General features: G+C 28.5%; 1 protein-coding gene across 1 annotated transcript; it reads left to right on the top strand.

Annotated features, from left to right (window-relative positions):
* The first annotated feature begins 11,151 nt into the window (after window positions 1–11,151).
* On the top strand, window positions 11,152–32,702 carry acs (arcus). Its single transcript, XM_065505640.1, has 9 exons — window positions 11,152–11,392; window positions 21,470–21,574; window positions 21,645–21,795; window positions 21,962–22,083; window positions 26,521–26,747; window positions 26,908–27,038; window positions 27,772–27,950; window positions 31,921–32,096; window positions 32,456–32,702. The coding sequence occupies exons 1-9, from the start codon at window positions 11,388–11,390 to the stop codon at window positions 32,698–32,700; spliced, it is 1,341 nt and encodes a 446-aa protein (XP_065361712.1). The 5' UTR covers window positions 11,152–11,387; the 3' UTR covers window positions 32,701–32,702.
* The last annotated feature ends 29,794 nt before the right edge of the window (window positions 32,703–62,496 follow it).

Here is a 62,496-nt window from a genome sequence, read left to right as displayed (position 1 = left end):
CCCCTAATATAGTTTGTGAAATAATGATCAATCACATAATTACAATCGGGTAATGTCGACCATTAAAAACTTATTTGAATTCAGTTGACATAGAACTTATTTGTGCTAAGTATTATTATCTCTTTATATAAAATAGTTTTTTTATACATACTATGTATATAATAAATTATCTAACATTTGTAAAGCATTTAAAATGCTTACCATTGTGACAATGGGTCACAGCAGTGTTTTTAATTTCCCTCACTAAAGCTTTTAATGAAAAAGTTCATTTTAAAAGTTTATTTTAAAGTAATTCATTAAAAGTTGTGGCACTTAACGCCACACAATTGCAATAGATGGTGGTTATATTAAGTCGCTGAATAACTATAAATTTGTACGAATTATTCCAATTTTTTATTGGAAAATCTTTAATTTTAACAGCAATATATGCGGGCATACATGTAATTAGCAATATACCTAAAAAACGTCTCATTTATCCCTTGTGTGAATATCATCCTATATTTGCGACTTTGTTTTTACAACTGAATTCGAGTTAGACGCCGTAGTTTTTTTAATAATATAAAAATAATTGTTTTTAATTTTGGGATACTTAGTTGGAATAGTAATCTTTCGTTTAAGATAAAAAATTATTAGTACACTGGAAAAAAATGCAGAAAGAATTATGTGAAATTGGGAAAATCACTATTTTATATTTCAAATAGCACTAAAATGACTAAAGACTGTTATGTAAAAATGACTCGTTCAAGTTTGCAAATTTAAGATCTAAAATTCCTCTGTACCGCTTGACGATAAAATGTTTTTTTCGGACTCAAATTGAAAAAATCTAAGAAAAAACTGAAAAAATGTAAAATTCTTAGTTTTTTGACATTTCGCTATGAATATCTCAGAAACTAAGCATTGCATTGTTAAGCGAAACGGAGAAATTTTAGATATTGAAGTTCTTGACCAGTGCTCAAAATATCAAGTAATACTCTTCAGCAAGCGAACGTATTTGTGGCATTTTTCGCTTTTTCACATGGTGAACCGAGCTTGATAACCGAGTATGATAACAATGTTAATATATCATATCAATTGAAAAATCTTTAAAAGGCTCTAAGAGCCATTGACCTTAAGTATCCAGTTATAGAATTTATCCACCAGATCTCTGTTCTCACCAACCTAATGTATCACCCTAATGACAGAAAATTACAGCTCGCAAGAAAACATTGATATATCATACTTTAAGATCCGAGTGAAAATGCCAAAGATATAACGAAAAACTTAAAAAGGCGACCCCTAATTAATTGCCTTGCAGAAATACTTTATATGTGCAGTAATACTTTATATATTTTTTGGAGGTACGGTCAACTGCACCTATATGGGGGATTTCATTTTTAAAAGTTTTTCCCATCAGGATTTGTACCAAGGTTAGTCCTATTGGATAGTAGTTTAGACACAATTTTGCAACATCGGTCAAGGACTCTCTGAGTTAGAAAAAATTTTACCAAACAATTGTTTTTTCTCATCCATGTAACTTATTACCTATTGTTATTAGCAAAATTTCGAAAAAAATTAAAAATAAAAAATGTTTGACTTTTTTTTGCAAATTAAAAAGTCCAAAAAGTTTTTGATTTTGCAAAAAACAATGAAACATTGTTAATTTTTTTGTTTTCGAAAGATTGAAGAAATAAAAATCTAAACTATTTGTGACAATTTTTACGAAATAAAAATTTGTTGACTTCATATGAAATTCCCCATATATTAAATTGAATAAAGTTGAATAAACTTAAGTATAAAGAAAAATAGATTCGGTGTACTATTAATTACTTTTACGTCTAGATTCCTTCCTTTTTTGTCAGAATTTCATCACAGATACATACCTCTTTTGCAAAGTTGTGAAATTATCTATTTTTCTGTTTCACCAATTGTTGCAAGGTGGTGATAATGATATTTTTCTTATAAATTTAAAAAAATACCTTTTATTTGGATTTTTCCGATGTTGAAAAACTATAGACCTAATACTCCTGGATAATGTTGCGGAACATCGTCAAGCCAATTTTTTTTTGTTTTATGGGTCAAAATGACGATTTTCAGATGTAACAAAAAATTAAAAAATTAAAAGTCGTAGTACAAATCTTGTTTCTGATTAATTGTTTACAATATAAAAGTTATTTTTCGCAAAAAGTCGATTTTGAGATGTTGCTACATGTAATATATGAAAAATCGTTAGCATTTGTGAAAGGTGGCAAGGTTTTTGAAGCTTATATATGTATAATTATTTGGTATTGGTAAAACCTTATTACTTGAAGATTGATATTTTAGTGAAATGAAATAGTTTTATAAATTTTTCCGACGTCATTTACCTTAAAAAAAATTAATATGGTGATTTTCAATGAAGAACAAGTAAGGAAGTATGGTCGGTCAAGCCCGACCATATAATACCCTACACTAAGTAAAAGAGCAAAAACATTTTTCTTTTAAAATTTCAATAATTTATATTTTTGAGTGATTTTCGGAAGTGGGCCTTATATGCGGGCTATGACCAATTATGGACCGATCACCATGAAATTAGGTCGTGCGATTTATGTCTATATAAAAGTTAACTATGTTGAATTTTGTGTGTATACCAACATTTTTAAGCGATTTATGCACGTTAAAGTGATTGTCGGAAGCGGTTCTATATGGGAGCTATGACTAATTATGGACCGATCGTAACAAAATTTGGTGACATGAATTTTGTGTATATAAAACTTATTTGGAGCGGAATTTGTGGAGATACATATATAAATTAAACATTTATGACCGATAAAGTCCGATAAAGTTAAAGATATAACAAAATTTTACTATTTTGGATATACACGTCCTTAAATCAATACCATTATAATTTTTTATTTTTAAATACCTAAAATGAGGAAAATGAATTCCAAACACAGAGTTTTTTTTTTAAAAAGTCCACTGTGACATTATTTACCGTGTGATAGTAAAAAATTTAGCTTTTTTGAAAAATGGAGAGTTTTGTTTCAAAATTTGGATAGGTTTGTAGGGGACTTAAATGTACCAAATTTTACTTTACACGCTTTTTCATTTAGTTCTCTTTCATGGCCATATAAAAATTGTATATAGTCCCGAAAAAAAAAAATTGTTTATAAAAGAAACAAGTAAGAAAGTACTTGTGAAAGTGAAAGTGAAAGAGCAAAAACATTTTTCTTTTAAAATTTCAATAATTTATATTTTTGAGTGATTTTCGGAAGTGGGCCTTATATGGGGGCTATGACCAATTATGGACCGATCACCATGAAATTAGGTTGTGTGATTTATGTCTATATTAGTTAACTATGTTGAATTTTGTGTGTATACCAACATTTTTAAGCGATTTATGCACGTTAAAGTGATTTTCGGAAGCGGGTCTATAAAAAACTTATTTGGAGCGGAATTTGTGGAGATACATATACAGTGGTGGTCAAAACATATGCAACTGACAACAGAATTTTACAAAAGTTGTTTAAACTAGTTTTAGAGGTAAACAAAAATATTCATTTGCTTATAATATCTTTTTATTAATGCTTTAAAAATGAGAATATGAAATTTAATTCAGATTTTTTTGCATTGAAAAGAAAAAAAATGAAAAAAACTACGTATGGGTTGATATTTCAATGGCCAAAACATATGCAACTAATTGCTTCTAAAACATTTATGTCTATAAAACTTAATATTTGGTGGCAAATCCTGTATTTTTAATGACGGCCTTACATCGGCAAGGCAGTGAAGCTATCATATTGGCAATACAATTTGCAAGAATAGCATTCCGAGCATCTACCAATCCTTGAAACATAATATCTGAATTAATGCAATTTTCGGGGTCGATTCTTTGATTAACGATTTCCCAAAAGTTCTCAATGGGATTTAAATCCGGTAATTGTGGTGGCCATTCCTTTACTGAAACTCTTTCTTGTGCTAATCTCGATTTAACAACATGTGAAGAGTGCTTGGGGTCGTTATCGTACTGAATAACTCATGGAAGATGCATATTATCCTCAGAATTTGGAAGCATTACTCTTTCCAAGATGTCTCTATAGATAAATCCATCCATTATTTCATTAATTTTGAGCGATGGGCCAACTCCAGCAGCTTAAAAACAGCCCCCATACCATTACGTTGCATCCTAATACCCTACACCAAGTAAATGAGTAAAAATATTTTCCTTTTAAAATATCAATAATTTATATTCGTGAGTGAGTGAGTGAGTGGGCCTTATATGGGAGCTATGACCAATTATGGACCGATCACCATAAAATTAGGTCGTGTCATTTATGTCTATATGAAAGTAATTTATGTTGATTTTTGTGTATATACCAACATTTTTAAGTGATTTAAGCACGTTAAAGTGATTTTCGAAAGCGGGTCTATATGGGAGCTATGACTAGTTATGGACCGATCGTAACAAAATTTGGTAACATGAATTTTGTATATATAAAACTAATTTGGAGAGAAATTTGTGTAGATACATTTATAAATTAAACATTTATGACCGATAAAGTCCAATTTCGAGAGGACATTTGTATGGGGGCTAGGTGAAATAATGGATCGATTTCAGCCAGTTTCAATAGGCTTCGTCCTTGGGCGGAAAAAATTGTATGTACCAAATTTGATTGAAATATCTTCAAAATTGCGACCTGTACTCTGCGCACAAGGTTTACAGCCAGACGGACTGACGGACTCAGAAAGTGATTCTAAGTCGACCGGTATACTTTAAAGTGGGTGCACAAACGCATTATACCCTCCCCACTATTGTGGTGTAGGGAATAAAAACGTTTCTAAACCACTGTATGATGGTTAGATATTTTTGATGGACAACTAGACAGTTGTGCATAATTTTGTCTGATATGTATTGGTGTCTTATTTGCCAGAAGTTTATGGAAAATTTTTGTAACATTTCAATCATAAATTATTCAAGATTGCTTTTTAAACTAAAGCTCGGCATCACGGGATTTGTAAAATCCAACCACGTTTGGCATCCCTAGTTTACAGAGTTTTGTATGACTGTTATTATATGACGTATACGTAATAAAATAATGATCATACGTATAATTAGGCTTCGTTATTTGTTTTACAGAAAAATATTTATAGATTTGCATTCCAACTCTTATCAATTGCATGTGATTATTATTTCGCGTGCAAATGGAACGTTACTTAATATACAAGTTGAATGAGATACATATTCATGATATTACACTAAAACATCTATTGTAAGGGGAGTAAAACACATTTAATAAGCTTAGCACCCTTTATTCAAGTTCGAAATAATTAAAGTGAAATATAAATACGAAATATACCCTACATTCAATTTTATTTGAAAGATCATTTCTTTGAGTTGAACAAAACTATTTTAAAGAAAATATTATTTATTAATCCAACTTCATTCGCTCTAACTCCAAACTTTTCTTATTTTATATCATGAATTCTACCAAAAGGGCACAGAGAAAACACACGTTTTTTATCTTGTGTCCTCAGATTTTGAACTCGCGATTTTATTCACGATTTAAATTATCATCATCATCATAATATTAATAGGCAAGAGGTTTTCTTTAGACCCCTTTTACGCTCACATTATACATTCAATTTGGACAAGAAATATACCATTTTAAAGAGATTTTTCACAGAATATATATTTTATTGAAATCGGTTCAGTATTTTAGGAGTTATAAGCGTTTAAAGATGTTACTAACACATATGCAAAAACGTGTACACATGAACATTAAGCTAAAGAGTAAACAAAGTAATGCGTGTTTAAATTAAACAGTATTGAATTCGCTCTGTTTTAAGTGAGAGTTGTTATAGAAAACAAAGAAGAAGACTTTAGTAATTTAAAGTCACAAAAATATATTTTGAAGGTCTTTTTTTATTTTCTAACTCCCATATGCATAAACAATTTTTAAATTTATCAAAGGTTTATAAAACAAAATTTTCATTCAAAATTAGTTTTAAAAACATTTGACAAATTTAAAAACATATGGGGGTAAATATGTAATTGTACATAAGTAAATAGTTATTTTATAATAAGGAAAGTTAAAGTAAATCTTGATATTTACATAAGAGGTTTAAAAATGGGTGTGATCAGAGCAGTGTAGTGGTATCTCCCATACAAAATTAGTTAGTTATTTTCGAATATCAAGTGAACTGTAATGAGAGATTGAGAATTTGAGAGATTCTCAAATTTTGTATTTGTTATTTTCGTATTTCTATTCATATTTTTTTTTAATTTTACTAAGGTAGGGGTAGCGAAGTTATGCTAGTTATGCTAGTTTTAAAAAAATCGCGACAATTTACAAGTGATTTAACATTCAAATTTCCATTTACCATGATGGAGTACTTCACTCTGCAGCAAAACAAAATATAATATATTACTCTTTTTATTCCACTCTCTTTTTATTCCACTCCAGAGTCTAACAATTTCAATTGCAGAGTGCAGATTATTTTAACACTAGAGTTAACATTAAAATGTTGTCATTAACATGACTAATATTAAATGACAAAATTTTCCCAAAAAAATTAAAACTATGTGGAAAGAGTACAAATGTTTTTTTGTTACAAAATTTTTTTTACATTTTTGTGGAAATAATTATAACTTCTTACCTCGGACAGGAGGTAAATTATTCTAACCTACTGGGAAGGGGAACTATACTATTCACAGATTACATTTACACGGACTATGTATTTCGTATGTGCTAAACTTCTGAATTTGTAGAAATAATGATGATATTTTTCAGCAAATAGAGTTTACAGAGATGAAAAGAAGAGTTTGTATAGCGGACAGGATGTAAACTTAGGGTTGTTTGGGACAGTTTGTTTCTGTGAGTCATTCCACACTATTCCTTCCTCAACTTATCCCTGGTCCAACAAATTATTTTTATTAATCATGTTAGCTTTTAAAAATATTTCTTTTCTAAATCAGTCATTTATAACCGTTATTTCGGTCAAAATGGTCAAATAATTAAAACATTCAAATAAAACTAAGATGGACTTTCAAACAAATAGCAAAAATTTTTAAGGTTTATCGTCGCACTGTTTCAAAAGTCATTATACAGTATAAGGAAGATATGAGCATTAAATGAAAACCTGGATAAGGACGAAAAAAAGGACAAACAGATATTGTTAAAGCAAATAAAGTCGAACAATTATTTCGAAAGCACCGACCACTTCTTTTGTGCGCAGAGCCAAAGCTAATGATGAGTTGAAGTCGTTTGCATTTCAGAAAGTTTCAGATCGCAATGCTGTAAAGGCCTGATATCGGATTTTTATTTTTATTTGTGATAAGCTTCATAAGAAACGAATATTTAAAGACCACAATATCTAAATTTTTTACATTAGGTCTGTTCATTTACTTTCCCAGTAAATACTTGCAACGAGACAATAAAATCAAAATTTACAAAATTACTCTCTTAAATTCTCAAAAATAGTAAAAAGTAAATGAACGCTTTTCCAGTAACAATTGTTTTATACACACAATTTTCTTATTTTATTCCTTTTAAAATGTAAAATACTCACATTTTCTTCAATTTAAATTTTCAAATTCTTTTTTTTTACATTTTTTCACCACAAAAATAAATAAATAATAACACAAAACATATAAAATATAAGCTGCTAACAATTACGAGTTCAAAATAGGACTTGTAATAGTTTGCAACGAGAGAACAGTCTCTGAAATTTATATGCTCTTGATTTTTGCTCTACTTGAAAGTTTTTTGAGTTAATGAACGCTTTTCCAGTAACAATTGTTACTAACTAGTAACAACTTTTAGTTATTGAACAAAGCTATTATTTAAATAATTAAAATCGCGAGTTAAACGAAATTAAAGGAAATAAAACTGGAAATTTCCAAAATGCCTCTAAATAGTATCTCACAAGATCAATTTGTTTGTAATGTTTTATATGAATCCATGATATATGTTTAATAAATACTTATTAAAAATGTGTTTGATACTTTTAAAAATATAGTTTAAGTGAAATCGTCTGTATTGTTATTAAATGTAGATTGAAAACTGTTAAATTGTTACGATAAGAAATATTTGAAAATACAAAACATGTATTAACCTCGTAGTCAATCAGTCCTTATCGTTAGATTTTATTAGGCATATTTTTTGAAATATCTTGACATATTATCTGAAATACTCAAAATTAATTGATATACTTATGCTGTTTGTTTGGTTTGAAACAAATGAAAACTCAAAGTTACTTGTCGCCTGTTGTTTTATCTGCAACAAAGTCTGCTTTTATACAGGGCAAGTTTTCTTGCCGCAAGTCTGAGTTTATAGGAGAGAGAGGCAAGAAGAAAGATGAGCAATACCCAATATTTCTCTAGAACAAACTTACCCTCTAACTTCAAGCCTTCAGGGTGTCCCCATACTAAAAAAAATATTTTTACGAAAATCTACCAAAATTGTGCCTTCGGAGGTATCGCAATCATCATCTTCTTCTCCAGTTTCTTCTTCATTTTCTATTTAAATTTCATTTTCCTAGTAAATTTTCGTGAAACTTCGATTTTTGTATTGGACCCCCTGAGGGGTTGGAGATAAACTTCTGTCAAATTTTAAAAAATTGAATATAAAAAAAGGGGGAGCGATATTTGGCTGTGCCGAATCTTATATACCCTTCTCCAAATTTGTTTTTTTCATTTTTTTTGTTAAAAATGTTTTTTGAATTGTCATTTAATTTTTTTTTTAAATTTAATTTTTTTTTTTTTAATTTAAATTTTTTTTTTTAAATTTCCAAAAAAAATTTTTGGTTTTTAAAAAAATTTTTTTGCTGAAAAAAAATCGGGTTAAAAAAAAATTTCTCCGATTCTGACCCATTGAAGGTCCAACTTACTATGGTCTTATATACGTCGTTGCAAAGGTCTTTGAAATATCTATCATTAGGTATCCATATTGTCTATATTAATGACTTAGTCATCCAGATATAGGTCAAAAATCGAGGTTGTCCTGGTTATACCCTACACCACCGTAGTGGGGAGGGTATTATGCGTTTGTGCAGATGTTTATAACGCCCAAAAATATTAGTCCAACACCCATCTTAAAGTATACCGATCGACTTAGAATCACTTTCTGAGTCTATTAAACGATGTCCGTCCGTCCGTCTGGTTGGCTGGCTGGCTGTCCATGTAAACCTTGTGCTCAGAGTACAGGTCGCAATTTTGAAGATACATATTTCGATCAAATTTGGTACATATTATTTTTCGGCCCAAGGATAAAGCCTATTGAAACTGGCTGAAATCGGTCCATTATTTCACCTAGCCCCCATACAAATGTTCTTCCGAAATTGGACTTTATCGGTCATAAATGTTTAATTTATAAATGTATCTCCACAAATTGCTCTCCAAATAAGTTTTATATATACAAAATTCATGTCACCAAATTTTGTTACGATCGGTCCATAATTAGTCATAGCTCCCATATAGACCCGCTTCCGAAAATCACTTTAACGTGTATAAATCGCTTAAAAATTTTGGTATACTCACAAAATTCAACATAATAAACTTTCATATAGTCATAAATCACACGACCTAATTTCATGGTGATCGGTCCATAATTGGTCATAGCCCCCATATAAGGCCCACTTCCGAAAATCACTCAAAAATATAAATTATTGAAATTTTAAAAGAAAAATGTTTTTGCTCTTTTACTTATGGTAGGGCTTGACCGACCATACTTTCTTACTTGTTTTTTCCTTATATCTCAGCCATTTGTGGACCGATTTTGCTAATTTTAAATAGCAAACTTCTCGAAAGCATGTCTGACAGAATTATTGAAGATTTGGATCCCGAAGATATCTGGGATCTTCAGAAAATTGATTTCAACAGCCAGACAGACAGACATACAGACGGACATGGCTTAATCGACTCCGCTATCTATAAGGATCCAGAATATATATACTTTATAGGGTCGGAAATGAAAAATGTAGAAATTACAAACGGAATGACAAACTTATATATACCCTTCTCACGAAGGTGAAGGATATAATAAGGGCCATCGCCATGAAATTTGGTCCGTTATATATATATCTATATAAAACCTATTTGTGTTGAATTTTATTTGGATACTAATTTTTTCAGATATTTGTTATGGAAGCAATGTCAGTTATGGATCCATAAATTTTTAACTATGATATGACACAAATGACTCAAGGGGGTATATTAGTAGGTTTACTTTATTCTCAGAATAGACTGAAATTGTTGCCGGTTTAGGTATAAAAAACAATAACTATGATACGATTTTTTTGAAAAACTAATGAAAAAGAATTAATAAAAAATATTTCGAATAGATCGGGCGACTAAAAGTTAGTTAAACTTTGATTTAAAAAAAAAATTACACACAAAATTGCACGTGTTAACATTATGACATCACTCACAAAAATGCATTTCGACCTTTGAGGGAAATGTTAACAAATCTGTAACTAAAGTCAAAGTTAAATTTAAAAATTGTTTTGCATTTTAATAAAAACTGGTTTTAAAAACGTTTTCTATTATTAATTTATTTATAGGACAACATAACAGTTTATAGTTATTTTGGAATTGGTTAAAACTGAATTTTCCAAAAATAACTTTATATTAAAATTTGAAAAATCATGTCATCACATGAAAATTTTGTTATTGCCGAACGCCTAAGAGAAATATTAAAACTTTATGACAATATGACATGGTAGGATAGCTTGTGAATCGACCAATTATTACTATAAATTTGAATAGGGCATTATAACAACCCACATACAATTCCAAAACAATATAAAAATCACTTCAACTTGTCTTAAATATCAATTTGATATTGTGATACGATGTATTTATTTAACGACTACGATAAAACGTAACATAATAACACCAACTAAAACAGAAAAAAAAACAAAACATTTATACTTATTTACTGATTTTTCAAAAGCAACAAAACACAAATTATCACAATTATGGCGATAATAATAATTTTTAATTGCACACACTTTAACTGAGATTACTATACACTGATTAAATTTGAGAAAAAAGGGGGAAGAAAATACCAACAACAAACTAAATAAAATCATCATAAAAACGTTTGTTCTACTAAAAGTTAGTTAAAACGTATCGACAGGTACTTTTTCTTAGTATCTGTCTGTTTTTGCGATTATATTTCAAAATATATTCTCTCTGGCGTGTATTTAGTTTAATCGTGGCGTTTGTAAGTAACGGTTGTTTATTCAAATAAATATTTTGAAAATTAAACAAAATAATAAGAACTAGTTTAAAGTGAAGATTGGTGTGTTTTGTTTAGAAAAGGATGACAAAATAAACAAATAATTAAAATAAATAAAGAATCCTTTTTAATAAATTTCTATTAATTTAATTTGTTGATTAATTTATTGTAAATTAATTAAATGAAAACAAAATGAAGTGAGTATTAAATAGATAATTCAAATAAATGATTTCAAATTTATAGGATTAATAAAATAATGTAAGGTGGGCGTTGTAATAAAAATAAAAATACAACGTATTAGACAGTTTTATCTTAATAACTGTTGTTATCTGTCAAATAAGACAGATTAAAGTTTAAAATTAATAGCAATTATTTAGTATAACTATTTGAAGAGTCACTAAATAAATAGTACATACGAAGGTGTGAATTTAGCAAATCATAAATTCCTTATTATCAATTACAATTTATTTAGCTCAATTCATTATTTTGGGAAACAATTATTTCCCGCAACTCTTAAATATGTTTTATGTATCTGTAAATTTATTTATTTGTGAATTCTTATAAAGATTTTATGTGATTTGTAATAGATCTATGTATTTCTAGAATTTGTATATGTTTTTTTGTGCAAAGATCATACAATCATCACCTGATATTCGTATACATTTTACCAGATTAAAATTCAGCACAACAAAGGTAGTAAATAGATTACGAAAAGTGATAGTGAACTTTAGGGATTTTCTTAAGTTTGTCATCTAATCATGACTAATATATGGTACGTATTTAATTAAAATATTAAATTTTGTAATCCTTATAACTTTTACAAATATACAATTTTTGTTTCCAAATATTGTGTCCAGTATTTTGTTAAAGAAATATTAGATTTAATATAATACGATTGTTGTGCATTCATCCGAATTTTCTATTTCTATAAATATCACCTTGTAAGATTCATAAATTTAAATGTTATTGCAAAAAATAATTCTAATTCGGATGTAGTATACTCAATGTTAAAGCTTACAGAAATGCAGCAAAGAAGCTGTAATCAGGTTTTAATTTTGGATGCAATACTTATTGCTTTCAGGCGGATCATCTCGAACAATAATCATGTCTTATAAAGTAATGATTTTATTTTTATAAGATCGAAGTATACATATATCGTAGACCCACAAAAGTATGTACATATATTTTGGGTTCTTATGAAATTCTAAGACGATCTAGCTATGTCCATCCATCTGTCTGTCTGTTGAAAACACGATAGCGTTCAAACCAAAGGAGCCAGCTGCTAAAATTTTCCACAAATACTCTCTCTTGATAAGCCCCCCCAAAAAATTTCCCCCAAGAATACTGTACTATGAAATATTACTATAAAGTTTGGCGAAAATAAAAGTTCCCCCTCAGAAAATGACTTGAAAATTCATAATTGTCTTATAATAACACGGTGTTAAAAAAATATTGGAAAACGACAGAGTATGGGTTATAGGTCTTGCTTAGTACATTACAAATTGTGTCTAAAAATTTCAGAAACACCCTCAAATTCAGAAGCTATTCTAAAACAAGTAAGAGAGCTATATTCGGCTGTGCCGAATTTATATACCCTTTACCAAATTATACTTAAAAATATTTTTTTTTAAATATTATTATTTAAACAAAAATATTTTTTTTTAAATTTAAAAAAAAAAATTTCCGAAATGTTTTTTCCAATTTTTTTTTTAAATTTTTTTAATTTTTTAAAAAAAAAATTTTTAATTTGTAAAAAAAAATTTTTTTGGAAAAAGAATTTATGACAAAAAAAATTGGGTTAAACAATATTTTTCCCGATTTTGACCCATTGTAGGTCCAACTTACTATAGCCTTATATACATCGTTGCAGTGGACTTTGAAATATCTATCATTAGATATACATATTGTCTATATTAATGACTTAGTAATTCCAGACATATATCAAAAATAGGACAAAAATCGAGGTAGTCCCGGTTTTTTCCTTATATCTCAGCCATTTGTGGGCCGATTTTGTCGATTTTAAATAGCAACCGAGTCGGAAGAATTCCAGATAGTATATTGATATATGAATCATGTATGTAAGATATTCGAGGGCTACGGAAAGTTGATTTCAACATACAGACGGACAGGTGGACATGGATATATCGACTTCGCTATCTATAACGATCCAGAATATATATACTCTCTGGGGTCGCAAATGAAAAATGTAGAAATTACAAACGGAATGACAAACTTATATATACCCTTGCCACTCATGGCGAGGGGTATAAAAACCGCTTTCAGTGATGTTCGTCAACTTATCGACATCTAACTCAGTCAGTTTTTGTCCGACTTTAAATTTTTTTACGGGTTTACGTAAAATGACGTACATTTTTCGATACATTTTTAAGTTATAAGTATTGTTTTTGTTAAGAATATCTATATGAAAAACGAAATTTATCAACTTTTTTGATTTTAGTTGGTTTTCATTGCTTATTTTGATATGGAAGCTTATACAAATTTACACCAATTATAAAGGAAATTTAGTTCCTAACAAATTGGATGAAAATTGTAAAAGTTATTCAACTTTTCATTATTAATCATATGATTAAAAAAAACAAAAAACTGTACAAACATATTTGTAAAATTTTTAATTTACAATGTATATTTTGGCGAACTTTTTTTGAAAAAGTTTAATAACTTTTGCATCTATAAACCGATTTTAACAACTAATGTCTCGTTCTTGTCTACATAAAATTTTCTTTAAAATACTGTGTAAAAATTTTCTTTAAAATACGGTTTCATAAAAAAAAATTAAAATAACTATTGTTGAACTTGAAAAATTACGAAAAAAATAAAAAAGAAAGCGAAACTATTTATAATCACAATTTCTTGGAATATAGATTTTATGCATACATTTTATGAAAGCTTAATCCTTTGCCTATCCATAACTGTTTACAATTTTGAAATCGGTCTAAAAATGTGTGAGTTATAGGTACTAAAGTACTACGACCTACCCTAAAACTGTTTATTCAAAATAACACAAAATTTTGAGGGTGTTTCAAAATCTTTGAAAATGGTTTTAGTATGTCCTCACCTAGGTGGTTTTTCAAGTTCTGACAAAAAGTTTTATTTTGTAGCAGAGTTTTATGGTACTGCGATTTTTATATACATTACGATTAAAATTTTAAACAAATTACGATACATGTGGACTTTATATGGGGTATATGATCAAATATGAACCGATCCAAACAAAGAATAGTTTTCTGAATTTTTTTTTACATGGAACTTATTTTTGCTGAATGTTGTATGGATTTTGCTATTTTATAGGCATTTGTTCACCATTAGAGACATATTCATGGACATTTTCTTACCATTTTCAATATAGCTTATCCTTTTATCATAGGAACAACGTGTAAATTTAAAAAATATAAAAAAAAATAATTATAAATATCAAACTGTTTGGAATTAATCTTATCAAAATACTTCAACAGACAGACAGACGGACAGACATAGCTATATCGTCTTACAATTTCTTAAGGGCCCATAATATACATAATTGTTTGTTCTACGACCAATACTTCGACATGTTATAAATGGATTGCCAAAATCAATATACTCCTCATATTTTTAGTGGTGGATATAAGAACCCCCCATGGTCCCATTTTGAATTTTATATATCTGCTTTCAGATGAATTCTCCTTAAACCATGACTCATGACCTGGAAATAATATATGTATGTTTAAAACAATTAATAAAAACCTTATTTGTGTTAATATTATTAATAAGGGTAATACAACTGTCTTAACGATTTGTTGCCATCCCATTATTTATCAATGGAAAATTGTTGGCCAAAATAATAAAATATTCCCATGTTTAACATGTCAAAACTAGATATTTTTTACTTTTGTTTATTACATACATATGTATGCATGTATGTTTTCTGTCAAAAACATATTCGACAGCCGGATTTTCTTATCTCTATAAGTAGTTAAGCAAATATTTTGATCGTTAAATTTGGCAGACGTTATCATGTTTTTAGGCTTAAGAAATCTCAATGAAATTTGTTTAATAAAGTTATATAGTACGTTCATAAACTCATATAAAAATCATAAATAGGTCATATTGCCTGATATGAGAGAAAAGAAGTAGTATGAACAATAGGCTGGCATTTGTTTAGGACTTAGTTAATTTTCGGTGCAACCAAGGTCTAAAATTGTTCTAAATTGTTCGAAATTATGAAAATTTAAACAAAATCAAATAAAAAAAAAACAGTTTCCCATCTCCAGTTGTTTCGTAGAATCAAAAGACAAGGAGTAAGAAAGAAAAACAAAAACATACGAATATAGTCCACAAATGGATAAATGCGTTATATACTAAATTCTCCATAGCTGTATATAATATTGGTTTTCCGGATGAAATAGATACATTTATGAGGGATTTAGATTACCAGTTTTGTAATAGTTCAAGCTTATTTTGCAATTGATTTCATATTTAAATAACAATTTAAAATTTTTGGCCGAAATATTGAAAAGTGTCAGACTCTTAATTATTATTTCACATTAAATGATTTTGAGGCTGAATCCAAAAACAAAAGGTTACATTTTTTCATCAGGACTTCATAACCGATCTAAGGAGTAAGTCTAGTAAATTTAGAAATGTCTTCGGAGAATGCACGAATACATATACTTTTGTTGCCATGCCCCCTTTTAAAGAGATCGTTAGCGTAGTTGATTATTTACAAACAAACTTGTTTGGTAATTTTTATCACTTGTGGTGAAGAGCAAAACAAATATTGTTGTTATTCTCTCCAGTTACTCACCTCATTACTAACAGCTGATTGAGTGGAGGTTTTTATATTTTTTTTCTTTTTCAAAAAGATAAACAAAAATATTTTTGTTTATACAGTAAAGAAAAAAAACAAACTGTTGACGACATTTAATTGTTCTTATCAATAACAATAAATCCTTATAAATATCTTATCGATGAAATGGAAGTCATTAAATAGAACAACAAATCTAATAACACTCAGTTTTGAACAGTTTAAATTACAATTACGTTAATAAATTACTAAATATTATTGTTCTATTATATTGTTAAAAAAAATTATTTACTTAGGAATGATTAGAAATACCTTCGAAATTAGTTGAGGGCAAATAGGGAAATAATTTTAAAAAAATATACAATTTATGAATTGAGATTAGGTTTTAAGTACTAAACATAACATAACTTTTCTACAAATTGAAAAGATCCATGCCTTTATAGGGGGTATACAATATTTGAAGATAAGATATAAAGATAGAAAGACATTTATTAACAGATTGCATTTTTATATTAACATAAATTATCACCAGGTTTATTTACAAAAAAAAAGACTTTAAATTATATTATAGCTTGCATTAGCGTTAAAACAGCTATAACTCACAACTTTTGAATTTAATAATACAATACATTAACCTGACTAAACTTTTTCAGATAGCAGCTATATATCGTAAAATAAAAAAATGTAAAATTATACTTTAAAATACAAATTTTTAATATTTTTAGGTAAAAACAATTTAAATTTTTTTCAAATACTTTTTTTTTTAATGAAAATACTTTTATACCCTTCGCCATGAGTGGCAAGGTTATATATAAGTTTGTCATTCCGTTTGTAATTTCTGCATTTTTCATTTGTAACCCCACAAAGTATATATATTCTGAATCGTTATAGATAGCGAAGTCGATATATCCATGTCCCCCTGTCCGTCTGTATGTTGAAATCAACTTTCCGAAGCCCCCAAATAACTTACATACATGATTCATATATCAATATACTATCTGGAATTCTTCCGGCTCGGTTGCTATTTAAAATCGACAAAATCGGCCAATAAATGGCTGAGATATAAGGAAAAAACCGGGACAACCTCGAATTTTGCCCTATTTTTTATCTATATCTGGAGTACTAAGTAATTAATATGGGCAATATGGATATCTAATGATAGATATTTCAAAGTCCATTGCATCGATGTATATAAGGCTATATATAGTAAGTTGGACCTACACTGGTGCATATTCCTATAAACGCACTTAATTTTTTCTGTCTTTTTGTTATATCTTTGTTGTTCTCATCCAAAAGCAAAATTTAACTTTTTTTAATGAGAGACAACTTAACGGTAATTTTTTAAAGTAAACAAGTTTTTTTCTTATTCTTGTTGTTTGCCTTAATTATGCTATCAAATGTTCTTGGTGCTATTTTAAGTGGAAGATTCGTATAAACGCAGACGTGAAATTTGTTTTTAAAAAAGTTACCAAAAATAAAATATTATCAATTTTAGTTTTTTTTCAACCAAAGATACGTTTCTAATAGTAACATTTCAATTTACTGCAACTTTTTCTATTTGAATCAATAAATTTCATCACTTTTAAAGATGCCCAAGGGAACTTTTTTGTCCGATCAAGAAAAGATTCAAATTAAATTTTTTCACGACCATGGATGTTCCAATAGCGAAATTGGACGTAAAATCGATAGTTCGGAAAGTGTGGTGAGAAATTTCTTGAAGAAAGGTCAAAATTATGGAGTTCGAAAACCTACAAAGGGAAATACAAAACTAACAAGAAGACAACTTAATCTAATAAAACAAGAAGCAACCCGCAATAAATTGAATTCCACAAAAATAAAGAATAAATTGAATCTTCCAGTGACTTCCAAACACGTTGCACACATTTTACGAAACGATGAAAACATAAAATGGAAAAAGCCGAAATGTAAACCAATGCTAAAAAGCACCATAAAGAAAATCGTCTAAAATTCGCAAGAAAATATATGAAATGGACAGATGAGTGGAAAAAAGTAATTTTCTCTGACGAAAAGAAATTTAATTTAGACGGCCCTGACTGATACTCATGCTATTGGCACGATTTGAGATCAAACGATGTACGGATGTCAAAACGTAATTTCGGTGGTGGCGGTGTTATGGTTTGGGCCGCGTTTTCTGCAGTTGACAAGTCGAAAATATGTTTTGTTCTGACAAAAATGAATAGTGCGATTTATAACGAATTGTTGGAAGATGCTCTTCTCTCAGTTATGGATGAAAAAATGAACGAAGATTGCATATTCCAACAAGATAATGCTGCAATCCATGTTTCTAAGCAATCGAAATCTTGGTTTAATGAACATAGTATTCCCCTGTTGGACTGGCCGGCTTGTAGTCCGGACTTAAACCCGATGAAGAACTTGTGGCAATACATGGCCTGTAAAGTTTATGCAAATAATTCCCAGAATGAAAGCATAATGACTGTGACAGAGCTGAAACTAAGAATTAAACAAGTCTGGGAGGAAATTGATTCCAATCTGCTTAAAAAATTAGTAGAATCAATGCCAGACCGTATTTTTGAAACAATCCATAACAAAGGATCATCCACACATTATCAATAATGCTACAGTGGCCCATAAATTAAAGTGCGTTTATAGGAAAATACCCTTAAAAATGGCTGCTAATCTCGAAAATTAAGTAAAAAAAAATAAATAAAGTACAAATGAATTTTTTTTGTAAACAATATTTTAAGTGAAGTCTTAACTAATTTAATAAACAAATTTGTAGCCCCCTAAATATGTTCATGTTTAATTTTTACAATATTTTTAAAAAAAGTAGTGTGCGTTTATAGGAACTAGCATAACCCGGTGCACTTCGCTACCCCTACCCTAGTAAAATTAAAAAAATATGAATGGAAATACCAAAATAACACATACAAAATTTGAGATAAATATCAAGCTTTACTTTAACTTTCCTTTATAAGGGAGGGGTCATTCCTACTAAGCCAATCATGCTTAGCTAAACTTCGAACACTGATCAGGAATAAATTCGTTTTTAGCTAACCTCCTTAGAATGGTAATAAATTGATTGATACAGAGTTTAAATTCTTTTAGAATTATAGTTCTCCAGATATTCAAAATTAATTATTTACTTTTTGCCATAACCAGTAATGCAATCCCGACCATTTTCAGCCAATCTGTGTAAAATGGTAAGAGAGTTATGCGGATAAAGTTTGAAGAACCTTGCAATTATTACTTTGTATGGGAGGTGACTCACATCCTTTTCCGACCTCTCCCATTTTGGGTGCTATGCCCTCTAATCTAATTCCGTCTATATTCAGCTAAACTCCGCACAGTAATAAGAAATTAATTCGCTAAAAGTTTAAACACTTTTACAATTATAGTTCTACAGATATTCGAAATCAATTATATACTTTGTATAGGATGTGCCACGCCCACTATTCCAATCCCGAACAATTTCAGCGAAACTATGAAAAATTATAAATAAGCCATTTACACTAAGTTTGAAGAATCTTGCAATTGTAGTTCACAAAATATTTAGAAATAACTATTTACTTTGTATGGGAGGCGACTCACCATTTTTTCCGACCCGTCCCATTTTTAATTAAACATCATGCAGTGATAAACTGTTGAAAATCGTCACAATTATAAAATAACTATTTACTTATCTACAATTACATATTTACCTCCATATGCATAAACAGTTTTTTAAATAAAACAAATTTTGTTTTATAAACCTTTGATAAATTTAAAAATTGTTTATGCATATGGGAGTTAGAAAATAAAAAAACAACTTCAAAATATATTTATTAAAGCGAATTTAAATTACTAAATTCTACTTCTTTGTTTTCTATAACAACTCTCACTTAAAACAGAGCGAAATCTATACTGTTTAATTGTTTCTCCTATTTATTTACAACAACAAATTGAACAAACACGCAATGCTTTGTTTATTTTTTAACTTAAGGTTCACATGTACACGTTTTTGCATATGTGTTAGTAACATCTTTAAATGCTTATAACTCCTAAAAAACTGAAACGATTTCAATAAAATATATATTCTGCACTTCTGTGAATAAATCCCTTTAAAATGGTATATTTCCTTCCCAAATTAAATGTATAATGTGAGAGTAAAAGGGGTCTAAACAAATCGACTTGCCTATTAATATTATGATATGAATATATTATAATGGGTGAAAATCGGAAAAAAAATTTTAATCCGAATTTACTTTTCACCAAGCAAATATTTTTTTGTCATAAATTCATTTTCCAAAAAAATTTTTTTTTTCAAAATTAAAAAAAAAATTTTAAAAAATTTGGAAAAGAAATAAAAAAACAATTTGGAAAAAAAAAAATTTTAAAACAATTTAAAAAGAAGATTTAATTTTGTTTTAATAATATTCAAAAAAAATACTTTTAAGTATAATTTGGTGAAGGGTATATAAGATTCGGCACAGCGGAATATAGCACTCTTACTTGTTTTTATTTTTTAATTTATTAGTGAAAATATTTTTCTGATGAAAAAAAATAAACTTAAAAAATATTTTTCCTGATTTTGTCCCATTGTAGGTCCGATTAACTTTAAAATACAAATTTTTAGATAAAAAAAAAATTAATTTTTTTAATTTTCATTTCAAAAACTTTTTAATTTTAAAATTTAAATTTATTAATGAACAAATATAAATGAACAAAAAATGTAATTGTTTACCAAAATGCCAATAGATAAACTATGTTTTAAAGACTATAGAAAAGGTGGTTAGTAAAGTGACCACTAAACCGCAAAGAGTTAATGTTCTTTCGTAAATTGTATTAAATGGTTTTCCACGGGGCGGTAGCAACCAAGACCAGCTTCATTTGCCCTACTGCTAACAGTGACAAAATTTGCGCAACAAAATCGACAAAATGTTACAGGCTTTTAAAACCACTACACAATTTAGATGTATCGTGATTCCAGTAGTACAAATATGGTCCAAATTTTAAATTCTATGCAGAGGTTTTTTTAAATTTTGAAGTAAAATTGTGAATTTTTGTATGCGTTATGTAACGCTATGCGACAAATAGTAGGGGTCAGTAATCGTAAGGGGTTCTGTCCGCCGGTAAAAATAAAGTTAAACGTTTTCCGGCGTTTCACTGGATCAGTTCTAGGAATCGAGATATATATCTATTTGAAGTTAGTAAGTAACGTATAGGTAAAATTGTATTTTTTTGCCTTTTTCATGCATTTGGACCATCTAAATGTCCGAATACTGCAAAGATGGCGTATCTTTTGTGAATCCCACATTTTTAAATTATACATCCAATACATTTGGTAAAAGTTCATGTTTATGAGAACTAAAATTACAGAATATTGTTTTATAAAAAGTTGCTATTGTATTGTCACTCACTGTAATTATTAAATTGTTTTAATCTCTTTATGTACTAAAATTTCTTTTACATTCTGTTTTAAATATTTCAATTCTTTATTTAAATTTTTATTTAGGACTGCTAAACTAGAAGAATCACCCAAAAAAACCAAAGACACCGTGTCCAACAGTGTAGATGATTATGATCCACATGATCATCGAGATGTTAAGAATCCTACCACGTAAATTAATACCCTATATTATTGATATAAATAAATAATAATATTTCTTTAAAAATATTTTCAATTCAAGTAATTGGCAGACCATGGCACATTTCCTTAAGGCCAGCATAGGTACTGGCGTTTTGGCAATGCCCAGTGCATATGCAAATGCTGGTTATATTAATGGTTTCATATTGACGGCGATTATTGGTGCCATTGCTGTCTACTGTTTACACATATTGGTAAGTTTGAGATTTGTAAATTATGAACATTAGGGTGGTCCCAACTTAAATGAAAGTTTATATAATTTTATACCCATCTTCAATTTTTTTTTTAAAAATTACATATAGCTCTTTTTGTATGCAAAGTTAAATTGTATAAAATATATATTTTGAAATGTATTTCCAGATTAATTCCATGTACCTGCTGTGTAAACGGAAACGTGTACCATATTTATCATTCTCACAAGCCATGACAATTGGTTTTCAGGAGGGCCCGCCATTTTTCAAATGTATTGTACCAATTGCAACGTAAGTATTAAGTAATAATTTTGGTATTTGAAGATATAAAAGAAAACTGATTAAAATTCCCTAAACAGGAGCAAAACTAAAATTTTCGACAAGGCATTGGACCTTACCCATTCAAAATTTGTTAGAAATTTGTACATAGGATCTTTATGGTCAAACAAAATTTTTTTTTTGCATCGATGGAAACAAATAGAAGTCGGACGTGGCACGATCTGGACCATTAAGCGGATGAAGCTAAACTTCCTAACTACTTCATTCTAAATACTTTTTAACATGTATTGCAACATGTAGACTTGACACAATATTATGGTTTCATGTCTGGCCGTATATTTTGGACCTTTTTCGGCCAATGTTTCAAACAAATCAGTTGTGTCCCTTACAAGTTCCCTGTGATGGTTTTTTCAGATATCAACAGCTCGTAATGTTAGGGCGCTTTTGGTCCCACGAAATGCAGAGTATTACCTAATCGTATTTGGCTTTAGTGTCGATTCGGCTGGTTAGCTGAATTCACATACGATCTCTTAATCTTCGGGTTATCATAATGGATACATTTTCATGGCATGTAATGATTCGGTGCAAACATGATTTTCCTTAATAGCATTCAAGCATCATTTAGGACTTGCAAAATCGTCTTTCAAGGTCAATTAGAATGGTACCCAATTTCCCAGATTTTGAATGAATTCTTCTGCTCGTAAACGTCTTGAAATTGCTGTTTGAGTACCTCACAATGATTTTGCAAGCTCTTGTTGAGTTTTAAAACAACTTTCATGGGCTAATGCCTTCAATTCTGATGATATTAGTATTCTTTGATATGATATTAGATGATATTAGATCGCTTTGGTGTGCGATCGTTGTGCTACAGCGACACTTTTTGTAAATAAAAGAAGTAAAGCAAAAATTCCCTCATATGAGTAATTTGTTGGTACAAAATTCGACATTTTCGATGCAAAATATCAATAACTAAGTGAGTATAAATGAAATATACCCTACAAAAAGGCATAGAAGTTATTAAAAACAAAACCCGCGTTCTAAAGATACACCATCTATTGTTAATCCCGCATTTTAAATTCAATTATCTGGAGAACACCCCACATGGTCCCATTCTGAATTATATATATGTGTTTATTCGAGCAATGTCTCATATTTAAGAAAAATCTTTGGAAAATGAAAGTTAATTGTCATGAGAAAAGGATTTCTAGAAATTTATAAAATCTGACTAAAAGATCTAAAGTTTAGGTATTTTGCACTCATCTTTAAAATTATATGGAATTTAAACCAATACAAAAGCGAATTTCAAAATTATAGAGAACTTTAAATTTTGTATGATCATGGAAGACACATATACTAAATATTATAGAGTTCAAAGTAGTAAAGTTTCGAAAAATTAATTTTTTTAACCAACATTTTTCGTTCCTTCTCAAGATTTTAATTGTTTTTCATACTACGGTGCGTATGATGAATTTATTTTCATGCAATGAAATTTCTCAACACTCATACGCCTAAGTATGCACTATGTTTTTATTTAGTTCTCAGAATAAAACGTTTAAAATTAATCGAATTATTCGAATAATTTAAATTTTTTTAAAAAAAGTAAAGAATGAAGTTTTGATGTCGGTTTTTTAATATTTTATTGTTAAAAAAAAAACAAAAATTACGTTAAAGTTAACAATTCAAGTATTGATAATGTTAAAAACATTCGAAAACAAAGTCCATTATTAAATTTTCAACAAAAATATTCTGATCAGATTAACTCCCGAACAATATACAAAGCAATTGACTAGCAGACCCTTTAGTTTCCGTTTTGGAGCTATGCTTTAAAAAAATTGAGCTAGTTGGACATGATCCTGAATTCAAATACAATATAAACGTATTAAGAACTTTTTTATGTCGTTCATTAATTCGGGTTTTAAATTGAGTAACTAATTCTTTAGTAAATTAATTATTCACTATTAATTATTCTATCAAGGTTGCCGAATCTTTACTTAATAAAGTGGTCTTGGGGAATTACACAATAAAGGGAATCTGTTCAAAGTTTGATATCATTGTCAGTGAACGTGGCTAATTTGAAGTCAGGCACTGTATGATCGACGCATTTACAAATACGCAAAAAGTTTATTACCATGTTAGACAAAGATGTTCAACGATGTTCAAAATCATGTATAAGACGAACTCCATGCTTTTCTTGCAACAAAACATTAATTTGCAATTGTGTTTATCATTCGATTTATTAAATATTTTGCAACACTTACGTACGCGGTTAATAACATCACTTATATACATATATTTTAAGATCATGACCTTCATCTATTTCAATGTAATCATTATAAATGTCATCCTCAATATCACTTTCGACGACAGTTTCAAAATCACATTCTCCATCACATTCAACTCCACTTTAATTTAAGTTAATATTTTGATTATTAATTTCGATTATTCTAATATTTCGCCAGCTAAATAACAAATATTTTATTCCGTACCTTTTATTTTCATTGGTTCAAGTCCTAAGTTAAAAATTTTGAATGATTTGTTTTTAGAATTGTAACTTATTGCAGTAATATTTATATATTTATAGAAGGAGCTATCGGAACACTCATCTACAGTGATCGAAAGTCCCTTTGTCTTTAGTTATTTGTTGAATTTCAGAAACAATACAATTTTTGTGAGTCATTATTACTTATTTAAATTTGAAATAATGAAAAATTTTAAGCAATTTAATAAATTATATATGAACATTTATTCGTTTTATTCGATTATTCTACATAAAATTGTTCGAATTATTCGTTATTCGAAAATGGCCATTTTTAAATTGTTCGAATAATTATTCGATTAATCGAACGATCATTAGTCGAATGAATACCCTAATGATCACGGAAGGCACGTATACCAAATATTATAGAGTTCAGAGTAGTAAAGTTTCGAAAAATTAATTTTTTTTAACCAACATTTTTCCTTCTCAAGACTTTAATTATTTTTCATACTACGCACAGTGTGGTAGATCGCAAATCTAACTGGACAAAATTAATAAATCACGTTGGGTTCACTTCTCACTTATGAATCATATAAAAAATTAGTTCAAATATATAAACTATTATAAAAAACCAACTTTTTTTTCGCAATGTATTTTGGGAGTTTTTCGTTCAATTCTTCAAAAATTTTCTTTCGTGAAAAGTAGAAGTCATACTGGAAAAGTGAAAAAATGTATGGCGGTCGCAAGAATGCGCAAGATGTTTTTGATTTACCTTGAAGTGAACACTTGAAAGATTAATTCAAATATAGCTTTACACCGGAACTATCCGGAATAAACAGGTTTAACTCTACTTGAAAAAAGGAAATATTTTATGTTTTCTTTATGTAGATCATACTGGAAAAGTGAAAAAAAATGTATGGCGGTCGCAAAAATGCGCAAGATGTTTTTGATTCACCTTAAAGTGAACACTTGACAGATTAACCCAAATATAGTTTTACAGCGGAACTATGCGGAATAAACAGCTTTAACTCTACTTGAAAAAAGAAAATATTTTATTTTTTCCAATTTCTGATCTTCTCACAAAAAATAGTTTTTTTAATAGTTACAATGGAAATAATTAAATGAAAATTGTTGCATATTTCCTTGAAATAGACCTTAATAATAATATAAAAAAATTATGACAATAAAATCACCGTAGCCTTTTTAATCATAAACCAAAGTCAAAAATACACATCTCTTTGAAATCTTAATGTACCTGTTGACAACAACTGACTTTAAAGCTTAGTTTTTCCTAATCGGAGCTAAAAACCAAAAAAACAAAACATGAATTACAGTTCCCTATTGTATTGAGAAGCTCATTAAATGATCAGAAGGAATGTTGCTAGACATTTATTTTTTAATTTTGTCCAGCTAGATTTGTGATTTACCACAGTGTGCTACGGTGCGTATGAAGAATTTATTTTCATGCAATGAAATTTCTCAACACTCATACGCCTAAGTATGCACTATGTTTTTATTTGGTTCGCAGTTTTATTTATATAGGGGGCATTTCATGTGAAGTGAACCAACTTTTGAAATCGATCGACTAACCTTGGAGTTATATTGGATAGTAATTCAGACACAATTTTTCAACAAGATCGGTGGAGAACTCTCTGATTTAGAGGGGGTCAAAATTTGACATTTAGGCCAAGCAGGTGCTTTTTCTTATCCATGTGACTTATTACCATAGGAAAATGTGGACCAAATAGTTTAGAGAGCTATTTTTTCAATCTTTCGAAAAAAATTTAAAATAAATAATTTTTGACATTTTTTTCCGAAATCAAACACTTTTTTGACTTAGATACATATTTTCCTTGAAGACTTATTGATCTCGATTTTAAAAATTGTTCACTTGAAATGAAATCCCCCATATAGATATTGTTTGATTTTTTTTTTATTTTTGTTGACAAACATTTTAAATTTTTACTTTACAGCCCCTTTGTCGATGGTTTCCTGGCCTTTTATCATTTTGGTATTTGCTGTGTGTACGTTGTCTTCATCTCGGAGAGCATTAAACAAATTGTTGATGAGCATTTAGTAGTATTGGATTTAAGAATCCACATGTGCTTCGTATTAGTGCCATTATTTTTAATTTACAGCATTAGAAGTTTAAGATTTTTGGCAATATTCTCCTCGTTTGCCAATGTGCTGCTGTTTGTGGGTAAGACTCAATTAAAAGTATTTATTTTTATTTGAAGACGATTTATTTTTTATATCTTTTTTTTAAATAAAATAAGTATGTAAATATATACTTATACATATGCTGATGCAAGTAAATAAGTACTAACGAGTATGTATTTTCTATTTATTTTTGTTTTTAGGTTTTGGTGTTATTCTGTATTATATATTTGATGATTTACCACCCCTATCGGAACGTAAAGCATTCGAGCATATTTCCAAGTTGCCAATTTTCTTTGGCACAGTTTTGTTTGCTCTAGAGGCTGTTGGTGTGGTAAGTAAATGAGTAAATATTTTAAAATCAGATTATATTTGTTATGCCTGGATTTGTGTTCATTATTACTTCAAAAAAAAACAGCTTGTTTGTTTTTGTTTAGCTTATTTTGCTGGTTTTTAAAATAATGTTTTGCACACTATGTTGGGAGTTGTAGAATTTTTTGAATGGTTTGTGACATAGTTCAAACTTTGATTTCAAATAACCCCATGTGTGTTAAATCACACAATCTAGGGGGCCCATTCTAATCATCGAAAGGAGAGAGTAAATGAACCGGAATTGTCGCTTGTATTATTTGAATTGTTGAAAACCCAGTAGAGTAATGTAATTAAAATTCGGTTCAACATCAAGAAAATATTTTTCTTTAATTGCTTGGCTCTCTTTTATCCCTTGATGTTATTATGCCTCCCTCTTCTTTGCACCCTACCTTTCCCTGGATACCATTCTGTAAGTTGTTTTTGTTTCAGTTGGCTTTTTTCTTTATTTTATGGTCATTTTAATTTGTTGACTCTAGTAATTTGCCTCTTTTTGTTCTTTTTTTTATTTGGGTTATAAACGTATTTATTATTATTATATTGTTTTTGTTATTGTCACTGCTGTTGTTTTATTTCCTCTCCTTTCGGTTGGCTGCACAAAAGGCTGAGTTTGATACCAAAAACATTGTATTTATTTAATTTTTGGTTTCTATTTTTTATTTTTGTAAATTTTTTTCTTTTCTTTTATTTATTTACAGATTTTAGCCATTGAGGAGAATATGAAAACACCGAAGGCATATTTGAAACCATTTGGCATTATGAATATCGGCATGACAATTGTTTTAAGTCTCTATATTATTTTGGGTTTCTTTGGCTACTGGAAATATGGTGATGCCTCCAAGGGCAGTGTTACATTGAATATACCACAAGAAGAAATGTAAGTGGAACATTTTATTATTGGTGTTGTTAAGGTTTATAATGATTGTTGTTAGATTCAAAAAGATATTTATTTAAAGTATAAACCAAAAACAACAGATATAATCCAGAGGATTGTAGTCGTATGTCTGAGTTTTATAATTTGTGGTGTTTGTTTGAATTTAAATTTGCATACATATTTGTGAACATCTTAATATTATAGCTCAGATAAGTAGATATTGGGTTAATTTATTGTCCTAATTAATGCCTTAATTGCTGACATTGTTTGTTAATTAGAGTTATGTTTGTATAAGATTTGTTTTTTGGATTTTTCGTGTTAACACTTAAAGTTTGGAAAATTTGTATTAAAACAATATGGGAATTTAAATTGTACTTAAAGTTTAATGTGTTTTATAACTTTTAGAATGGAATGAAAAAATTGTTTTTAAAATGATTCAATGGAAAATCCAAGCTTACAGATTTCGTGACAGTGTATTTTTCTAAATAATTAATTAATAAGTGAAAATTTAAAAAAGAAACCTTAAGAAATGTTGGTTTTTGTACCTACAAAAATATTAGTCTAAAACCCACCTTAAAGTATACCGATCGCTCAATTTCAATTGTATATAACTTGTTAACCGCTTATACCATTTTTACAACATTGGTCTCCTAGTAACGTAGCAATGTATGATTTATTAAAAACCGTTTTCTTTTGAATACAGGAAATTGAACCAAAAAATTGTCCTTTGTATAATTCTTGTAAAAATATTTTTAATTTTTCTGAAAATTGTCCGCAAATGCAACAAATGAAGACTTTTGGAAAAACACATGTTCATGACATTATAGGTTCGACTCTACTACCAAAGGTTAGTAAAAGCCTGTACTCAGTTTGGCGATTTTTGATCAATTTTTTTTTATGGGCAAAAATAGCTTTTTCATGTACTTTTTTTAAAACAAGAAAATATAGGAAAAAAAGTTTTCTTTTCACTTTTTGTAGAATAACTTACAGGGACTCCTAATTTTTCGCTAACAATATTAAGCAAAGTTGTAGCTACGGTAAAGCTGAACAACTCTTGTGAACACATCAATACAATCTGAATAGCTCTAAAGAGCTCACATAGATCACTTTGATCAATTCCACACTTCTATGTTATGCTATACTACATACTCGGCTGAGGTGTTTCTAGAGATGAGCGATCCCGTGATTTTTGAAGAACGTCGTTCTCAGTGAACGTGATTTATAAATCACTGTTCTTTTAAACAGTGACTATGATCACGTTTTATCTATGTTAAGCAAAATAACAATTATGTTAAGAAGAATACATTACGTATTATTTTCATTCTTAAATCTGTTCTTATGTTAACCAAAAACTAATCAGACTTATCATGTAAGGCGTAGTCGTTTTACGACAACGACAGTTTCGTACCAGATTAAATAAATTATTCAACGCCTACGCCTTTCATGTAAGGCTGAATATTTACTGATTTAAAAACGTCTGTTAAAAGAACATAGGAAAATAACAGAATTAAGCAAATGCTACAAAATTTTAAGAGAACTGATATGTTACCAACATTTTATTTTATACACTGTGTTGGAGATATATAAAATTATGCGCCTAAAAATACGCAGTAACTGCTGTTACCAGTGAATGTTGAAAATATAAAAGAACGACATTTAACAGTTTGTTGAAATACGTAAAAGAACGACATTAAAAGTAGCTGTTACTTTCTCCATTTGTTACCAGTGATTTTTTAAAAACGTTTCCAGTGAATGTTGAATAATATAAAATAACGATATTTAACAGTATGTTGAAAAATGTGAAAGAACGATATTAAAAGTACCTGTTACTACAGTTGTTCCAGTGATTTTTCAATCACAGTGATTAAATCACAGGTATGGAAATATCGCTCATCTCTAGGTGTTTCCGAGTTAATTACAGTTGCGAACATTGTATCTTCCAGCTCTATCCAAACTTGGCCAATTTTGAAACAAAATTTTAAGTTTGAGAAAAAAATTTTAAAACGCAAAGCACTAATGCTCGATAAACCTCCATATTTGTATAGCCCTATATGTTTTTTAACTAATGTCAAAGTGCGCAATTTTCTAAAAAATCTCAGTTTTTGGAACAAATTTTCCTCGTTTTAGGAATTTCGATATTTGAAAACAAAGAATGTCATTGACTTAAGAACATTTAGATTTATATTTGCTTCAAAGTTTGTTATGATTTTAACCGTTAAAACTTTACATTAGATCAAATTTTATATTTTTTTATGGAAAATCACGATATTGGCAATTCCAAGTCATCATACGTGACATTTGTACGCCTATAGATTGGAATAGATTTTGCAAAAATAAGAGTATCTAAAAAATAATTTGTTCTTTATGTTGCATTCAGAGGGTACTATATTTAAAAAAAAAATAAAAAGTTCTTTCGATACATTGTTGTCCAAAATATCGTGCGAAACACGGGTACATAAAACGGAAGTAATTTTGATGTACATGTAGAAATATGCGAAAATTTGCGAAAAGTTAGAGGCGCTATGTTTTCTTTTAATTTCTTTCACTAAACCAAATATTTTAATTTTACGTGAACGTGACATACCGTACGTGACAGATTTTTCTCTTATAGTAAACAATATATGTATATGCAAATATATGTATACAAAAACTAAAAAAATAAATATAAAATATATGTATGTATATTCGGTTTCAATAAAGAATCTGATAATAGCAAAAAAACAATCAGTTTCATTTCATACGACATGGTAATTGGTAGCTTAGTTTTTTTAGGAAAATATACCTAAAACACTAAAAAATTAAATAAAGTCAGTTTAATCTACATGTATTTTTGGCCTCAAAATGTTGTAATAAGCTCTAAATACTTTCACATATTAAAATTTTAGTGTTTTCTCCTATTCAAATCGTCTTGAAAAAAAGTTTGAATGATTTTTGTTTTTTCACTCGTGGTAGTAATTCTCATGGAATTGCCCATATTATAATTTTTTTAGTTTTTAACTAAAGTAATGATCTCACAAACCGTGCGTGATTAAGATTGAGTAACCTGATGGGACCGGATTATACTGATAACGATTTTCCCATTCTTCACTATTGCATCACAATTCGCATATTGTAGGAACATTGCGATCCCTACCGATTTTACAATTTCTAACGTACCAAGGAGCTCCTGTTATTATTCTTAAGAATCTTGACTGTCTTCTTTGTATCTTTTCGATGTTAGAAGCAGAGGCTTTTACTTTGAGAGACTTTGAGTAGTTTCAATGTTATTGGCAATTATGTGTATTTAATTTTAGACAATTTTAACAAATTTTCCAATTTTCAAATCTTGATATTTTTGAAATGAAAAGTGTTTCCGATGAAAAAGTCATTTGCGGTAAATTTCATTAAAATCGAAGACGACTAATCCGAAAATAACAGTTTTCTGTCCTTTTTGCTCCCCATTTCAATTTTTTTTTTGAATTTTAACTTAAAAAAAAATTAATTCGAGTATTCGATTAATCGACAATTATTGATCGAATAATTTTTTTTTCTAAATTGTAAAATTTTATTCATTCGAATAAAAAAATAATTTTTCCCTGATTATTCGAATAAATAATATAAAATAAATAATATAATAAATTATTCGAATGATAACCCTTATCATAAAATTTAGTGGCATTACATTTGGAGCGATATAATTTAATTTATAATCGATAAATTCCTATTTCGGGAGGAGTATGGCGTCTAGGTGAAATAATGGAAAGTTTTGGTCCTTGGACCAAACAAAATGCATGTAGTAAATTTTAATCGACTCAGAAAGTGATTCTAAGTAGATTGGTATACTTTAGTTCTAATAGTTTTGGGCGTTACACACATCAGCATAAACACATAATACCCTCTCCACTATGGTGTTGTAGGGTATAAATACTTACTTGTATATAAATTCATATACAAATTTATTTATTATTTCTTTTTCTTCTTATCTTTTTTACAGTTTGGCACAAGTTACCAAAATTTTATTCGCCATCACAACATGGATTTCATATGCGCTGCAAGGTTACGTTACGGCCGATATCATCTGGCATAAATATTTATCAAAGAGAGTAAAAGACACATCGAAACATGTTCTCTTTGAGCTGCTCATACGGGCCTGCATTGTGCTTTTAACATGTAAGTTTTATAAACGATTGCAATTGCAATTTTTCTTTTAAAGGACTCATTCAACAACAGAATGCAGTGTTGTAACACAGTGGGGCTGATTGGAAAAAAAATAATTCTTAAAATACATTTTGTAGTCTATTTTCTAGTATTTAAATTATAACATTTTTAAAAAGTATCTCTTTCAAATGATAATTTTACCAAAATATTTAAAATTTCATACCCATTGTGCAACCATTACATTACGACCATTCAATTTTGTTAACGTTTTCTTTGCATAACAAAAATAACAATTATTTATTAAAAAGGAAAAAACACAAATAACATTGTTATTAATTTTTATTGTTAAACTCTTTTCTTGTCAATTGCAGTTTGTTGTGCCATTCTCGTGCCGGATTTATCGCTATTTCTCTCGTTGGTCGGTTCATTTTGTTTGTCGATTTTGGGAATCATATTCCCAGCATTATTGCAAATTTGTGTACAATACACTACTGGCTATGGACCATGGAAGATACGATTAACCAAAAATATATTACTCGTGGCATTTGGTGTCTTTGGTGGCGTGGTCGGAACCTATGTTAGTATTGTTGAAATTGTGGAAGCGTATAAAAAATAAAACATGTAAAATGAAAGTAAATTGTAAATGAAATTGAAATTGAATACAATATGTATAAATGAATGTACTCGTAAATAGTAAAACAAATATTGTACATTTTATATATGTATGTATGAATGATGTATATTTATGTGTATTTTGTAGATATGTTATAAATGAATTTGTACTCGTATGTTTGTAATCTAGTATGTATAAATGTAGCAAGTAAAATAATGTTAAAAATAAATGTTACAATAGTGTAGATACATACATATGTATGTAAATACATAAAGTGAAAATGAAAACATGAGAAATTCTTTTAATTTAATTAAAACATAAATATTGCTGCTGTTTGTGAGTGAATGAATGAATAACTGAGTATTTAACATATGGAATCAACAATGAATGAATGCGTTTTTATTTGGGGGTGAAGTGCTGTCAATACAAATACTTACATTTAATAAAATGCATTGACGACAAGTTGCATGAAAGTAATGAAATGAAGTAATAAAAGTATGCATAGTCTAATAGTATATGTAGTCTTAAAGTATACCGATAGACTGAGAATCATTTTCTGAGTTGATTAAAATTGTGACAAATTGGACATAAACATGTTTTATATGATCCTAAATCTATCTACCATCTTTCGAGATGATCGGTCCATAATTGGTCCTACGTAGATTAATAAAAAAAACCCAATGACCGTTAAATAATATAGCCTAAATTATTTTGCTTTAGTTGAGGAGCATCATGACTTTAAACTACTGTAACTCAGCCATTTTTGAGACAATTTTTACACAATCCCTTATATTTAATCTTTATGTCAACGGCAACATACCTGGATATGTTTTGCATTTTCATGCTGTATCTCTAAATTGGATATTCGAATCGACCTGAAATTTCTTGATATCCTAGCCAAAATAGTTTTCCGTAATTGTTCCAAGTTTGATTATGATAGGATCACCCGTTTGGAAGATAAAGTCCATTTACAAAGTTGCACCCTTACGTCAACAGCATACATACCTGGGTATCCATTAGGGTATTCGAATTATTCGATTTTTCTCTTGTTAGAATAAAACGAATAATTCGAATAAGAGATTTTAACATGTTCGAATAATTCGATCACACGTTTAAAATTAATCGAATTATTCGAATATTTTTAAATATTTTATTGTTAAAGAAAAAAAATAACGTTAAAGTTAAAAATTCAAGTATTGATAATGTTAAAAAATACAAAGTCCATCATTAAATTTTCAACAGAAATATTCTGATCAGATTAACTCCCGAACAATCTACAAAATAATTGACTAGCAAACCCTTTAAAAGTAGCATAATGCTTTCAAGTAACAGTGCTGTAAAACTGTAGCATATCTGGGCATTGTTAAATAAAAGCTTTCAGTTGATTTGATTGTAAGTTGGCAACGCTGTATTCGAGTTCGAATAATCAGTTAAAGAACATTGTAGAAAGTACACCATCAAATACAATATTAACGTATTAAGAACTTTTTTATGTCGTTCATTAATTCGGGTTTTAAATTGAGTAACTAATTCTTTAGTAAATTAATTATTCACTATTAATTATTCTATCAAGGTTGCCGAATCTTTACTTAATAAAGTGGTCTTGGGGAATTACACAATAAAGCGAATCTGTCCAAAGGTTGATATCATTGTCAGTGAACATGGCTAATTTGAAGTCAGGCACTGTATGATTGACGCATTTACAAATACGCAAAATGTTTGTTACCATGTTAGACAAAGATGTTCAACGATTTTCAAAATCATATATAAGACGAACTCCATGTTTTCCTTGCAACAAAACGTTAGTTTGCAATATTTGTGTTTATCATTCGATTTATTAAATATTTTGCAACACTTTTAAGAACATCACTTATATACATATATTTTAAGATCATGGCCTTCATCTATTTCAATGTAATCATTATAAATGTCATCCTCAATATCACTTTCGACGACCGTTTCAAAATCACATTTACTCCACTTTAATCTAAGTTAATATTTTGATTATTAATTGCGATTGTTCTAATATTTAGCCAGCTAAATAGCAAATATTTTATTCCGTACCTTTTATTTTCATTGGTTCAAGTCCTAAGTTAAAAATTTTGAAAGATTTGTTTTTAGAATTGTAACTTCTTGCAGTAATATTTATATATTTATAGAAGGAGCTATCGAAACACTCATCTACAGTGATTGAAAGTCCCTTTGTCTTTAGTTATTTGTTGAATTTCAGAAACAATACAATTTTTGTGAGTCATTATTACTTATTTAAATTTGAAATTATGAAACATTTTAAGCAATTTAACAAATTTAAATATATACATTTATTCGTTTTATTCGATTATTCTACATAAAATTGTTCGAATTATTCGTTATTCGAAAATTGCCATTTTTAAATTGTTCGAATAATTATTCGTAAAAAATTATTCGATTAATCGAACGATCATTAGTCGAATGAATACCCTAGTATCCATAGTAAAACGCATGCAAATATAATGATAAAATTGAAAATATAGTATTTTTGCAACGTTTTTACACACCCTACTCCACACAGCGGGATCAAATATATCCAGATTTTCTCCATTTTTCTTTTATTGAACTAACAGCAAATCTATGTGTCAAACAAAAAAAGAGTTATTTAAAAATCGTGATTGACTCCAAAGTTATATGTATTTGAATTTTAAAAAATTTAAAAAGGCGATTTTTCAAGGACATCAAGGAAGATGTATTAGGAATTTATACTTTTTGAAAAGCTAACTTTACACTTAATATTTTAAATTAAAATTTAGGGCAAAAATTTTAAAATTCAACTTTAGGGCAAAAATTCTCAAATCGCATAGTCGATATCAAAATAAAGTAACCTATTTTAAATGGCCAAATACGTTTTTAATTATTTTGTAAAGGGTTCCGATAAACCCGCTGCTGGTGTGTATATTATAGCAAAAAAACTAAAAAAACCCATTTTTGGGATTTTTCAAAACTTTTTTTTGGGAATTACGGGATTCCTGATTATAAATTTAAAAATTTGTTTTTATTTTTTATATCTAATAGAAAAGTCTATATAACTATAATATTTCATTAAAAACTATTAATAAATAAAAAATTAATTTTAATTTGAAAAATTTGTATCTCCACTTTTTTCAAAAAACAATGACTGAATGTAAGGGTACAACTAGTTATCATAAAATGTTTGAACCTTTTGTCCATTTTTAAGAAAATAAAAAAATAATACATTCAAAATACAAAACTTATGAACATACCCAGGTATATTGCTGTAGACGTGCGTAAAGCTGTTGACATAATGGTTAAAAGGTAAAACTGTTATCTTTTAAATAAAAGAACATATTTATGATGTTTTAAAGTTGTAACTTTCACTAAACTGAAGTGATCGATAAAAACTAAAAACAGAATTGCTACATAAGAATCCTCGCATATTATTTTCTCTCACTTTTGTATCACATTGTTTTAGTATGGATATTATGAATTACGTTTAAAACGAAATAAAGTTTTCCAACCCTTTCTGTCCACACTTTATTGTTCACTTCCTATACAGTACATCATTGATCTTAAGCAATATTTTTTTATTTCAAAAATAATAATCATACGTCGCGGTGCACATAGATTCAAAGAAACATGTGACTCATAAATATTAGGGCCGATTTCAAAATAAATTACATGACCAATTATAAATACAATAAGAGTTTATATTCAGCTGTGACTGTGAATCTCACCTAAAATTCAAAATAACGTAATACAACTTTTCAAAAGTTTATAGGAGAAGCAAAAAACTATATAAAATGAAAACTACTTGTGATATTGAAACAAAATTTTGAAATTGAATTTCAATGAAACTAGAAATATATTTTTTATAAACAATTTTTTCAAATTACACTTTGTGCTATGTGCACAGAAAAAACTATTTCTTAAACAGTATTAATTCAAATATTTGTCACATATTGAACTGGTTTCAATTATGTTATAATTGAATCAAGTATTCATGTGCTAAAAAAACAAAATTTTCTGATATTTTCTATTGAGTTTTGAATTTGATAATTTTGACAATTGAATACAAAATTTTTGTTATTGGTTGAACTTGAAATACAAAAATTATTGAATAGATAATTTCGTAATTGAAAACACAAAAAATAACAAAAATGTGTTTGCAATTACGAATATAATACAATGTAGTGAATCGTAACATAGTACGACAAAAAGAGAAAAAATCGATAGACACGAACCGGAAGAAAGAAGTAAATTTTTGAAAAAATATTTAAAAATACTCCTGCTGATACAACAATGACAAATTTTATGTAAAAAGAATAAGAAGATTTGTAAAATGTTTTGTATTATCTTTATTTTATCCTGTCAGGATCAAAAGATGTCAAAAATGTTTTTTAAATTTTTATCCTTTAATATCCTTTAAGATTGCCAATAAATTCCTTTTAAAAAAATAGTGCGTTAAAGACCCAGTGCGTTAAAGACTATATGTCAATATTTCATCCTTTATATATATAAAGTTCGAATTAAAATATAAAAAAAAATTATTAGTATACACAAAAGTTTTATTAAGAAGAGTGCATGTTTATAACCTACACCATAGTGGGGAGGGTATAATAGGCTAGGACTGATGTTTACAACATATTGGTCTAACACCCACCTTGGCCTAACATTGGCCTACACCCACCTTAAAGCATACCAAATTGCTCAGGATGACTTTATGAGTCGACTAAGCGATGTCCGTCCGTCTGTCCGTCCATGTAAATCTCGTATTCAAACTACAGGTCGCAAGTTTAAAGAAAATTCGACAAAATTTGGCTCAAACCTTTATATTGCCTTAAGGACATATCCTATTGAATTTAGTTAGAATCGGTCCAATATTTCTCCTAGCCCCCTCATAAATATCTTAGGTATTTAGATAACCAAACCAAATTCAGCACAATTAAGTTTTATATAAGCCGAACTCTCACGACAAAATTTTGTGACAATGTTCCATAGTTCCAATATAAGCAACATTCTCGAAAATTTCATTAATATGCATAAATCTCTTAAATATGTCAGTATCCTAACAAAATTCAACACAGATATGTTTCATATATTCGCAAAGCATCCCATCAAATTTTTTGACGATCGGTCCAAAATTAGTCAAAGTTCACATATAAGGCCCACTACCGAAAAATGTTGGTATTCAAATAAGATTCAACACAAATAAGTTTCATATCAAAAATAACTCTTTATAATCATATACTCGGTGTAGGGAATCATAAGGTCGGAATTGACCAACTATACCATTTTACTTGTTTATTAAAAAGTATTCTTCGTAGCTTTTCACAAAGGTTGTTGTTATATTTTTTTCGAATGAAATTTTAAAATAAAATATAAAAAATCAAATAATGCAAATTTAAAATATTATTTAACACTTAAGTGATGAAGTTAGAAGAATTTAGTTTTGGCATGCGGTATTCAATATCTTGATCTTTAACTCACTATTTTTTGGAAAAAAAAATTATTAAAAAGGATAAATATTTGAAAAGACATTATTGACATCTTCTGATTCTGAGAGGATGAAATAAAAATAGTGCGAAATATTTTACAACTCTTATTGATCATTTGACACAAAATTTGTCATAGTAGGATGATCAGAATACTTCTGAATTTTTTTTTAAAAATGTACTCCTCTGTAATTTTGAAGTCCTTTCAAAAGGAAACAGGATCACGAAATAAAAAACTGTGAACGCAGTTTGGCTCCATTTAATCTCTAGTTTCATTTTGTATTGAGTGTTGGACGGTGTAATCAATAATAAAATAAGTTTCGAATTTTTTGATGAGATATTGTTATTTTTTCATCAAAAAATAATTTTTAGCGATGGGGCCCATTCAGGATGAACAAACAGAATTGTCGAATTTTGGAGGAAACCGAAACACATATGGGCAATTCCATATCATCGTACGTGACATTTGTACGCCTATATTATTGTCCAAAATATTGAGCGAAATAAGGGTACGCGACATAAAATGGAACTCATTTTGAGGTACATGCAGAAATATGCGAAAATATTCGAATCGTGAGAGGCGTTATGTTTTCTTTTTCTTACACTAAACGAAATATTTTTCCTTTACAATCCATCATATTTAAATAAGAACAATCTTTGAATAATTTTATAATAAATAAAATTTAATGTCGTACGTGACATACCGTACGTGACAGATTTTTCTCTTATAATAAAACAATATACATATATTCTGTAAATATATGTATACAAAAACTAAAAAAGTGAATAGAAAATATACATTCGGTTTCAATAAACAATTTGACAATAGCAAAAAAACAATCAGGTTCAAATTCATTTCATACTACAAGTTAATTGGGAGCCAAGTTTTCGTCGCAATTTTAGTCTAAAATTTGTGTTTTTAATTAACATTAAAAAATTAAATATAATCAGTTTAATCTATTATTTTTTTCTTTAAAATGTTGTAATATGATCTAAATACTTTCACATAGTAACATTTTATTATTTTCTTCTATTCAAATCATCTTGAAAAAAAGTTTCAAGTGTTTTTGTGTTTCAGTCGTGGTAACGATTCGCGTGGAATTGCCCATATTTCTTTGAGAACGAAATTGGTCGGGCCATCATCGTTAACGGTGAGTGCTTTAGGTCGATAATTACCAACTTCGTTTGGGCTAAATTGGATAATATGGTCACTAACATGTAGTTTCAATAGGACATGTTTTAAACATAATCAGCCAAATAAGCATTTGTGCCTTATTCAGATGAAAATAAATATAATTCCAGCCTTGAGGCCAGTATCAAGCAATAGCAATATCCAGTGAAAAGGTAACATAAACTATCTTTCTAGTTTAAAACGTAATTATATTTGTATTTAATCCAAATTCCAACAAAATCCTCAAGTGCCTGACTTTTTAGCTGTTTAATGCTTATTGGGAATAAGGACATAAACTTTTGCTTAAACAAAAATAAAATTTTAAAACTACAGTCCCTAGTTATTAATTGATTTAGCTGACTTTAAACTTAGTCAGCAATATAATTGGTAATACTTACCTTGACATTAGTATCCATATAATGAGAGATTCAATAACTTATTATGTTATTCAGCTTTTCAATGCCCTTGTAATGTACTTAAAACAACAAGTATAGTTGCAACTTATGATTACTTAGTTGTAGTAACCTCAACTGTAATGTAACCTTAACTTAATTATTATCATTAACATTCACATCCAATAACCTTGTTATGCGTGCAACTATAAGTACATATTAGTAACTTAAGATAGTTTTATTATTTAAGTGATATGAAATATTGTGGGATATTTTATTTTCAAATAAAACAAAAAACTAGGATTTAAGTTACTTTAATAGAAATTACATACAAAGGGTCTTACTTTTTGACATTTTGGCCAGCAATGCTCGAAAAAAACAAATTAAAAAATCTGTTTTTTTGCGAATGAAACTTCAGCTTAAAATTTCAAAACCGATTTTAAAAGTTGTATAGTTTTCTTTTGAACATTTGTTAATAAAATGCCCCTTCAGTTACAAGTACGAGTGTAATTAAGAAAGAAATTGTAAAATTGCTAAATATGTGATTTGTGAGCCTTTCAAGAGCAGCCACAATAACTCATATTTCGTTGAAATTGCATTGGAAACTGATAGTTTATGTTGTGTATTTCAATGTTGTTGATATTGTTGTTGTTGTTTTTGTTATTATTGCTATAAAACTTAAATTGTTTGTTACGCATTTAGAAAAGTTCAGAATTTTAAATGTATGTATTCAATGATGCAATATGTGTACCTAAATTTGCAGGCATTTCTCTTGTTAGAAAAATAAATTTTTAGAGAAATTTCTGACAAGAATATTGATTTTGTTTTAATTGTAAAGTTTTCCATACATACATAATTGTTCAAAAGTTTGTCAATTTGTTTTTAAAAATCAGGACAAAAACTTAATGACTTGCAATTACTGGACAACTTACTTTTCAAGGACTACTTTATAGCGCCTGCATTACTTAGAAGTAGTTTGGTAATGACTGACATTTAAGCTGAAATATACCTATTATCTTTTCACCAAATTCATAATTAAATCATTATTAAACTTATTACTAACCTTTAAATTATTACATTTTTTGTTAATTCAATTTGATTTTAAATGTTCTTCATTCAATATAATTTTTTAATCTCTTACGCTATAAATGAAGAATACTTTTAAAGGCAATTTATATTAGATTAGAAATTTAAGTCTCTATTTGCCGATGTGTCCGAAATAATTTAAAAATAAGGAGTTGAAATATAGGAGTAAATATATAAACATTTTAACTCTTTACTCTGCAATGTAAGTTTTTGCTGGATAATTACAGAGACGAAACGAATAATGTCTAGTAAATAAATTATTTTTTTAACCATCACTCTTCGACAATATTTGGTATTCATGTTTTCATCGTCCTGCCCAAACCCCCAAAAGGACATATAATTTGGATTAGAGGTTTCCCTTTCCCTATGTAGATTCACTAAGAAGGGAGTTTAGGATATTCGAAGGTTTATGGGTTAAATTTCGTAACCGTATATATTCTAAACTAATACAGCTCCCAAAAACATAAAAAACAAGTAAGAAAGTATGGTCGGCCAAGTCCAACCAAACATTTTTATTTTAAAATATCAATAATTTATATTCGTGAGTGATTTTTAGAAGTGGACCTTATATGGGAGCTATGACTAATTATGGACCGATCATCATAAAAGAATTTGACATGACTTGTACGGAAGTAATATATAAAACTTATTTGGAGCTAAATTTGTGTAGATACCTATATAAATTAAACAGTTATGACCGATAAAGTCCAATTTCGGGAGGACATTTGTATGGGGGCTAGGTGAAATAATGGACCGATTTCAACCAGTTTCAATAGGCTTGGACATTGGGCCGAAAAAATTATATGTACCAAATTTGTGGGGATCAAATAGTGGTGTAGGGTATAAATACATTAAAAATTAGCAGACAGGTGTTTGGTACATTTTTGAAATTCGAACCATTTAGGGGAGAAACGGCTAAGTTTTGGTACTTTTTTGTGCACCCTATATATCTTCTAAGCTAATACAAATATAAATGAGTTTTATATCGTGTTACTTGCTTATCAAAATATACCAACTATAAATTTAGTACTTTTTTGGAAATTCGAACCTTTAGGGGTAAAAAAATCGGTTAAATACATATTAATAGAAATTGTTAAGGCAATTTTGATAAATTTTTAAACATTTTTTCCCATAGTAATACAAACATTAACTAACATAATTTTATTTGGTACTCTAGAGCAGTGGTGGCCAACGAGAGAGTGCTTAAAATGCATATGTAGTAGTGAAAAAATAAAATAGTACACAAATGGAATGCGTGTGCTTTGCACTGATAAAATTGTATGAAATTGTTTTTGTTTTGAGTTTACTTTGTGTTTTTACTGAGGGCATTCGTATTGCGTGTGTATTAGAATAACATAACTACCCCGGGGTAGTGTTTGGCCACCAACGCTCTAGAGTGAAGATGTAAACAGTTTGGTACTTTTTGTAAAACATATTTTTTCTTGAGCACATGAACATAGATTTGAGTCCTTTGAGACATATGTATCTTTGTCACAAAAATATTTGCCAAATGGAGTACTTTGAAATTTCAGACTTAATGGATTTTTTAGAGGGAAAAGGAAAATTGGTACTTTTTCTTCTAATGGTACTTTTTTATTAATATATTAACTTATATGCATAATAGTAATGATATGCTTCTGAGTAAAGATTAGGTGGCTTAATGGTATTATGGTACCAAAAAGGAGAACAAATGGCACGTTTTTGTTCTTCAAAAGGTACATTTTTAATTTTCTAGTCAATGGTGTGAAAACATACCGAATTATAGCTTAACGACCTTAGAATAAAATCCTTACAATATAAAAATCAAAAGCATATAATGATATACCCATAAAAGCCCCATATAAGCACAATTTTCAAGCACAAACTTATTAAAAATTAAAAAATATAGGACAACTAACTATACAGATACGCCTAAAAATATATTTGAAGTTTCTTATTTACCCTTTATTAGGAAATTTTTCTGATTTTTTTTGTGTTGTTAACCATACAGTTGTTTATAATTAAAGAAAACCTTTAGAAAATGTAAGATATATTTTGTTCAAGGAAAATTTTTTGGCTGATTTCTGGTTTAATCGGTTAATCGAACAAATAATTAATCGAGGTTTAGATTTATTCGGTTAATAATCGGTTAATTTAAAATTATTCGATTAACCGAATAATTTCTATTATCATTTTAAATTTGAAATACAACAACGAATTTTGTGTACAAAAACATGAAAAAACAGCAAATAAGGTATTTGAGATCATTTTTGTAAACATGTCGCATATTTGCTGCAACAACGTCCAAACTTGAAATTCGTGTTTTATGAACTGAGTAATACAAAGTTCATTAATCTTTAATTTTGTGTGAAATTGTTTTTTTGTTGTAAACATCAAAATTAAAATTCATGTTTTCTCGTATATTTGATAAGTAAAAATTTGGGTTAAATACAGATTAGAAAGATATTAACATCTACTATTTATATTTCTGAAATCGCATGATTTGTTGAAAATTTGTTTAAGAAATAGTAAAATGTCATAAAATATTCAAAGACGTTTTTCTCGAAACGACTTTTTTTGAATTATGACGTTGTTGCAGCAAATGAGCGACGTGTGAGTTTTTTTAGGGTTTTAGTGAGATCTTCTGAAATAATATTTTATAAAAAGAATATAATTTAAACGATTTTTTTTTTCTTTAGATTTAATAAAACTTTTCTTGGAAAAAAAACTCTCTCGCTGATTGTATATGTTGGAGAAATCAAAAGCATGATAAAGAATATTCCTTTTTGGATTGTTTTAGATTTTGATTAATTTAATAGTTTCGTTTAGTTATGATAAAAGACTAATTTCAACAAAAAAATTTCGTCTATACATGTAAATACAAACAAATTTTCAAAGACATGTAAATTAAATATGTCAGTTGTTATATATACTCACTAATCATGTTTATTGGATGTTCAAAAATATTTAATTTTATTTTGTATTTTAATTGTATTTTTGAAATTTAAAGTGCAAAAAAAAGGAATTTCGGTTAATCGGTTAATCGACACAAATTAATCGGTTTATTTGTTATTTGAAAATCGGCAATTTTAAATTATTCGAACAGTTAACCGTCCAAAATTAATCGGTTAACCGATTAACGGTTAATCGATTGAATACCCTACTGAATATTCTGTGTTCAAAAGAAAATGAATTTTATGAAAATATATATGGGGGATTTCACGGCAAGTGAACCAACTTTTAAAATCGATGTCTTCCGATCGGGATGAAATTTACACCAAGGTTAGACCTATTGGATATTGATACTATCCCACTCGCATCCCACTACGAGACCAAAAAGTTCTTAAAGGAATAGACCTAAGCTTTCTTTTGAGCAAAAAAAAAAATCTAAAAAAGGGCCCCTTTTGAAAAAAGTTCGATTTTGTCGAAAAAAATCAAAAAATGTATATCTTGAGTTACAAAACATTTATTTTGCTATATATCCCACTCGTATCCCACTAAGCGACCAAATAGATCTTAAAGGACTAGACTCAAGCTTTCTTTTGAGCAAAAAAAAGTTCGATTTTGAAAAAAAAGTGAAAAATTGCATGTTTTGAGTTACAAAACATTTATTTTGAAAGATATCCCACTCGCATCCCACTAAGCCACCAGATAGGTCTGAAAGGAAAATATCCAAGCTTTCCTTTGAGCAAAAAAAAAAGAAGGGTTCATTTTGAAAAAAAAGTCATCAAAGTTTTTGATTTTGCAAAAAAAGTAAAAAATTGCATGTTTTGAGTTACAAAACATTTTTTTTGATAGATATCAAACTCGCATCCCACTAAGCGACCAATTAGGTCTTCAAGGAAAATATCTAAGATTTATTTTAAGAAAAAAGAAAAGGGCCCATTTTGAAAAAAAGTTAAAAAAGTTTATGATTTCGGAAAAAAAATATTCAAAAATTTTAATTTTTTTTTTAAATATTTTTTTTCGAAAGATTGAAGAAATAGCTATCTAAACTTGTTTGGGACACATTTTGCTAAGAACAATAGGTAATAAGTTAAATGAATAAGAATAAACACATGTTTGTCCAAAATGTTAAATTTTGACCACCTATAACTCAGAGAGTTTTTGACCGATCTTGTTGAATAATTGTACCTGAATTACTATCCAATAGGTGGTGCTAATTTCAGCTCGATCGGATGACATCGATTTTAAAAATTGGTTCACTTGACATGAAATTGCCCCATTTGTATAAGTTGGACCATAATATCGTCCATGTTGGCGTATACTTATTATGCAGTATTTACTTAATATGTATACGCACCGTGGTCTACATATGATTTAAATAATAAAATATAGCATACTTTCTCGCGGATTTTTACACAATGACGTATTAATGTTAGTAAACATATTTTTTTGTAAATAATTCAAACAGACGGACGGATATAGCTATATAGTCTTAAAGTAGGGTCACACATGGCAAATATTTGATAAAAAAGACGTAACTACTAAATAATATATGTTTGAATTCGTTTATTTGTATAAAAAAACTAATTTTACATAGGCTGATTCAAAACAAATATGTATGTATTTAGTTTTATTTTATTTGATGCTGTTTGATCTTACAAAACACTTGTAAGAGCAAACAACGCCAATCAAATTTGTGCTAAGAAAAGTGGTTACGCTTTTTTGAGTAAATATTTTTTTTTATTTTTTTAAATGCTATTATATTAAATATAACTTGGAACATTATACGACTTAAAGAATTATTTAAGTTGAAATTTATGCCGTAACAAACTGTTTAAAAAAGAATGCATTTAATCCATCATAACTGGGATTTAATACCTTTAAGTTTATTTTTTTTTGTGATTTCTTTTTTCGTCCTTGGATTGGAAAATGTTTACGCTGTTATATTACTAACTTATTCACACAAATACAAGCACGCGTACATGGACACAAATGCGCTATTAACAAAGCATAGAACATATATTTATATTAGGGTGGCCCAAAACTGTTCTTCGTGTTCCAGAATTCAAATGCTGACAATTGGAGAAAACTCGAATGACGTTAAAAGGTTGCATATTTTATTTAATGATTTTTGCTTCGGGTCAAAAAAGTAGCAATATTTTGCAAAATTATTTAAAAAAAAAACCTAATTAAAAACAAGTAAGAAAGTCAATCTCGACCATATAATACCCTACACTGAGTAAATGTGCAAAAACATTTTTCTTTTAAAATTTCAATATTTTTTTTTCGAAAGTGCGCCTTATGTGGAGGACAATTACACAGGGCAACAAAATTTAAAAAAATTTTAAAGGCTTTTTAAACTACTACACAATTTTTATATATTGTGGTTCCAGTAATACAAATATGGTCCAAATTTTAAATTCTATGGAGAGGGAAATTATAAATTTTTTTAAACGTTTCTCCACATAATTAATTAAGTCCAAAAGGGTTAGTCCGATGTTATCAAAATAAACTTAGAAAAGTTGAGATTTATATAATCTTTACTTCATTTAAATCGGCTTAGTAAAGCAAAAAATATATTTTTTACTTGAAAATATAAAATTTTTTTGTTTTAAAAAAATCATGAAAAATCGAAAACGGCAAAAATTTTTCAGATTTATTACTTTATCGCAAAGCCACATGTAATGGAAACAAAATAAGATATCAATCATAAATATCGATTGATTCTTTTAGAATTTATTCACAATTAAGTGAATTGGCTCATTTTCACAAAATTTTAGTTTTTTTGTTTGATATACATAAAATTGAGTGGTTAATGTTCTTCTTTCGATTGAGTTTTGAAAACATTTTCCCCATGCTATGTACAAATTTTCACATATATATTGCGTTTCAATCGGCTCAATAGTTTCGGAGTTATAATAACAAATTAAAACAAAAAATATATTTTTTACGTGAAAATAGCTAATATTTCTGTTTTAAAAAAATCATGAAAAATTGAAAATGGCATAAAATGTTCAGATTTATTACTTTATCGCAAAGCCACATGTAATATAAATAAAATAAGATATCAATTGTAAATATCCATTGATTCTTTCAGAATTTATTTACAATTAACTGAATTCGCTCATTTTCAAAAAATTTTAGTTTTTTGTTTGATAAACACATAAAATTGAATAGTTAATGTTCTACTTTCGATTGATTGAATTTTGAAAACATTTTCCCCATGCTATGTACAAATTTTCACAAATATATTGCGTTTCAAACGGCTCAGTAGTTTCGGAGTTATAATAACAAATTGAAGCAAAAAATATATTTTTTTATGTGAAAATATCATTTTTTTTTGTTTTAAAAAAATAATGAAAAATTGAAAATGGCAAAATTATTCAGATTTATTACCTTATCGTAAAGCCACATGTAATGGAAATAAAATAAGATATCAATCATAAATATCGATTGATTCTTTTAGAATTTATTCACAATTAAGTGAATTGGCTCATTTTCACAAAATTTTATTTTTTTTATTTCATATACATAAAATTGAGTAGTTAGTGTTCTTCTTTTGATAGATTGAATTTTGAAAACATTTTCCACATGCTATGTAAAAATTTTCACATATATATTGCGTTTTAATCGGCTCAGTAGTTTCGGAGTTATAATAATAAATTGAAGCAAAAAATATATTTTTTGCGTGAAAATAGAAAATTAGTGTTGATTTAAAAAAATAATTTTTCAGATTTTATGTTAACCTGTGTTATAGGCCGATCGCTATGAAATTAGGTCGCGGTTAACACGCTCATCCAAAATATGTACCACCTTTGAGATTTGAATTTTTAATCATCTTGAGCGTTTATTGGAATTCAAAGATATTTTTTTAGATTTTTAAATTTTCATTTAAACAAAATGGAATTTGAGATACATATGTAGGACATTTCATGTCAAGTGAACCAACTTTTGAAATCTATATTTTCCGATCGGGATGAAATTTGAATGAACATAGGTTAGTTCTATTCGATAATAACTCAGACACAATAGCTCTTTCTTCAATCTTTCTCAAAAATAATATTTAAAAAAAAAAAAAAAAAATTTTTCAAAATCAAAAACTTTTTTGATTTTTTTTTAAAAGAGGCCCTTTTTTCTAGCTTTCTTTTTAGCAAAAAAATAAAAAAGTGCCTATTTGAAAAAAAAGTTCGAATTTGCAAAAAAAAAGTCAATAATTGTATATCTTGAGTTACAAAATATTTATTTTGATAAATATCCCACTCACATCCCACTAAGCGACAAAATAGGTCTTAAAGGAAAAGACCTAAGCTTTCCTTTGAGCAAAAAAAAAATAATGTTGAAAAGTTCCCATATTGGAAAAAAAATGATTTTCCAAACACATTAAAAAATTGTATGTTTCGCGTTACAAAATATTTATTTTGATAGATATCCCACTCGCATCCTACTAAGCGACCAAAGATATCTTAAAGAAAGGGACCTAAGCTTTCTTTTAAGCAAAAAAATAAATTTTAAAAAATTTCGGTTTTGCAAAAAAATTTCTAAAATTTTATGTTTTGCGTTACAAAATATTTATTTTGATAGATATCCCACTCTCATCCCACTAAAGGACCAAAAATATCTTAAAGCTTTCTTTTGAGCAAAACAAAATTTTGGAAAAAAGGGCCCATATTGGAAAAAAAGATCGATTTTGCAAAAAAGTCAAAAATTTTCTGTCTTGAGTTACAAAATATTTATTTTGATAGATATCCCACACGCATTCCCCTAAGCGACCAAATAGGTCTAAATTAAACAACATTTAAAAAAGGGTCCATTTTGAAAAAAAGTCAACAAAATTTATTATTTTGCAAAAAAAGTCAAAAATTGTATGTTTTGAGTTACAAAATATTTATTTTGATAGATATCCCACTCGCATCCCACTAAGCGACCAAATAGGTCTCCAAGGAAAATATCTAAGCTTTATTTTAAGAAAAAAAGGGCCCATTTAAAAAAAGTCACAAAAAAGTTTTTGATTTCGGAAAAAAATATTATTTTTTTTTCGAAATATTGAAGAAAGTGCTATCTAAGCAATTTGGGATATATTTTGTTAAGAACAATAGGTAATAAAATACATGGATAAGAAAAAACACTTGCTTGGCCAAAATATCAAATTTTGACACCCTCTAACTCAACTCTCTAACTCGACCGATCTTGTTGAAAAATTGTGTCTGAGTTACTATCCAATAGAACTAACCCGATCGGAAGACATCGATTTCAAAATATATAAAATTTTAAAAATGTTCAAATAAAACTGCAACCTCTATCTATTATTCGATTTTGCTTAAATTTTCAGAACTTGGTTTTTAGATGACGGACACAAATTATGTCCGCAAAATATGGGCCTGCCTAATATATACGCATTCTGTATTTTTTCTTTTAAAGCAATCTCAATTTAGTTCATTCATGCCCCTCCAAACAAAATACACACACACACTAAACTACATAAATATATAAACATTCTTAGTATATATTCATAATATTAGACCTGCACCATTTAAAATAAATTTGTCATAGAGAGCTCCTCTTTTGTTCCTATTTATTTAAAACAATTCAAAGAAGAATTTTAACACATTTTGTATAAAAAACTGACGAACAAAATAAAATTCATGCAAGAAAAAAAAAATAATTTTTTAAGGCCACCTCTATTAAACATATTTACGTATGAATATAATCGCCTATTTTAGCTGGTAAAATGTTATTACGAGTATTTTCATCATTGTCTCCGTTAAGGATAATCGTTTTGCCATTATCGTTATTGCTTTTAATGCTTTGGAAAATAACTGTAATTTTAAATGCTTATTTTGTTGTGTCATTCTAAACGGTACAACAATATTCCATGTCTGTATGATATTCTGTATTTTTATGCTATGCTTAGTGTTAGCATGAGTTGTAAAGTAAATTACAGTAAAGTGCATTTTAAATTTGTTGGCGGAAAATATCTATTTTTTTTTCAGTTTATCCTTGAATTACTTATGACAAGAAGTTAAATTGCGTAATGCAGTCGTACTCGTTTTAGTAGTAATAAACATTAAAGGTATTTTCAGACGACAATGCTGAGTATTAATACTTGTCTAAATCTAAAGTTCATAATACAAAATAATCGTATAAATAAAAATTGTATTAGATTTTCAAAAAATAGAAATAAAACTAAGGCAAACAAAAATGTGCAGAAAATATAGATCTAGCCCGACAAAAAAATATTTTCTCTTAAAATTTCAATTATTTTCATGATTGATTTTCGGGAGTGGGCCTTGTATGAGAGCTATGACACAGGTCAGCAGCAAAAAAACGCTTCACTAACCACTATATATATAGATTTGATGCATCATGGTTACCTAGGTACAAAAATGGTAAAATTTTTCAATTCTATGAAAAGATTTTTTTTAACAAAATTTGTTTTTATAAAATTGTGAATTTTTTTAGATGTTTCTCCACATAATTTATGATAACTCAAAAAGAGTTAGTCCGATATTATTGATGTAAACTTAAAAAAGTTCAAATTTACATAGCCTTTAATCTTCTTATAAATTGTGTTTTAGTCGGCTCAATAGTTTAAGAGTTATAATAACAAATTGAAGCAAAATATATATATGTATTTTACGTGAAAATAGCAAATTTTTATGTTTTAAAAAACTAATGAATAATCGAAAACGGCAGAACTTGTTCACGTTTCTTACTTTGTCACAAAGCCGCACATAAAAGCAACAAAGTGAGATATCGATGATAAAATTCGATTGATTCTTTTCGAATTTATTTATAATTAAGTGAATTCGCTCATTTTCACAAAATTTTACATTTTTGTATGATATACATAAAATTGACTCTTCTTTCGATTAATTGAATTTCGAAAACTTTGTAAAAATGTTCACATATATATTGCGTTTCAATCGGCTCACTAGTTTCGAAGTTATAATAACAAATTGAAGCAAAAAATATATTTTTTATGTGATAATATCATTTTTTTTTTTGTTTTAAAAAATCATGAAAAATCGAAAGCGGCAGAAATTGTTTATATTTATAGCTTTATCGTAAGGCCACATGTAATGGTAACAAAATGAGATATCGATCATAAAAATCTATGGATTATTTTCGAGTTTATTCACAATTAAGTGAATTCGCTTATTTTCAATTCATTTTAATTTCGGATTAAAGGTTATGTAAATTTAACTTTTTTAAGTTTATTTTAATAATATCGGACTAACCCTTTTTGAGTTATCTTAAATTATGTGGAGAAACGTCTAAAAAAATTTACAATTTCACAAAACAAAATTTAAAAAAAAAACTTTTCCATAGAATTTAAAATTTGGACCATATTTGTACTACTGGAACCACAATACATCAAAATTGTATAGTGGTTTAAAAAGCCTCTAAAATTGTTTCGTTTTTGTTGCCCTGTGTTATAGACCGATCACCATGAAATTAGATCTTGCAATTTATTTCTTCTTCTTTCTGTTTAATTTTTTCTGGATACCTACATTTTTATAATATTTATGGGGGCTATGTGAAATAATTGACCAATTTTTACCAGTTTAAATAAGCTTCGTCTTTGGGCCGAACGACTCAGAAATTGAAATTTGAATCAACAAAAAAATTAAATATTAATAATACTAACCTGCAAACAAAATATGTATTTTTCGAAATGATTTCAGGACATAGCGAATGATTTCAATTTCAATATTTTAATTGGACATGTATTAATACCTAGAATCATAGACAACAACTAGATAGGTAACTGAGAGCCAAAAACCTAAGTCTGTTGTCGAAATCATAATTCATGTATTGCATGTATTTTGTTAATGTATCACCCGTACGTGTGAAAAGAGAGTAATTTTTCCATATATATTACTCTCTCCTTCCGTTCTATGTGTTTATTCTATGCCTAGAATTGTCGTCTGTAAATGCCTTAAATATTAATTACATTGTATGCAAATGCAATAATGTCTAAGTAATATACATTTTTTAATGTTTAAAATTCATTTATTGCAACAAAGACAAATTAAATTCGGTTGTAATGTGATATACAGCTAAGTGGACAATTTATTTAATTCCAAACATAGTTATCACAATAGCTAAGACATCAAAGAAAATTGTTTGGTTTTTGGATTTCACTGCCAAAATAGTTTGAATTGCACAACAAAACAATATAAGCAAGTATTAAAATAAAGTCCACATAGAATAAATATGATATTCATACAAATGTTTAATAAGAATTTGAGAGTGTTTGGCAAATTTGTTGTACTCGATAAAATCTACCAGAAAAATAGTATAACTTTCCAGGCATTTCTACTTCATTATTTTTCATATCAATGTGTAATTTTTCTTTTAATTTTTGAATCAATTGGAAAACATATAACTTTATTAGACTGGGGAACTTCTTAGCATTTATTTTATAAACATTTTGTATTCAAATATTTTATATATTTTTTTTCTCCATTACACCACTTGGGGCCATTTGGCTTCCACATCCATCTCCATCTTATACGAATTGTTGCAGTTGTTTTTCGCGTATTTCCCATGTAGATTGCACTGTCCTAATTATTGGAGTATCCATTGTTATTGTTTGTATCAGTTTAAACTTTTGTTGTTCCAGCTAAGTAAATGATTGGTCTGCTGTAGCGGGTCCTCGGATACATGTATGATGTTGCCATAAGGATTCAATCGATAGTTATTATTGCCTTGTGTCAGTTTCGTTAATCGGTTGTTGTTCCAGCTAAGTAGATGATTGGTCTGCTCTAGCTGGTCTAGGATAATGGTGCTGCCATCTGCCGTTGCCTAGAAACAACGCCCTCTGTGTATTTGGTGTAGTGGTGGGGAACCTTGCTGATCTTTGATTCCTACCTTTTTCTTTTTCTTCCAGGGGGTGGCGGGCTGCATGACCTTTTCCATGATGTTATCCTCTTTTCCAGATTGAGGCTTCTTGGATGGATTGTTTAGAGAGAGGTTAATTTTAAAAACTCGAAAACCATGATTTAAATTTTTCGTCCTCTGCCAGGGATCGAACCTGGGGTGATTGGTACTTTAACCACTACACTATGCCGCCACTATTTTATATATTACTTTAATATAATTTATCCTTTGACATTTTAAAGTCCATTAAAAAGGGCATCTGACCCGATAAACAGAACTGATTACGCGGACTTACTATACACTGTGGGGGAAATGTAAAACAAATGGTAGTAAATGTGTTACTTCTAAATTGATAGACCGATTATAATAAAATTTCCCATGGCTATAGAGGAAGTGGGGCTAAGTTTATGATTTGAATTTGGAAAAATTAAAATGTGATGCCAAAGATTTTTATATACAGTGAGCCTCAAAAGTGAGTTTACACCAAAAATTATTTGATTTTTTTTAAGATAATGAAAATCTTAAAATTTATCCATCGATTAAAATTTTAAAGTTTCGGTTTGTTGGAGATTGAACAATAGATTCTGTTGTGAAAAAAAAATATTTAAGTCGGTCTATAATGATTTTCATGGTCTTAAAAAAATCAAAAAATTCGCTGGTGTTTTCTCACTTTTGAGGCTGTGTGTATGTAGAATATACTAGAAGAAACCCACACAAAATATTGCTATAGTTATATGTATATATAGTCTATTATATTTTACAAAATATTCGCTTTTAAAATCAAAGTCACTTTCTGAATCTATATTACGATGTTCGTTCGTCTTGCTGGCTGTTCTTGTTAACTTGTAAGCAAAGTTTAGCTCGAAAATGCTTGATTTATATAAATTTGTCCACGAAGAAGTGGAATTTTGTACAGATTGATTCATAATTGAATCGATTATTTCGAAAACCAGTTAAGCAACAAAGAATTCATAATTGAGTTATTGGGTAAATTCATCCTTAATGTGAAAAAAAAAATAAATACTGTCCCCTATTATGATGAAGCAAAGCCGAGAAATTCGTGTTTAGTGCAGAAATAAGCTAAGTGATTTATTTTATACTATGGTATAACAGGTCCTAATCTACTGCTTTTCATAAATGTTGTAGGTTTCAATAAATGTAAAAAAATTGAAGATTTGGATATGAAGAGTTTTTGGGCAATATTTTTCAATGGCCTACAACGGAAGCAGAATGCACTCTAGAACGAGTGTATGATGAATAGTTATTTCAGAACAAATATGTATATAAATATGATGTTAAAGTCTTTGAAAAGTTCATTTGTCATTTTACTTCTGAAGTTCCTAATAAAATTAGAATATTTCGTATTATTACGAAATTGTACTTGAATTCAAATATAACGATTTTAAGGGCTGATTTAAAAGTAGCATAATGCTTTCAAATAACAGTGCTGTAATAGCAAACTGTAACATATCTGTGGGCATTATTAAATAAAAGCTTTCAGTTGATTTGATCGTAAGTTGGCAACGCTGTATTCGAATATTCAGTTAAAGAACATTGTAGAAAGTACACCACAGATGGCGTATGTATTATTAAGATCTAGAATATTCGAATTTTGACAGTTAAAAAGCAATCTAGAATGCAGATGGCAGTGTTATAAATAGTGGCAGAGGTTGTAGTCGTGAGTGATTTTATCAGAGACGCTTTTCGAATAAACATCAACTGAGTGCCTTAAAGTGTGTTGTGTTTTTCAAGTAAATTCGTGTACATTATAAAGTGTGTCTTTATTTCTCCGAATTTATAAACGTGTATAAAAAAAAACACTGAGTGACTATTTAATTCTGTTGTTGTACATTTTAAATAAATAAAGAGTTGTTACAATTTTCAAACTACTAAACGGCTTTTATTTGCAATCAAAAGTATTCGGTTTATTTAAAGGAAATAAACCAAACGTTTTGAAAAGGTTAAAACGTAACAGTATGAAATTCACAATAGTGATGATTGTTTGTTTCAGAAACCAGTCATATGTCAAACTTTATATTATTTTTTTAAATATATGGTAATATAGATAAAAAAGTTTTGTTTATCAAACAGCTAACTTATCTTTAATAGCAAAAATATAAATTTTTCTTTGATTTACTCAAAATCAATAAATTGTTGCTTGACTGGTTTTTGAAATAATCGATTCAATGGACCATAGCACCCATATAAAAATAACTTTAAGGAGCATAAAGTTCTTAAAAATGTTGGTATGCAAATAAAATGCAACAGAAATAAGTTTCATATAGAAATATATCACACGGTACATAATTGATCATATATCCAATGGACCAGGTGGACCTTATTTTTTTATTTTCGATTTTTGAAAAACGAAGGGCAGTTTTGTGTGAGGTTAGGATAAAAAAAATTTGGCAAAAGTTTGAGCTCGATCGGTAAAAAATTGGGCCTGCAATCAATTATCCGAATTATCAAGGTTTTACTGTATTTGAAAAATGTTACTTACATTTCTGTAACTTCTGTGAATTTCCCGTTATTTATTGTCCAGTTGATCATGTTCTTGTAACGCACGATCAGTTTTAAACATTTTGTGTTAGTAATTGTAACCGACAAAATTGCCACAACGAATCTGTTTTCTTTGTGCATAAAACTTGGAAATAACTTCCAAATCCAATACATAACTCCCCAAGAAATAAGTAAATAACCTCCACAAAATTGTCCATACCATATGCTAAGTCATCATAGTTACTGATTTGTTATTATTTTATTTAAACGACATATTTCCAATTTCTTAAATAGATTGTCATTTTTTTTACATACATTTTACAGATTACATTTATAGTAATAGTTTTTGCTACTTCTTTGAGTTTTTTATTGTCGTTCTGTTTGAGTATTGTTGTCATTATTGGCTCATATCCCTTTAATTTCCTATGTTTAAGTTAAACATATCCTTCATCTAACAGATATTTACATGGAATAAGAAACCATTTTACAAAACCACAATCTGTTCTTCTTTCTGCTCACTCTCTCTTGGTGTGTTTCTCTCTGTTGCATTCTCTAGCTCTTGGTGTTGCATTCTTTAATGGTCAAAGATAAATTTGGTTTTGTCGGTCGTTCGGTTGGCCAGATACTTTGTTGTTTGTTGTTTTGTACCTGTCTTGTAAAATGTATTTTACAAAAGCATTCTTTCGAGTTTTTTTTTTTTTTTAATTTAACTAAATGTATGTCTTTTTCATAGGGATGCTCAGAGAGAAATTAATTGAATTATTAAATTCGTTTCAATTGATATTTATAAATCTTTTGCAGAAAATGTTATAAAACAAGCATGTAATACAATTTAATACAAATAAAATATGACAAATTTTGCCCGATTTTTGCCATAATTTACAGCGTAATTTCAGAGTACTTAGCACTAATTTATGCGAGGGCTAGGGAAAATTATGGACCGAAATTGCCCATTTTATAAGCAAACCTTATTATTTCAGTCAGCTAGCTTATTTTATTTGGGCCCTATCGTGGTTTTAACAGACTGACGGAATAGCTAGATCATCTTAGAATCTTACAAGGACCCAGAATATATATGGCTAGTGAGACCTAAAACCTTACAAGTGCCCTAAATGTTTTTATTTTTCTATACAGAATTATTTTAAACATATTCACGGATTCAAATGTTAGGCACTTATGAGTACAAGAACAAATAACTTAAAAAATTAAATTATTTTTTGTTATTTATTATCCTTCACCATTTTGTGTGTCGCGTAACGAATAATCGTAATAAGTGCCTTGAGGCAAGACTATTAGAGTGGCACAAAATCAAGGTTTAAATTTAATAAAACAAAAAACGGAAAAACCAAAAACTAGGACCATCAACAATTCGCCTAAAAGCAAACAACAGCAAAATTATAATAAATGCCACAAATATGTGAGTGAGTGTGTGTATATATCTAAAGGTGTTTTTGCCATATACTTACGTATACATATACATATAAGAGTGAGAGCGTATTTATTTATGTTAACGAATTATAACACAGCATGTTATTTTTTATTATTTTTCGCATATACATATGTACAGACTAGGGTGGCGCAATTAAAATTTGTAGATTTTAACAATTTAAATGGAAAGCTTACTTCATTTTACAATAACATTTCTCAAAGTTTGACAAAAAGTTCAGATAAATATTGACGTTGTCATGCTGTTTGTATATATACCTTCTGGGTGCTTATAAAATCCTAAGAAAATCTAGATATGTCCGTCCGTCTGTCCGCCTCTCTGTTGTTGGCACGACAGTTTCTCGAGGGAGGGACATAAAGGGATGACATTTTTCCCAAATATGATCAGAAATATATGGTGTTGAACATGGTTATGGACTAAAATGTAATGAAATCTAAACATGAAAAAACCACCCCATTCCACGGTTTTGTGTGGAGTGAAGTGGTTAGTTTACTAACCATCGTGGCGGTTGGCATTAAAAATAACTATGATACAAATTGTTGTTTCTTATAAATTTTCTTGAAATCGAATATTTCTGACTAAATTTTCTGACCAAACAACCGAAATATCAAAGTAACACTGAATTCGATGAACAATAAACACTCTGTGCCTTTTTTTTTATTGAATGCGTGAAAGTCTCTTAAAAAACTGATTTTTACAATATTTTCAAATTAATATATTTATCTAACCAGAGCACCCTGACTTGAAAGTTTAGCGAGGACTTCAAAAATATAATTGTTTAGCAAATGGCAATAGATGACAATGAACTATGTTTTAAAGACTATAGAAATGTGGTTAGTAAACTGACCACCCAACCGCAAAGAGTTAAAACCACTTAAATACGCATAAATCTCTTATAAACATTGTTATCTAGTTGATACTCATTTACACAAAAATCGTGGTTCCTAATTTCATGGAGATCGGCCCATACTTGATCATAGCATAAACATAAATGATCAGTTCAAATTTCGCCATAGTTCTCACATACGATCAATTCCGAGAATAACTACAACAACCATAAATAACGTTCTTGAGACGAAGTTGACAAACAAAAAAAAAAAAACATAAAAAACATATGTATGTAGATATCAACGGATAATATTTTATAACGATCGCCCCTTAATAACAAATTTAGAACAAATTGTTCGTCCGTCATTTAAAGATAATTAAAATACGCAGTGACCTAAAATCTATGTGAAATTTAACACAGATATTTTCTAGTTTTATAATAGAAATAATAAAACTATGTAAATTGGGTGAACAAGATAAATGTTTTTATACAAAATGCAAAATAATCGGTTCCCGTATTATTTGGTGTTGTGTATACAAATAATATGCGGCACAGCGCATACAATTTTTATTCTGCTGAATTAAGGCACAATAATGAAATAAAATTCTCAGCCATCATAAGATTGCCTCAAATATATAAATAAAAATCAAATGCCGTTCGTTGGTAATTGCATCAGTTGACAACGGACGGACCGATTTAGACAATTTTTTTAAACAAATGTTGGTCATAGTCCAACTTAGGCTTTTACGGTTTTTACGATCTGTGATCACTGATATTTCTGCCCAAAAATCGATTTTTTTATATAAAAACTCAAAATATCTAAATTCGCTAATAACATGGCCAATAAGCGTTTAATCAAGAAAATGAGCTCGATCTGTGATCACTCATATTTTTGGCCAAAAAGCGATTTTTTATATAAAAAGTCAAAATATCTAAATTCGCTAATAACTTGGCCAATAAGCGTCCAATCAAAAAGAGGAGCTAGATCTGTGATCAGTCATACTGAACAAAAATCGATTTTTTTGTATAAAAACTTAAAATATCTAAATTGACTAATAACTTGGAAAATAAGCGTTTAATCAAGAAAAGGAGCTCGATCTGTGATCATTCATATTTCTGTCGAAAAATCGGTTTTTTATATAAAAACCCAAAATATCTAAATTTACTAATAACTTGGCCATTAAGCGTTTAATCAAGAAATGGAGCTCGATCCGTGATCTCTCATATTTCTGGCCAAAAATAGATTTTTTGTATAAAAACTCAAAATATATAAATTCGCTAATAACTTGACCAATAAGGTTTTAATCAAAAAAAATTAGCTCTATCTGTGATCACTCATATTTGTGGCCAAAAATCGAGTTTTTATATAAATACACAAAACAGCATTTAATCAAGAAAAAGGGCTCGATCTGTGATCACTCATATTTTTGAACATAAATCGATTTTTTTTATATAAACACTCAAAATATATAAATTCGCTAATAACTTGGCCAATAAGCGTTTAATCAAGAGAAGGAGCTCGATCTATGATCACTAATATGCTGACCAAAAATCGGGTTTTTTATATAAAAACTCAAAATATCTAAATTCTCTAATAATTTGGCCAATAAGCGTTTATGTACATTGATCTGTTGTTGCAAGACTTAGTTTTTTGACAACAGACTTAAGTTCTTTGTCTCTCAGTAACGCTTCTATGTACATATATTTTATTCTATGACCATAATTCATTGTACATCAAACATAACCCAAACCTATATGAATAAAAATTATCATTCAACAATACGTTTTTTGATTGTCGTAAATTGGTGCAAAACAATTTAGTGGAAATAATTTGCCGCATTCCAGTCACACGATTGATCTAGTGTAGTCTATACGGAACTCTGTCAAACAGCTGTTGTGCTAGATAGACAATTTTCAAAATTTATCAAGTACAACAAGAACCTAATTTAGAGACAAGATACTGAGGCTTTTCGAATGGTATATACGTTATTTAAGTAGTCTTAAGAGATCAGGGTAAAATTTTCCAACAGAATCATTGCATTTGATTGGTCCAAATAAGTACAATATTGTTATAGTTTGACGTATTAGCCAATAAATTGTGAAATCACATGATTTGCATATAAAATTTATTTGGTTTTTTGGGCAAAATTGGTTTTCCATTTTAAACAAAATTCATCTACAAATTTTGTAAATTTCTGACTCGAATTTTTCACTGACATTTTCTACAGGCATTTGTATGAATTATATCTTAGTATATGTATATGGGACAATAATTATTTCCTTAATTTTAATTAAGAATATTGAGTACGTTTGTTAGCTCCATGCGATGAAGCTAACCTATTGTATAGAGTTAAATATATATACATATTTAAAACGTATGTGTGAGTATGTATTAAAATGTAAATATACACTGAAAAATATATTAGGTGAAAATATCAGCTCTTAAAATTATGATATATATACCGTTGTCGTGCCAAGGACGAACCCTTTTAACTAATTTCAGAACAAGTTAGTCTTAAATACAAAAAAAAATTTAGTAAAAATCGGTTCACAATTCACCTTTTTTTCAAATGTCTTATAAATTTTGGTATCGATATAAAATTCTACATAAAAAAAAGTTATGCAAACATTAATCACTCTATCAAATTCTATGAGGATCGGTCTTTAATTAATCCTAGCTCCCCATTTGAGAAAATCTTTAAAACGTTCGAAATGTAATCACATAATTGGTGTAATCGATAACAATTTCAGCACAAATAAGTTTTTTATAAACAAAAGTCTCTCTACTGGATTTAGCTTAGGTCAATTGTAGACATTTTAGATTAATATCGTTAATTTAGGTTTTGAGTCTCGGACATGAGGATTTTATACAGCAGACAGATGGTCATACATAGCTAAATTGATGTTGTACTTCATAAGGACCAAAAATATATAATTTGATGTGGTAAGACAAACTTATATTTACCCTCAATTACCGCAATTGGTGTAACATAAATATTTGCCACAAAAAGTCCCTTTGTGCTGTTTTCCTTTCAGTTGTTGTTCTCCTTCCTATTTTAGCTGCCTTTGTTAAATATTTTTTTCTAAGTGTACAATTATATTAATATCGTCTGCTTGTGTTTTGCATGAATAATTTGTTATATTGTAATAATAAATATTTACCTTAAATGTTATGATTTTTACTACGTTTTTTTTTTGTTTGTCTCATTTCAATAAATATTTGTAACTTATGTACAGATGTATGTACATATATTTATATTTAGATTTTCTAAGAAGGGTCAAATAAATATTTAATTAAGCAAATCGTAACAACATGCAAAGAAAACAATATAAATTAATATTCGTATAAAATAATACAAAAATAGAATTTTATCCATTTATGAATGAATATCTGGGTATAAATAGGTTAAGAATACATACTGATTACTTTAATATTTAATACACTAATGAAGACGTTTATAATGACAGCAATTTTCATGTAACAATGTCAGTTTCTTAGGACAAATTGTTTAGTAAGAACAAAACTAAAGAAAGTATACTTTTAGGGTGCATATTAAATTTTATAAATTAAATATGTATGTGTGTGTGTAATTTAATGTGCACTCTTACAGTTGAATAATATAAATGGAGTAATAATGGTTTTGAGCTTAAATAATGGGATAAAATCAAATATTAGTAGTCCTTATTATTTTTGATTTGTTATGCTTAATTTTGATTATTTTCATATATATTATGCTTTGGTTTGTGTTAAAAAATTTACATTTGTAATGACCTAGGTAGTAATGGTCATAGTTGTCCCAGGACTTGTAGAAGCTTGGGGGGGGGGGGTTAAAGGCTAGGGCATAGAGAATTATACATAGAGACGAGACACTACGATTTGTCAAACAAAAATACAACAAAAAATATGTTTGACACAACAACAAAATACATTGACTAGCATGTATTTTGTTGTTGCGATAGATAGGTTTTTGACAACAGACTTAGGTTTTTGACAATTACGTCTCGTCTCTATGTTACCCTATGGGCTAGGGTTTCACTTTGTTAGACATGTGTACACATTATAAAATTTGCAATTATTTCTATATGTTGTCTCTCTATAATAATAATATTTATTTTTATACCAGTAGAACATACAAAATCTTTTTAAAAAAGTAGTGTTTTATAAAACATTTGGGGGATTCAAACGGTCTGCTATTAGGTCATATTGTCATAATGTTGTAAAATATTATTTTAGTTTAAACAAATTTTTGTTGTGTTTCCAACATAAAAGTTCTAAACTAATAAGAGTTTTTGAACTATGTTTATTGTTTTGTCATAAAATAACACTTTTTTTGTTTGCAGCACAACAAAAACTTGCTTAAACCAAAATAATATTTTAGGACATTATGACAATACGACAATAGTAGACCGTTTGAATTCCCCAAATTGGGGAAGTATTTTTATACGCTTCACCATGAGTGACAAGGTTATATATAAGTTTGTCATTCCGTTTGTAATTTCTACATTTTTCATTTATATTCTGCATCGTTATAGATAGCGTAGTCGATATAGCCATGTCCGCCTGTTCGTCTGTGTATATGACTTAGTATGTCTGAATTACTAAGTCATTAATATAGACAATATGGGATATTTCAAAGATATATCTGAGAAAGATATACAGTGGTTGACAAAACAATGGAAACTTTTCCAAATATTTCATTAGTGGCCTAAAATCTGAAATAATTTTTTAAAAAATTTAAAAATTTTTGTAGTATTTTATTTGTACACTTTTATTAACTTAATTTAACAAAAAATAAAGGAAATAATTAATTAAATTCTAAAAATGAGAAAACAAAATTAAAAGAATTCTTTATTACGGCATTGACAAAACAATGGAAACTTAGGTATTATTTTAACAAATATGGCCTTAACTTATCAATAACTCAATATTTTGTTGGGTATCCTTTATTTTTTATAACTGCTACACATCGACGATGCATTGAACCAATTAAAGAGTCAATGGTATCCTTTAAAATATTTTGCCATTGCCTTATAACCGCCTCCGATAAATCTTCCTCCTGGTGTAATTTTGGGTCCTTATT

The sequence above is a fragment of the Calliphora vicina genome, chromosome 3 (assembly GCF_958450345.1).
Source record: "Calliphora vicina chromosome 3, idCalVici1.1, whole genome shotgun sequence".
Taxonomy (NCBI): domain Eukaryota; kingdom Metazoa; phylum Arthropoda; class Insecta; order Diptera; family Calliphoridae; genus Calliphora; species Calliphora vicina.
This window is presented reverse-complemented; position numbering and strand designations above follow the sequence as displayed.

Bases quoted from the DNA above. Each gene is read 5' to 3' on its own strand.
- acs (XM_065505640.1), top strand. The intron at 27,951-31,920 runs GTAAGTGGAACA...TCTTTTTTACAG, and splicing joins AATATACCACAAGAAGAAAT to TTTGGCACAAGTTACCAAAA. The intron at 32,097-32,455 runs GTAAGTTTTATA...TGTCAATTGCAG, and splicing joins CTGCATTGTGCTTTTAACAT to TTTGTTGTGCCATTCTCGTG.